General features: G+C 39.6%; 4 protein-coding genes across 4 annotated transcripts in view; 2 read left to right on the forward strand and 2 right to left on the reverse strand.

Annotated features, from left to right (window-relative positions):
- The first annotated feature begins 6,862 nt into the window (after positions 1-6,862).
- LOC104963109 (MSL complex subunit 2) lies at positions 6,863-13,867 on the forward strand. Its single transcript, XM_010791668.1, has 3 exons — positions 6,863-8,155; positions 9,907-11,282; positions 12,208-13,867. The coding sequence occupies exons 1-3, from the start codon at positions 8,014-8,016 to the stop codon at positions 12,502-12,504; spliced, it is 1,815 nt and encodes a 604-aa protein (XP_010789970.1). The 5' UTR covers positions 6,863-8,013; the 3' UTR covers positions 12,505-13,867.
- A 1,262-nt stretch (positions 13,868-15,129) lies between these two features.
- tnfsf10 (TNF superfamily member 10) lies at positions 15,130-23,106 on the reverse strand. Its single transcript, XM_010791667.1, has 6 exons — positions 22,883-23,106; positions 21,934-22,059; positions 19,345-19,390; positions 19,036-19,152; positions 18,075-18,319; positions 15,130-17,116 (listed from the first exon to the last, which is right to left on the reverse strand). Exons 1-6 carry the CDS (start codon positions 22,988-22,990, stop codon positions 16,907-16,909), a joined length of 852 nt encoding a protein of 283 aa, XP_010789969.1. The 5' UTR covers positions 22,991-23,106; the 3' UTR covers positions 15,130-16,906.
- A 4,223-nt stretch (positions 23,107-27,329) lies between these two features.
- Positions 27,330-53,469, forward strand: LOC104963111 (glypican-6-like). Its single transcript, XM_010791670.1, has 4 exons — positions 27,330-27,383; positions 44,999-45,129; positions 47,051-47,226; positions 48,776-53,469. The coding sequence occupies exons 1-4, from the start codon at positions 27,330-27,332 to the stop codon at positions 49,000-49,002; spliced, it is 588 nt and encodes a 195-aa protein (XP_010789972.1). The 3' UTR covers positions 49,003-53,469.
- Positions 53,470-58,206: 4,737 nt separating this feature from the next.
- Positions 58,207-72,089, reverse strand: part of LOC104963110 (glypican-6-like) — a 26,757-nt gene continuing 12,874 nt past the window's right edge. Inside the window, exons 2-4 of the mRNA XM_010791669.1 lie at positions 62,390-62,520; positions 59,657-59,800; positions 58,207-58,305 (exon numbers count right to left, since the gene is read on the reverse strand). Coding sequence (XP_010789971.1) covers positions 58,219-58,305; positions 59,657-59,800; positions 62,390-62,520 — 362 coding nt within the window. The 3' untranslated portion in view covers positions 58,207-58,218. The remainder of the gene's footprint in view (positions 58,306-59,656; positions 59,801-62,389; positions 62,521-72,089) is intronic.

Genomic DNA, 72,089 nt, shown 5'->3' on the forward strand with positions numbered 1-72,089 from the left:
ATGCTTTCTTTGGTAATTCATTATTTTACGCCTCTGTGGCTAACTAATAATACAAAAAAAACGATGTAATTTGATACAAATCAAAGGGGGAATTGACTCAAGTTAATAAACGCTAGTATAATCAATAGAATATATAGAGATTGTTTCTCACGGGAATTATTGTTTTTTTTTCATTTGGCACCACATGACAAAGTTCTACCCAGGAAATATTTATATATTAAAAGTATAAATATGATCACTGCATTTTTCTGTAAATGTGAAACAAACAGTATTTTTTATTTCTTTTTTCTCAGAGCTAGTTTGATCAAATCTACATTGCCTGATGCAAGCAAACCAGCAATGGAAGTAAACAACATCTCAGGAACATCACAATCGGCTCAATTGGAAACATTTTGTAAAGCTGTCATCCTGCAGGGCTAGGAACGGTTTTCATTCTTGAATTATTCACACTGTAGCTCGTCATGCTGCCTGTTTTTTTTACCACTGATACTCACCTGTTTCAGACGTTTTTGGAGCCATGGAGGTGTTGGTTTCACACAATACAGTTGACCGTTTTTATCTGTAACCCTAGAAACAGGGAAATACAACAATTAAGCACGTTCATCAATGCCTGAATGTTGACGCTTTTCTTCTTGAACTAACCCTCATTAAACGATCACTATTTAAATGTGTGGAGAGGGAACAGCACAGTACATACATTTTCCTCTGATTACTTAAATTGGAATAACAGTTTATTTCCTTTTCCAGGATTAAGACGAAGTGAAGCAAGTGGAGGAGAAATTACTGCGATGTCACTGAGTGTGTTCGGGTCTCCTGAGGTACGTCTTAACTAGAATAACATTTGACATTAGAGATGACAGCAGAGATAGACTTACTTGTAGGCATCGTGCCTGCAGCCGTGTCGCTGTGTCTGCTTAAAGCAATGCTTGATTGGATTAATCTTAGGTAGTCTGAAGGGTTTGCAGCATTTCAAATGTATATTTGAATCAACTACAACAGACAGAGAGAGAGAGATCATTAATGTGTGGTTTTCTTTTGGAAAAATAACAATGATGACACACAGCACGAGGTACCCAGAGAAAAAGATGAATTTAAGATTCATCAACATGATGTTTCAATATATATTATCATCATTGAATTTCACATACAAATAGAATAATGACGGAATAAATAAAGGATGTCCTATTAGCTGGACAAACTCTACTGATGAAGTACCTCCTGATGCAGAGAAGAGCATCACAGCGGTCAGTGTGAGCAGAAAGATCCAGCGACTGACGGAGAGAGACGTCCACATGTTCAAACCATTCACAGCGACAAAGACTGATCTGAGAACTGTTTCTTTATTGACTAACAGCTCAACTCGCCAAAGTGTGATGATGAGTGAACCAGGGAGGGGAGGTCTTATAAACTGCAGCTTCACGCTAAATGAGGAACCCTTGTTGTCATGCGCAGTGTTTCTGGACACACTCACACCCTGAAGGTGGAGGAGTTTGTGGATCATGTCCATATATGTTCTGCTTTGTTTTGCACTACAATGAGTCCGTGTGCAAACATACTGATATTTCAACATAATGATTAGAGACAATTCTCGTGAAAAGTGTGAAAGTGTAAATCCGTTTCTCCTTTTTTTAAATTTGCATGTTAGCTATGTTTGCACTACCTTCAGTCAGATTATTTGCTAAAATGGGCTCTTGGCCTCGGTGGCCTGCTCTCACAGATTTGTTCAAGTTTATAACATTTTTGTTTCTTTCCGTTTTTTATTGTAATGTCATTCTTATATATTCTATTTAAATGCCTTTGCTTTAGGTCTGTCTGTTCTTTGTTCCCCCTATTTTTATAACAACCATTGCTGTCTGGTTTAAAGGTGACACTGAGTCAACCAAAAAGTCCCCATGCATCCTCACTGCCATGCCGCCAAAACATCACATCCTCGAACACGTGGAAAAACAAGAGCCATTCCCATTTTGGATCAGTTACATTACATTTCATTTAGCTGACACTTTTATCCATAGTGACTTACAATAAGTGCATTCGACCAGGAAGATACATCTTTGAAGAAAACAGAATCATATAAGTACATCAGGTTTCATAGAGCCAAACATTTCAAGTGCAGTTTCGCATCATTTTATTTTTAGTTCCAGGTTCAAGCAATACAAACTTTGCCATTACTGTCATTGACACATTCACAAGATAATGCCACACCATGTATGGCTATATAAAGATAAATAGAAAAATAAGTTACAAATGTAAATAAATATTTAGTTAAAAGGAATAAATAGTAAATTATCAAGAAAGGTTCAGAGTAGCTGCTTCGCCGGGACGATTTTCTTCTTCATGGACATCAAGAAAGTTTGGGGCTCTCTGCTGGAACTGCTACCTCCGCGACCCGACCACGGATAAGCGGGAGAAGATGGATGGATGGACATCTTCCTTTTAAAGGTGAATATCTGGAGGACAGTGTAGCTCTCCCTGCAGTGGAGAAGGAGAGGGAACAGGAAGTGTACAATTAGACAAGTCCTTAAAAATAAGGAAATATTTATTCAATTGTTTTAATATTTGATCTGTTGCTTTATGGTTGCTTCAACTTGTCTTCCCAGTACTTTGAAACTCCTGCTTTTTTATCATATTTAAAACATTTATTTTATTAAAACTGCTGTTGTTGCCCAATCGAAAATATAATCAAACATTTAGAAAATAATTTGAGTGATGCTTGAGTGATTATCTGTATCGTTATTTAAAACTTGAACATTTGGTTTCCTGAATGACCTCATTTTCTCGTGCTTGTGTGACTTATTGTGTGATTTGTCAGATGCTCACCTTCTTTATCATCTCTTTGAGCCACACAGTGTCTGGTTTGATGCAACAAGTACCCTTTGCGTTTTTAACCCTGGAAACAGAGACACATTTTCATTATCTGAATGTTTGGGGACCATGCAAACATTTACCATTTCACAGAATTCCTTATGTCACCAAATTACACCTAAATGAAGTTCAATACGGGCAGTAATACTGTATGTGTCACTAGCAACTGAATTTCAAATCACATCATTTTCATTTGCATTGTGTCACTTGAAAAAAGAAAAGATGAATATTAAAAGCAGAAATTGCTAGTTTGGAAAATAATTCCCAAATAAATGTAAACTAAATGTTATAAAAAGGAATTGAATTCAGATGGTTTGAGGCTTTGATCCTGAAAAGTCAACTTCCTTCAGTATATACTTCCACATTCAGTTCTCACAATTCCTTTTGTTTTTTCATACATCGATTTGTACAATAATCTGGTAATACAATCAATGTTTTCCTGTATGAAAAAGAGTAGAAAATGCTTACAAGAAGGCGTGGTTGCAGCGCCTTCGTTGCACCTGTTCAACACACGATTGGATGTGCCGGACCTTGAAGTCGGTGCACTTTGTCTGGCAGGGTATATGGTGACCCCAGGCCCCCACTGCAACAACACACACACACACACACACACACACACACACACACACACACACACACACACACACACACACACACACACACACACACACACACACACGATACGTTGTTATTCAGAGTTACATCAGTAGTGTATAGAAACATGTCACACTCTAGATTCCTCCAAGGCGCACTGTAGCCATGGTTACAGTTCCCTGTATTACTGCTAATTATTTGTTATGGCTGAATCAAATAGCATTATTTACTCAATTTGGCTTAAACTAACAACACTTTTTCTATTCTATTATTTTATTTCAGTTGTTAATCTAATACTAGATAAACTAGACTAAAATGTATGAAAGTAAATTGATTGACTTGAAGAAAAATATTAATGTTGTATATTTACCTTTTTCCCCTTCATTTTCATCATAATTTATGCCGTTAGAATCCATAAATTGTTGTATCAACACCCATTTTGGATTATTTATTCAATATCTTTGGAATCTATAACTGCCACTTTGACGGGGCTAAAGGTAATGATTATTTTAATGAATTAATCTCCCAATTATATCTCAGAAAATGTTAATATTATATTATTACGATTTTCTAAGAGCCAATTAGGACATCCTAAATTCCTCTTTTTGTCCGATCATCCAAAGCAAATTTCTTCAAATTCTAAGACACACGTTTTACATAAATCAACATTCAAAGAGGTTTAAATTCATTTAAGTTCAGTGTTACCTTTTGATGCAGAGAGGAGCATCACAACAGCCAGGGTGAGCAGCAAAATCCAACGGGTGACAGATCGCGTTGTACTCATCTTCAAATCTTCAAAGTGGCTCTGGACCTCAGCTTTAAAGCGCTTTGTAGTTCTGTAACTCTACTGAGTGTAATGATGAATGAACCGGACAGTTGGGATCTTATATACCTCAGCTTCACACTAAAAGAGGAACCATTGTAGTCACGCACATGTTCCTAGAATGGAAACAATAATGCTGCGGAGGTGACAAGGCGGGGGGGGCGGGGGCAGAAGCTCTTGTGCTAAAAAAAGTAGTAGTTTTTCCAACATGTCCATATAAAGTGTGCTTGTTCTCTCTGTGTTGTTGCTGCAGGACTTGTCATCCCCCTCTTACTAACACTTGTATCAAAATTGAACCGAAATGACACGATGATAAACAAAACACCTCATCTGTCATCATACCTTTTAGTTGGGGTTATTTTTTATGCTTACGATCTCCTAGTTCCAATAATTGTAAATCATGATGTTTAAAATCAGTATTATGTATTAAGGAAAAAAAAATACAAGTGACGTATAGCAGGAGATGCTTGAGCTCTCTTAAAGGTCAGAATAAGGTCATGAATGAATTAGTTTAAAATGTATTGTGTCATTTGCTTGTGAAAAGGAGCTCATACACTGAGGTTTAACTAGGGCGGTTACACCTACGTTTTCCTGTGTCCTAACTATGAACTGCTCAGAAGGGAAGTCAAGGATTAATTTGAACTATTTCATGTGTCAGTAGAATAATTTTTTTTAAGATATTTGCACAATTATGTTCATTTTTTACTGATTTGGTTTTCTTCCAACCCTAACCCTTTCTTTTTCAAACCTGCAGAACCCAGTTTATGCTCTTCCTGATACTGGTGTTGAAATAAACCTGGGTGCCAAGTACCTCCTCCAAAGTGGTTATTGACGCAGGTAAGAGCATATTGTTCATTCACTATCCCCACCAACATTCACACAATTGATGTACAACCACTAAAAACATTTAATATTAAATCATTTGTTGACATTTCATAATCAAACGCGCGCCATTCGTGTAACTCAAGGTCATTCTCAGTTACAGAAAATCAACAAATAAATTATAATCACAAGATAATAATTAGATCGTTGTTAACCAGTTTTTATGTCATTAAGGCAGCTGAATGACAGGTGTCAACTCCCGCCATATTTGGTGAATGACTGCCTTGATTCCTATGCTTCCTAACACCACAGCTACTACTGTGTAACATATGAGGTCATAGAGTATGTTGACTAATTATTTTCTAATGAACAATGAGGTCATGAAGCCAATTACGTGCATTATTTCAGTAGGGTGGAAATTATTACAGTTCAGGTTTTCTTATAATTTGTTGTGAGCAAGAAGAGAGGAAACCCACATGTATGAGCCTGTATGGAGACACACTTAAAATAACTCTCATTGACTCACACACTAACTCTATTTATACATCCACTGTTACCACTATAGCTTAAAACAGTCATAAAAGCACGAGAGGCTTCTGGAAACCCCAAAAGTAAAAAAACTAACAATTATTTGTTTAACTATTAATGAATCCACCGATAAGTCAATTAATCATTTACATATCTGCAAGCTAATGTTTATGATTTAAACTTGCTTGATTTGTCTGACCTGAAAACAATTTAATTAATTTACCTACATAATTCACATTTATGTTCATTGATAAGTTGAGTAATTGTTAATGTACCTAGTTGTAGCAGCTCTAATGTCATTCAAAAGCAACATCTAGTTAACAATGTGGGGTATTCTTTGCCTCAACAACACCCTTGAAGTGGAAAGTCCCTGCTGGTCAGCGGCCTCACGTATGAACAGAGTCAAGACAAAAGAAAAAGAGGAAGAAAGATATGGGCAAGGTTCATTGATAGATAGTATCTGTGTGTTGCAACATGCAAGTGTGTCAACATTATTATCAGTATATCTTTGGGAGGGCGTTTGTCTGTAGCTATTTTAACAGTTAAACATAATTTGCTAAAGGTTTCCATGGTGACTCAGCTTTTTCATATTGTCACCTTACGTGTGTTCTCCTTGTTCTTTCTCGGACAGCACCTCACAGCGATCTCTTCTTTGAATTGCACAATGTTATCGCATTTAAGCAAGCTGGAATAATTAGGACCGTTGCTACCACTAAAGATAATTTCCTCTGTATTATTATGTTAATTTTGGGGGGTTCATAATGACTAAATGACTTGGAGATGACACAACACAAACTAATGGGACATGTTGAATGATTCAGGATGATTTTGTTCTCTTTTATTTGACAACATTTGACAGTTTTGAGTTAAAAAAAAAAGGGTTTACATTCAAACAATGTAGTAATCCCGGAAATAGTTTGAAACAGTTAAAGAAATAGATAAAATGTACAATATTGTAATATTACAAATAAAATGATCTGTTTTAAAAGACTAATAACAACTTAACACCAATAAAAGTATCTGGTTTAAAAGACTAATACAAAAGTGACACCATGCATTGCTTAATGTTGCCATTGTGAAATAAATGGGTTTACTCCATCTAAAAATAGTTTCCACCATGTGTGGTCTTTCCATTGTATTTTTAAAATTGACCGCGTTACGTGTTCTCGCGAGATCTGAGCAACAGCGCCCCCTTGTTTGTGTGTGGAAAAGCGACGGGAGATATGAGGAATACTCCGCGGCTAACGATAGCAAGGTACACAAATACGGATTTATTTCACTTTCGCTCTTCCCTGGCACTCTGGGGGTCTACCAAAAGCTGCAGGAGGACATAATTTGGTCCGAACTTTTGATTTTGCTGTTACATTCCCGCGTAGGCGACTAGCGAGTACGAGAGAGTCTCGCTAATCCCGAGAAGAGGGGGAGCGGCCTTCTTTTGTAGCCGGCTTTTGGTGCACCTCAGGCGGAAAGCACTGTCACCAGAGCTCGGTGCTTGTGCTGGTTCATTTTTCTTAACATAAAAAAAAAAGCGTTAGAGCTTTGACATTACTTTTGTTTTATTAACCACAACCTCTTCACGAGCTTCCCCGCTTCATGTCGACGTGCTGCTGTTGATGTGTTTCACCCAAGAGGAGCATTTGGAGCCGAGGCGGCCTGTTTTGTTTTCAAGCCGCCTTGAATCTGAACAATAACACAACCATAACGAGCCTGCTGGGGCTGCACTGCCTGGCCAAATTGGAGCCTCCGTGTGAGATAATAAATGCTTTGTTTGGCACCAGCTCTGGACCGACGTGAGAGCACGGGACCAGCATGCATGTGGACTATGGCATTATCGGGGCAAACCACTGCAAACCGGAGCACTTTGCCACGAAAGCCCCTGTTTGAATTTCTGAGTGTCTGCTGCTAGCTATCCAGCTGTAAGTAACGTTAGTAAGGCCACTAACGGAGGAAAGAGCGCCACATGATGCTTTGTCTAATCTTACCTCACGGACTGTATGGAAACAAGACACATCGACGTGGATGAGCCGATGTTTATATGCATGATCGGCCTGATTGTGGATGCATTTATAATCTTTCCGACCAAAAGCAGCAGTACTTTCAGAGCTGGGACATTACTTTGAGTATGTGATTTGGGATGAGTAACCTCGATTGCTCCTTGCGCAGACTCTTATATATGTGGGATTTACCAACTTGAAGCCCTTTACATCCATCTATGCTCTCTTCAAAGCCACCAGACTCCATTGACAAAAACAGTGATTTTAGCGCACAGAGCACGGGAGTCGCTGCTCTACCGCTGCCTCCATCGGTTTCTTTGTTTGTTTGTGTGATTTTGGTGTTTTAACGTATTAATACATCGGACCGGAGCCCCGGGACAGGCAGCTGAGATGAACCCGGTGAATGCGACTTCTCTCTACGTGTCCGCGAGCCGCTCGGTGCTGCAGTGCGACCCCCGAGACCCCCGGGCCCTCGCGGAGCTCTGCAAGCTGCTGCCCTTCTTCCGCCAGTCTCTTTCCTGCCTTGTCTGTGGTAAGTTTGTGTGGATTTTATTATTTTTTTACAAATGTGATAGTGGAGAGAAAGGTGTTTTTAAAAAAAATTTTTTTTTAGAGATGTTGAGTAGGCTATGGGTGCCTTGTTGTCAGCTGTGCTTGCAGTGGGAGCGAACCTTTTAAAAAGGCTGCTTTCACTTACAGTCGGAAATATATAAATCGGAACTAGTAATGACAAATAAACCAACAATCCACAGTGGTGTGGAGCAAGCAAGTACTCTTTCAGTTAAAGGTACTTGCAAAGAGTATTATTGTGGTGAATTAATAATAATAACGATACAAATTGGAGAAAACGAAGTGAAATAAAATTGAATAAATAATGCAGTAAAATATAGGGAACTGAGCAATGCAAAAATAAATTATAGGAAATCATTGTTTAATATGTTTTTAAACATTGGCTTTGAAAGGTGGTGGAATTATGTTGCCTTAAAACATGTTTTGTTGAATAGTAATTATTACTATCAAACTAACCGACTAGTACAGAATACATATGATATTCTCCCTAAACCAGCTGCAACAATACATTGCTGGTTAAATGTACATCATCAACTAGTAACACACATCCTAGACGAATTGAAATCAACTCGTTCTGAATGATGTTGTCAAGCATTGGACTATACGTCATAGCAGCTTTGAATTACACGTCGTGTTTATGATGAGACGAAACCACATTTTCCGAAGCGCCATGAACGCATCATATTTCTCAGCAACACCCACCGTGACACACCCCCCTCTGTGTGCTGTTAGGCAGCATCGGGGCGTTTCTCTGTTTATCGTGTTGAATAGCAGTCTGCCTCACACTATAGTATGCACCTAATCTCTTTCGTACCCTCGTAATCCCCAAATACACAACCAAATAAAAGATGTGCTCAACAAAAAGTAGAGTAGTTCCTGACGGTGTCTAATCAAAACACGATATATTACTGTCTGTAAATGTAATATAAAACTGTCTGTTATTCGAGCGAGGGAGCCTTTTTTCTGCTTGTCCGGCTGTGAATAAAACTCATCTTTGATTTATTTTGGTGGTTTCTCTAATGCATGGTTTTCACTGCTCATCCATAATGTAGTAACTCTCCCCCCTAACCATAGTCAGTACAGGCTAAAGGAGTGTTTTTTTCATGATTGCTACCACTCTATTAAAGGACTCGCACATAACCTCCTCCACTATATAAATAATAAATCAATATAAAAGCAGTCCAGACATTGTGTTAAATATAGATTATATGCAGTTATGTGGGATTTAACAGGCAGGCCTTGTAGAGTGTGTAAGGTTTGTTGTTTCTCATGAATGGACCTTCATGCTTTTCCCCCCAATCTGCAGCTGCACTACCTAGCGACCAGCGTTGCTAAGGAAGCTCCTCTCAAAGAGCGGTTGTCATCCAGTCTGGCAAGTTGCCAGGCACCGCTCAGGTTAACAAATACACATCAGTTTACGAAGCAAAAAAACAACAAATGAGGAAGCAAGCTTTGTAAATCCGCAAAAAAATTCAGCTACACTGACAGTTTTACATCCACGCTTATCATTTATTGGATGTGGGTTTGTTTGGACATTTATGTGACATTTGTTGCTTAGATAACACTTCTATTGATGTCAGGCTGTGTTGCTTTAACTGGCTCCTTTGAAAATCTGTGAATTAATCATCAGTGGGAGCTGCTCTGCACTATTCCTGTGAAACGTGTGATGTATTCATGTTTTAAACATTTGCTCTTTCTCTCTTTGATCTTCAGGTAATCTGCTGCAGGACCCTATCGCCCCGACCAACTCATCATGTCAGCACTACGTCTGTCGAGGCTGTAAGGGTCAGAGGATGCAGTTGAAGCCGTCATGTAGTTGGTGTAAAGACTATTCCCGCTTTGAGGAAAACAGGCAGCTCTCCTTGCTGGTGCACTGTTACCAGAAGCTCTGTCTCTACATCACGCAGTCGCCGCTCGCCCCGCACATAGCCAGCGCCGCCAGCGACTCGCCGGACCTCCAGGCCATCCTCAACGAGGGCCTCACGTTGGCTGAGAGCGAGCCGGAGGCCGAGGACGTTTCAGATTCAGCCAGCCTGTCGCCCACGGCCTCCAGCTCCAACGTGGTTCAGCCTGATGAAGCTCCGCCTACAAAGGAGCTCAAGTTGGAGGAGCTCAAGGTGGAGGAGCTCAAGGTGGAGGAGCCAAGCACCGTCAGTGTGAACGGGCTGCATGATTGTAACGGTCTGATCAGTTCGGACTCCTTGCAGCCTGTCACCATAGAGAAGGGTGCTGCAAAGCAGGAGAGCTTATCGGAGGAGATTCCTGTGTGTGTGAGCGTCAAAGGGGAGGCGGGGCTCTGTGAAATCAGCACTTTTGGTGATGACCTGAAACATAGTGGGGGGCCGTTGTTGTTGAGCGTGGAGGAGGTGCTCAGGACTCTTGATACAGACACTGATCCTGATCCCCTCCCCCATCTGGACTGCCCCCCCTCAGTACCTCAGTCCAGCCTCAACGGGCCTCACTGTCCACCTGACTCCTCCCGCCTCATCACTTGCCTCCCTCAAGGGAACAGCCCTCGCCCCCTGCAACATCACCCGCAGCCTCCCCCCCAGCCCTCCACTGTCACCCCCCACGTCCCCCCTCGGTACCACCGCAAGCGCTCCCGTTCAGAAAGCGACAGCGAGAAGGTGCAGCCCCTCCCCATTTCCAGCTTGTTACGGGGGCCTCCCCTCGGTGCCAACAGCTCCCCTCATCACCCTCACCCTGGTGCCACCACCAAACAAGAGCCTAAGTACCCGGCAGTCACGCCTCACCCACACCTGGCCCCGGTGCCGAATGGTGGTCCTCCCAAGGTGGGCAAGACTGTGCTTGTTTCCAACAAGGCGCTGAAAAAGACTGTGGAGCACCACGGGGGCCCCAAGAAGGCTTACACCAAGGCCAGGCAAGGGACCCCCAAGCCCCGTACACAAACCCGTGACAGGATACCCCAACACCCCCATGCTCACCCTCTGACACACCCACCCAGCCCCTCGAAACCACTGTATAAAAAGCCTGTGGAAAAGAAAGGCTGCAAGTGCGGCCGAGCCACACAGAACCCCTCAGTGTTGACCTGTAGAGGGCAGCGTTGCCCCTGCTACTCCAACCGCAAGGTGAGCACGATGCTGAAACCCCCCCACGTACACACACACTCCAGTCTGCTGTTTTGCTAACGATGCTGTCCCTGTTAAAACCACTAATGTTTGGATATGCTTAACTGCTAACAGCATACATATTAACAGATTTAATTGCCACCAAGGGGCTCATTACAGCCAACTGATATATAGTTTCTGTGGCAGTCAGGCATGAGGATGAATGATTGTTGACTCAGTCACAAAGAGCTCTGCCTATTAGGGAAGTGGGTCCTCTGTAGAAGTCGTTCCCACACTTTTAAAACCGCAGCTACCTCGAATAGAGATTTTCTTTTCATTGCAAACTCCCACACATACTCAACACACGTGCAATCGTTTCAGTTAAAATTGATACCATGAATGACTGAATTTATTTTAACAACATTCAACGAACATAAAATATTAAACTAACATAAAACTATTTTTTAAAAACATGCGAAATGAGTATGCATGAGCTTTACATATTCAGGGGGAGAAAATATTATCTTTTCTATGACATGTTGAAGACTATATTGCAGATGTTTAAATTAAACAAAAGTTACCTCTTGTTTTCTGTGAATGTAATGATACAGCTGCCTTGTTTTCAATGTGGTGAAACCTGGTATAGATGTCAATAAACAAGGGCGCCAGGAACCTTTTGACTTTGTTTTTACAAAACTTGCTCAATCAAGGTTTATTGACTTGCTTGTTCTGGAGCTTCTAACCCGACCCATGGTCCACGTCAGCAGATATATTATGCTGATTTTTTCAAGGGGCTGTAGAAGTTCAAACTTTACTGCAATTGCTTCAAAAACAAATATTCCTTATTCCTTAATTGTTGTTGACAGCTCATTCTTGACTTTTACGTAACTGCAGTTTTTGATTGAAACAACTACTGCTGATGTTAATTATGATCATTGTTCTGTAGGCATGTCTGGACTGTATCTGCCGCGGCTGCCAGAACTCTTACATGGCCAACGGAGAGAAGAAGCTGGAAGCCTTCGCCGTGCCGGAGAAAGCTCTGGAACAGACTCGTCTCACGCTAGGCATCAACCTCACCAGTATCACCGCGGCGGCCCTCCGCCCGGCCACCAGCTCCCCCGGCAACACCCTTCTCAACGTCACCACGGCTACAGGGACGCCCGTCACGGCCAGCTTCTTATCGGGGGCGGGGCACGACAACAGGGCCTTTGAGGATTCACTGGAGATGCGATTTGACTGCTGAGGTCCCGCCCTCCTCTGGGCAGTGGTTACGCACATTCCCCGCCCCGCTAGCAGGGGGTCGTTCACCTGGGCGTGAAGAAGGCAGCTACAGTGACAGGCGATGGTGAGGGTCACCAGCTGAGGCTGAGGAGGCGTCCTCCGTCCATCGCCAGAAACTGCGCCATGCTTGTGGTCTTGCATACAGAAACAGTGTGAGAGAGAGAGAGAGGAGGAGATGTAGCGTTACTGTATGCGCAGAGATTTCCTTTCAGTGGGATAGTTTTCGTTTTCTCCTCTACTATGGGTCATGTGTAGAGCATGTTGTGTAGCTAGGTTGGGAGTGTGTGTGTGTGAGCATGTGAGTGTGTATGTGTGTATGTGTGAGGGGAAGGCTTTGGTTTGGAGATGAACTGTATTAGCAGAAACTGAGACATCATCAGAGACTTGTGTAATTTATATAAAGAAACTTTTTGTACATGGAGGAATCAGTTCCCATTTAAGAAGACATTTTATTAAATATTTTATAAGTTACATTCAAAACCAATGGAGGATGGTGCAGGGGGAGACCTGCATTCAACCAGAATATTTTCACACGGGTAAAATGTAGATTGTATTTTGTCTATTCAGTAGACTACTATAAATGAAAGAAAAGTCCTGAACATAACTGTTAAAGTTAAAAACGTTCACAGTAATAACATTTTTGATATCTTTTGCTGCAAGTACCAGTTTATGAAGTTCACACCACCAGCCAAATTCAGTTTCAGTGTCGTCTGTTGAATGTTTATACTCTGTGAGTCACTGTCAGACATCTAAACATTATTCTTAAATGTTATTGTATATTTAAAAAACTTATATGAAACTGAAAAAGTCGTGATTTTTGGAGTAAACCAACCATTTTGGCTGGTGGGGGACAACTCTTCTGTCCCTGGTTTGCTGGTATATATGTTGACGATGCAAGTTGTCCTGTTTGCGTGTTCTTGTATTAAGCACTTTTCTCACTTAGCTTAAAACCACCGTATTTCTGACATGTTCTTCTTGTGTTTAAAACTCTGGTTGATTGCAGGCTCTGCACGTTGTTATTCGCAAGTTTTGGGTTTCTGGAAAGCTACACACATGCTGCTAAAAACCACAGAGGACACTAGAAGGACAGCACACCCTGTTTTCCTCATCTGTTATTCAGTTTCTGTGTTTAATAAGTTGCGTTAACATTTGCAGTATTTATTGGACATCTCTTAACACCGGTTACGTGTCGATTCAGTCTGGACTGTTTCTGTCTCAGTTAAGTTGCTGTCTCCTTCTTAGTGTTGGTCTCCGAACGTTGTTTGTTTCCCTCGGGCATTTAAATACCTGTAATATAACTGTAACATATTTCCACAGAAAAGAAAGAAAATCAAAAATTTACAAAAGTGTTGTGTCATTATTTGTTTCCCTCTTTCTGTAGTCTGAAGCTTCCTGACAGCCGTTTCCTGAGAAGCTGCAATCAATCCACTAGAGGGCAGCATTACGCTTTATGTTCAGGGTGTCCGCGGGGTCTTAAAAAGTATTACAAGTTGATAAATCAATTTAGCGGAAATTAAGGCTATTAAAAAGTATTAAGCGGCATTTTCCAAGGTATTACATTTAGCTTGTTTTCAATATGTATATAAATTGTCCAAAGAGGATGTATTCTAAAGTCTGCCTGCCTGAATGTAATCATTGCGTAGGTGTGTAGTGTGATTCTGAACAGGACATCGCGCGCTCACTGCTTGATAGCGCGCGAAGGTCCATTTACACCGGTTGTTAAACAACATCGTTATGGGGAAATGCAAGTTTGCGTCCAAATGGTTGGAAGATAAGGAGGAAGGACAATCAATACTATAGTAAATGTGAGGTAAAGTGTGTCGCCAATGTAACCGGTTAAAACTTGAAGTGCCGATGAGGTCTTAAAATGTATGGAAAGGGTCTTATAAACGGTATTACATTTGACTTCAGGATTCCTGCATATACCCTGATGTTGCATAATCAATCATTACTAGAAGGCAGAACTCCCTTTCAAACATCAGCGAACTTCCAACAAATCTTATTAAGAAGACTGAGCAAGGAAGGTTTTGATTCTGTCCACATCTTGTAATTATCTCGCCTTTTTAAGTTCCTTGGAACAAAACCCTTAATAAGTGACAAAAATCCTTCCAAAGTCTACAGTATTGTTCATGTGGTAAATTAACTGCACATACTACACTGGGACTTATTTAAAACAAAAGCTTTTAGAGATCAAGGAAGAAAGCGATCCAGATGAAAGACCGATCAGTGGTCTTTGGAGTCGGATTTGAAATATTCCAGGCTTTAGCTGACTGAGTCCCTGCCGCTTTGATCTCTTGATTTTGACAAACTGCAGGGCTCCTAAAGCTTAATACCAAGTCGCACAATTCTTCACTACAGCATGCTTTAATCAGCAAAGGTCCACGTGCTTTCTATCCTTCAACGTGAGATGAGGTTGCATTTTCAAAGTAATAGTTGTGTGAATTTCAGAAATTAATTAATAAACTCTACAAAATCCTCGCCATCTGCTTTTTAAAGGTTTCAATACTGTTAACTGAAAACCTATTAACCTAGTATTCACTCAAATAAAACAATACAAATCTGTTTGAAAAAGATGATGGTAATGCTCTTCTCTATGGGCATCAGAGGACTTTGACAGTGTCTTTATTTCACATATTCACAGACAAAACCACATGCTTATTTACATTCACATTCAGTTTTTGATTGTTTACAACCTCATGAGTGTACAGGTTTTTAATTCTGATCCCGTTTTTCAGGTGTTCCAAGCTAAAAAAAAGACTGACTGGTGTTTCCAGGTTATCCAATGGATGGCGAACATACCCTAAGGTACTGACTGCATTTAAATCACTCATCAGGTGTAAAAAACAGTGCTGATAACCTCACAATAAGGCCCATATCTTATCAACTTCAAACCACCTTTTGAAATTATATTGACATTTCTCATTTCTTTTGATGATGGAAAAAACTTGAAAACCATAATTGTTTTGCGAAAACAAGAAATAAAAAAAGGTAATTTGTTGTGACTCAAGTGCTACAGACAGTGAATGCTGCATTCATGTCATTGTAAATAAAAAAAGGAGGACTTAATTGGAACTCATTATTGTGGACATCCTTTTAGTTTTTTGCTTTACTGCAGTATTTATTACAAACTGTTAAATACATCACAAAAGCAATACATCCCACATTCCTGCTGTTTGGATGCTGATGTGCGTGATTGTTTTCCCAAGTCTACAGGTCACATCTGCAGCTAATCCGAATGACAGAAAACCGACCATTTAGGGAGCATTACATGCACCATTTGGAGCGGGGTTAGGATGGAAGAGCCAACAGCAGAGAGACTGTGGTGCTGCTGCCAACCAAAACACAGCCTGATTTACAAGGCTATAACATTGTAAAACATTGTAAAACTTTTTAAAGCCCATCAAGAAAAAGGTGGTGATTTTCTACCTTTAATCTTTCAATGTGACTGTTACGGTTTTAATGTTAGCAGTAGCACGTGGTCAGTAAACTGTCTCAGAAGTTCATGCTTAAGCCTTGTGTTTGACATCTTACTGAGGGGACATTAAGGAGAGAGAAAGAGATCATTAAGACCTCAAGACCCAGATTTTTGCAAACTTATTAGAAAAATAAAAAACACAAAATATTGCACAATATTTACATATTTTTACAAACACATCCAGGAACTCAGATCATCACTGATATTCAGCTGATTTCTTTAAGGCAGGGACTCCAACTTTAAGGGCATTTGATATAAATCAATAAAATGGATCGAGTTGAATTAAAGCATAAAAGTCTAAACTGCTACAACTCACCTTTCCTAAAGGTGGCATGATGTGAGCATGTCACTAAATACATTTAAAGCCGTAAGAACAGCTCCCTCTTGTGGAAAATCTGAGAGCCGTTCACACCGTTAAGAAAGTTCAGCTCAAAATTGCGTACGGACGCTAACCTGCGTACATTAAGTAAGTTCTGTAAACTTTTTAAAAACATTTTGTTTAAGGTTTTACCAAAGCTATTCGAGACCGGTTAGACCAAATGGAACTTCGTTAAGTTCAATTTTTAAATTGTTGAAGTCTGCCTTAAGGAAATGTCTGTACAACAGAAACTCAAATCTCTGTTGAGTCCTAGCTGCAGCAACTCCAATACATTTAAGAACAAATATTTGTTGATCGATTAGCTCTTAGATATTCACATCGCATGTGAAACCAGTGTTGTCAAATACATTTTTGATTTGGGATCCTGACAAAAGAGCTTTTCTCCATGCTACTTGCTGCAGTTTTTCATTTGTGTTCCTTTTAAGGAGGGGTCTAGAGGCGGCAGCAGGTTCTTCCAGACCGATGCTTTACCACCGAGATCGCTCAACGTAGAGTCCCGGATCTGACCGTCTAGCTGATGAGAAACGCCCCGAAGAAGCTGCTCTTCTCGTCCATGTCCACCGCGGAGGCGTTGGTGACCGTGACGAACAGGCGGTCGCCGGTGCTGAGCGGGAACAGCCCCCCCTGGTGGGCCGAGTGCAGAGAAAACTGGGATCCCCGGGACCAGCAGGAGGTTCGGCTCGTCTTCATCAGCAGGATGGGAACTGGGTAAGAGCCCATCTGACGGGGAGGAGAGGTGAGTGAGGTGAGATACTGAGAATAAGACCTAAAAGACCTTCTTTTTATTAAACTAGCATCCCCCGTGCACCCTACCTCTAAATCAGCTGATTGATTGCCAGTTGGCATCATTCCAAACTATGAACACATCTTATCGTCTTCAATCATGTGCGTTTAGTTTTGCAATCACAAAAGCAGTGATGGCAAATGATTTCCTTTTCCTCAACCTTATTCGGTCCAAGAATTCCCTCAAAACGTATTAAGTATGAAAAAAGAACCAGATTATTGTTCTAACTTAACTCAAATACATTTGGCTTCACCTCACTGACTTTTGGGCTGGATCATAAGTGTATTACATCATTGGGAAACTTCACAATAACTGTTTATCATTGTGATTATAAACTATTTACTTTAAATAAACAGCTTTAAATAGAGCCTGTGTTTTCTCATGACAAAGCAGAAAGAGGTTGTTTTTGGCTGTTTGCCACGTGGTGAGACAACAGATGCTTTCAATGACTGGGTTCATTAGTCATTTGTCAAAATATCTGAATCATCAGTCTGCCGTGTTCAGTCACAAAAACTAATTTAAAAGAACCAAGTTCTAAATGTGCACGGCAACTTGCATTACATTTAAAACAAGTCTGATTAAATTCTGTACCAGAGCCCTTTGTTGCATCATTCAACCCCTTCCCTGCCTCTCCTTGTGTTGCATGTCTGTGTCTCTACTGTCAGGTCGAATAAAGGCTAAACAAAGTGTGATGAAGGAATTTGCAGAATAACTATGTGACGCATCTACACGAGGGAAAGGGCAGGTTAGATTTTAAATTAAAATGACTTGCGAGTCAGAAAATCCACAAGGGTCAAATGAAGGTAAAGCCAAATGATAAAAACATTTGAGGGATAAGCTGCAGAATCACTCAACATCATGCGAGACTATAAAACACGATGACCCCCTCCTCACCTTTTTATAGACGTACTGCAGCAGGGGTCTCCCTCTGTCCTGGGCCTCCTCTTCGTCCTCGCCCTCCTCCTCCAGGGAGTGGGTGTGTCTGAAGTAGGTCTGGGCGTAGACGTAGTAGAGGCCGGGCGTCGGGACCACCAGCTCCCCGTCCACCAGCTGGACGTCCTGGAGGAAGGCCAGCCCCTTCTGCCCCTCCCACCAGGAGATCTTCTGGCCCTGAACCCGGCGCCCAGCCGACACTGGAGCTGTGGAGGTACAAAATAAAAATATGTTTAGAATAAATGTACAAGCGAAAATGGGAATAAGAATGTCCCAAAATGTATTTATATTTTACTCATTAATATGATAGGGGCGATACATAAAGAGATTTTTTGTATTCATCAAGTGAAACCAATGCGATGTGTTGCTTAGCCATAGCCCATTTTTTCAGCTCTTGTCCTCAGTTATGAGAGTGAGTCACAATTGAGTAAATTACTGAAAAGCAATGAAAGAATTCCCCTTGCAAGCCAACATTCAGAAACCCTAAGCAAATATTACATCTCTAAGTCAAATTTGTGATATAACCCGATGTCTAAAATATCATTTGTAAGAAGTTTGTTGTGTCACCTAATCTTTTTCCTGTATTTCTTAGAAAAGCAGCATTTTATTAGGGCTTCTCAGACAGTCTGACTTTCAGTATGCAGGCCTCCATTAGTTGAGCATCAGACTGAATTGAAAAGGCTCAAGTTAAAATGTACTTTGGTGCTGATTTATATTACAAAGACAATTAGATCTGTCCATATGAATGAAGCCCTAAAGCAAATAGCTACGTCTTAAGTCTTGTCAAATCCCCCAAAATCTAATGAAAGTCTGTAGGCTATCACTCCTCAAAGATCCATACCTTTAGAGATTAGTTTAAAATCAAACGGCCTTCATTATTTTGTTAAATTCAGACTCCAACATTAGTTTCCGCAGGACTCACCTCCTCCCTCTCGCTCCAGTTTGGGCACAAAGCTTCCGGTGACATGTGCTGCGACTTTGGGCCGAGGTGAACCTCTGTCTACTATCACAAGAGAGGGCAGCACCCGAGAAACTTCATCTGATGCGGAAGAAAACAAAAAGAAACATGAAAATGTGCCCAGGTAACAACAACAGGAGTTATCAAAAACAACACTGCCTCTGCAAGGAAATGTGGGGAATTTGTTTTGCACTGGTAAAATGCTGAGCAATACCAGGTCCTCTGATTAACATACAGGAGGTCAAAGGTCATTGTGTTTTACATTTTTCTCACCTCTCACTGCCGACGAAATCTGCTTCTGGTAACGCTGAGACAGAGACTGCAGGGGGAACAGGAGAAAACATTTAATAGAACAAAAGACTCCAAACGTAACACTTGTTTTCTGCCAATAAGCTCCTTCCACATGTGTACCCAGCAGCCCTTCGTCTGACTTGAAGCCTGAACTTCGGCTGACATTAGCATCAGGAATACAGAGCAGGCTTTATGTTGGTAACAGCTCGTTGTTAGTAATCGACCCCTCTCCCACTTCCTTCTGTTTTACGTTCCTTCACCCAACGAATTGGCTCCAAAAAGATGCAACATCTGCCGAATTGATGAAAACGATTTTCTAAGCTGTAGCGAATCCTGCTATTTTTGTTTAGTTTGTTTCCAGAGATGTTAAGAGAATTGGAAAAACCTTAAACATTTGGAAAGCATTACAGAAGGGAGGACAGACAAGACTTTTTGTTTCCAATATATGAATGTTAATAAATAGCTTATGTTGTTGCGGTTCCTAATGGTTGCCAGTAGAGGTTGCAAAGGTTTAATTTCCCCCTTTAAAAATATTTTAACAGCTTCAGCAATAACTGAGAGGGAGGGGAAAGGAAAACAACTCATTAGTGAGCTAATTTCACCTGCAGTCAGTCAGCGGGAACCCACAATTATGGGTAATAGATACTGTAACGGTTCTCAAACTGTTTTTATTGTTCTTCTTTAGGCCCGCAAGACTCTATTTCCACAGGACCTCAGTATGAAATACAAAGAAAGACCTGTAGGTTTAATCAGAGAATAGTCTTATTTCATATATATTTCTGTCTAAAACCAAAATAAAATAAAAGCTATAATCAAAATGTCTCCTGTTCCCCATGACTTATAGGAACAACATTCTTCCTCCTGTCTCTAATAACGTATATTTATAAGTCATCTGGTTTCTTCCATTTATTATGGATTTCATTCCTCCGAAGTGACTTTAAATCATGGTTTAACTACATGTCAAATCCCATTGGTCTGGTATCAAGGCAATGAAACTGGTTTGAAAATAACAAAATGCATTTGTACAGGTCTTTGGATCACATTAATAAGTAGTAACAGAAGAACACAAAACAAGGTTACACTTCACCAGAGCCTTGAATGTGCTTTCACTCTGCGTCTTGGGTTGAAAGCTAAGGCTGATGTTCCGTTTCAAAATGTCCCAGCATCGTGTTTTTACTGAGCTAAATGTAATCAAGTCGCTGAGTCAGGAAATACCCGGCATGTTATTCAAGAGAGCAGCAAAGTCAGTGAGGGAAGGAAACAAAAACAAATAATCCGCATCAAGTTAAGGAAGAAAATATATGTTGTGTGTGTGTGTGTGTGTGTGTGTGTGTGTGTGTGTGTGTGTGTGAGAGAGTGGAGCAGGTGAACACATTCCTGTGCTGATTAAACTACACAGGATCACCTCACATCTCCAGCTATGAAGGAGCTCATTGTGCGTCTGCACTGCTGACAGTGATTTTGGATCATTTCAGCATTTTTCTGCTCCTGCTTTTGTTCAGAGATAAGCAGCACAGGAATGCTCTAAACATATTATATAGCAATAATATGTTTCAATATACAAGTCACTAAATCCTACACACATTTCAGGAAAACCACAATGTGTTAGTCCGTCTCTCATTCGTCTGGGACTACTTTCAGCGGCGGATTAATCCACATTTGGTTTGTTTTCATGTCATCACAGTGGCAATAGGCAAAAAGCCAAAATACCTAGCTCCTGCTTAGTCACATATATGGGAACTGTATTCACCTTTTCTTAACAAGTTTTTCCAAAAATTGGCTTGGAAGAAACCACTGTATAAAATATGATATCTTTATATACCCTGTACAGTAACGTTTGAGTATCAAATGATGCACCCGCGGAGACATCTTGCTCATGTTTGGTAATGCAACAGAAAAGTTACAGAAAATAGGATTAAAGTGAGCTTTCTTGTGTTAGAAAAAGGGATTGAACTCTTTAAAATCTCCAGAGAGAGTTGTGTGAAGTATAATAAAGATCTGTAGTGTTGTTTCTTAAATAAAAAGCATTGAATTAAAACATTTGAAAAGCAGAGAAGTTTTGGCATTCTTGCTTGATGACTGAATCAATTCTCAACTGTCAGAATAGTCGAACAACTAATGCACTATTTGTTTGGTTAATCTCGACCCTACTGTACTGGATATTTATCATACTTTAAAACAGCGCTGAAAGTCAGATCCATAAGAGACCCCGTGAAAATACTCTAATGATAATATTAACGCTTATCTTTCATTTGCTTTGTAGGCCTTTTCAGATGAAGTGTGGGGGGGATTACTAATGTCTCCAAGCTCCTATGGGGTGGGGGAGTTTTGATCCACAACAGACCGGGGGGAATTTTGAGAAATGAAAGCCAGAAATCTCAGCATCTGGCTCAATGATCATCGAGCCATTATGTGCTGATCAACAAATACTGATGTGTACAGGTCATTCTGATAAGGTGATGAAGTCATGCATGAAGCAGCGCTGAGATTTATGATCCGGTTTTGGATATCTGTCATGTGAGTTTCTAAGTGTGGACGTCAGCGGGTGTTTTTTTTTTGGTCTTCTCCTACCTTCTCGATGAGCAGGTGGAGCTGCTGAGTGACCTGCCAGCAAGGATCCCCCCGGACCGCCGTGAAGCTTTGCAGGTCAGCGCCCATTAGGCAGGACACGCTGCTCCTGGCAAACGTCTCCTTCATCTGTCAAGAAAAACATGGAACCATAAGAACAAATGTCTCTTTCAATTTCTCTTCTAACACGCCTGAGAGATATATTCCAAAAACTATCATGTACATCTCCAACCCTAAAACCATCCTTTTACACATTTATAATCCCTGTGATAAAGTTTTCTGGGAACCTCAGGCAACATAATTTCTTGGCCTGTGTCCATCCTCATCTGTTGACGTTTCATTTCCTCATGTATTTCTGCTTCATCTCATATGATTTTATGATTAATTCACGTAAACACAGATTGAGAGTGGAGCTGGACTGAATCCAGATAACACAAGGACTCTGGCCTCATCATAACAAGCAGGGTGAGTCAAGCCTGCACACACACCAACACACACACACAAACACCTTCCTGATAATCACAGCTAATCATAAAAGTTGCTGCACCTCTGCAAGCTCAATACGTCCTGTCCTTTTTCTGTTTTCAAATGCAGAAAATAAATGTGTCACATTGCATGACACTGCATTGTACAAACGGTTATTATTTTTACAGCAAACGCAAAATATGAGGCCTGCATTGCTTTGTGCAAAAAATAGGGAACGTAAATTAGACGTGCACTGGAGCGCAGCCACAGAACCAGGGCGCATACAAACGAGCTCCTTTAAAGCTGTCAACTATAAATGACCATCTAGAGTTTATAGACGTTGCATTAATTTTTAAAAGTCCGCAAAAGGTGTTTTTACAGCTGCGTTCAAAAGCCGAACAACTCTCGTTGCGCACTGCATGGCGATGCGTAAAAAGTCTCCGCGCGTCTCCGGCTCGTCACTCCGAGCCTTCACTTTTGTCCTTACCGAGTTGAGAGCCGTGGAGAAGTGCAGCACGGTGATGGTGACGACCACAGTCTGCAGCAGGACCGCCACGAGCAGAAGCACCCCGAGCTTCGGACCGGAGCCCGTCATAACGACAGACCGCCGTCCGGTTCCCCAACCAGCGCCGTCCCCGTGCCGCGTTCAGACCTCCAGCACAAGAACAATGGCAGAGAGCTGACTTCTTGACTGCTACCCTCCCCGTCCCCAGAAGGAGGAGGAGGAGGAGGCGGATCGGGCCTGGTGAACTTTTTTCCTCTTTGAATTTCTCCTGGAGATATTATTGTGTCATTTCTGCGCTGGACAAACACAGATAGCCTTGCGGTTTATTGTGAGCCTCATATCTGTGCGGGGGATCTGTGCACTGAGCCTACTGTGAGAAAAACTCATTTACATCAGCATGTGATGTAACAATGTCTTATGAGTGAGTGGCACTGCAGCACGTATACATGACTTGTATTATGATTGTTCAACTCTATTTAAACAGTGCTGGATAGTAACTAAGTACATTTCCTCAAGTATGGTACTTAAATACAATATTTAGGTACTTCTAGTATTAGAGTATTCTCAGTTTATGCTACTTTACTTCTACTCCACTACATTTTAGAAGTGCATTTTGTACTTTTTACTCCACTGCTTTTATTTGCAGCTTTTAGTTACTAGTTACATTTTAATTATTAGTTCATATAAATATAAATCAATTATTAAATCACTTTGATATACATTTATAGGTTAATATATTGAGCAGCAGTATATACAGTTATTTACATTAGCTCTACATCAGGGGTGTCAAACTCAATCTCATCACGGGCCACATTAGCATTATGGTTGCACTCTAAGGGCCGGTTGTAACTTTTAGACTATATAAATATAATTATAAATTTTATAATTATATTTATATAGTCTAAAAGTTACAACCGGCCCTTAGAGTGCAACCATAATGCTAATGTGGCCCGTGATGAGATTGAGTTTGACACCCCTNATTTTTTTGATTAATACTCCAAATCTCCACCCTCCTATTGCATTGCTTCAGTTGCTTGCCTACTTTCTAAGGGCGGTGAGAGTGGTGCAGTGACGCCTATTATCTCATCGATTAGATTTATGATTCGAAAATTATAAAGTAGGGTAGACATGTGGATATTATCCGACTGAACAAAACGATCCATTTACCTAACAGGTCCGTTTTCCACTTGACCTTTTTTTCGAGCTGTTTTTCAAAAAAAATCCTATGGAGAATCCATTGCTCTGCTTTTGGTCGAGGGAACCGAGCCGCAGCTTTCTTCCGTTTTTGGGACGATGCACTGCACCACTATTTGTTTGTTGTGTCCCCCGTGTTACCGCACACGCGGTAGTCACGTGCCGAGGCTTTTTATGCGGAAGTGAAACATTTTTACAAAACGGACGCCAATGTCAGACTGTGTTATATTTCTGTATATTTTTTTGAAATCTAGTGTATTCATCATTTTCTACATTTATTCACAGGTGTCTTTAACCTGAGAAGTTGCTCTTTAAAATTAATTTGAACGTAGTTACCTTTTCACACGCTCATTCCTCTACTAACATCTTCAAAAACAAACGGAATCTGTGAGAACAAACGTGTTCCTAGTATGCAAATGACAGTTGACCCTCCAGAAAACGCGGCCAAACATTATTATGTGCGGCTAAAATCTGATTATGCGATTAAAGCATCGGGGTTTTATGCGGTGAAATTGCGGTGAAATTGCCGGGTGAAATTGCGGGAAGTTCGCGAAATATGTGGAAAGTTGCGAAAAATAATAGATTTTTTTTTAAATATTGGGCTGTCTTATTTATTCTCTCTCACACACAACCTGCCACTCACCCTTTCCTATTCAATTAAACACATTCAATGTTTATTTATTGTAAAAGCAATTGGGCTATTTTAATCACACTCTCTCTCTCTCACACACACACACACACACACACACACCCCCACACACACACACACACACACACACACACACACACACACACACACACACTTCTCCGGCTCATTCTGTTTTCATTTACTCGTTCGTTATCTGACCAGCTTCAATCTTGTAGGCTACTCACTTCGTTTCTTGTAGCCCTCGAAAGGGTTTTGGAGGTTGATGCCTCGGTGAACGTGAGTTGTTTGGCTTTCTTGTCCGCAGCAGAAAGCATTTTCGAATGTATCAAAGTGGGTCGTCACCGTCGACTTTCTCTTACTTACTGTATGCTCCAACACACAGTTGCACGGGGTGCAGAATAGTTTCCCCCCACTTTCGTGAAAAACATCGGGGTGCTGCTTTGCCCGGTCTTTAGCAGAAATGTTCGTCGGTAAATGAGATGGATCAGATTTTTTCATCTTGGTGTTTTCTCTCTCGTGTGAGTTCCACACGTTCACTCTACGGTGTTGTTTACCTTCTGTGATGCGCGAGCTGATGACGTCACTTCATCATCATCACTACTTCACGTCAAGACGAGTTAACTTTTTTTTTTCTCAACTTTTTGTGGAAAAATGCGGGGATTATGCTGCCTTTTGATAAATATGCGGCCTTTTAAAAATCTGCGCCATTTTGCTGATTATGCGGTAAACGCGTTTTTCTGGAGGGTCTACCTTTTATAGCATTGAAGATTCAGTTGTTGTTCTGTGACACAGTTGTTATATGCATAGTTTTGTGATCTACTACTTTTTTTTTTTTTTAAATGTGAAAAAAAAAGGCTGTAAAAGACAAAGCCGCGAGAAAACATAAACTACCTGTTACTCCAGCGTACAAAAAAACACAAAACACTCGGAACTAGAGATCCTAAAACAGTAAAAGGAGGAAGTCCACGGACAACGTCTTCCGTCGTCAAGATCGGGAAAGAAAACTCTTCTCCTCCAGCTTCTGCTTTTCAAGTCCCCAGCTGAACGTAATTAGGACACCTGGGGGAGGCGGAGCCAGGGGCGGACCAGGTGTGTCTGTGCAGGAGGGAGACAGAGAGACAAACAGGAGGGGAGCACGTAACACATGCTTCTGGCACAGCTGTATGATTTGTATTGTTGTACTGGTGTACAGTTGGTAGGTTCACCTCTGTAGTCAAAGCAAATATTTCTTGGAACTTATCAATTACCAGGAAGTTCATCTAGACTTACATGGTCCCAGTTGTATACATTTAACATGACTTTAGCGTTCCTCTACCGTTTGTTGGTTTATGACTAAAATACATGCAAAACTAAAAGAATGACCCTCAGCCATAGAGTAGTTGTACTATGTGTTTGGTTCCAATTAGCAATTGTTGACATGCGATCAGGGTAAAGTTTGATGTTGGACCTGGTAAATGTAATATTTGTTATGTATTGGCTTGTTTACTTACATTAACATTTACTTGAAAGCACTGCTTTTCCTACAACCTCACAGGGTTGCTAGCATTCCTGGAGCTCTGTAGTTTTGTGACCTCTCGTACTCATCCTTCTGTTCATCACAGACTTTGTTTACGTTGAAGGTAAACAAATAAGATCAGTATAGTATCGGAGCAGATCCTCAACCATGTGTTCTACAGTCATATTTATATTCTGAGGGTGTTGGGAAGAGCTCCGTACCTTGAATGAACATCAGCATTTAGATTCTTCATTTATTTTGCCAATGATAAGCAGATGTCTGATGGCACAAAATACTTTGTTCTATGTCAGCTTAAACATTGCTGACAGAGCATTACTGTCAATTTCTCCATTACACAAATGCTTGCAGAAAAAGATTGATGGATGTCCTAAGGGGAAATTCATTATTGATTTATCTGACCGATTTATAAATATTTCGAGGCTCTCTAATGGGTTGTTTGTTTTTGAGCAGTGTTGGAAAGGGGATGCAGTTGAAAAAAAAAGTAAATCTGTCATTAGCAGTGTCCGGGCCTTTCTCCACGCTCCATTAAACGTTGTTATAGCAGAGCGCCAGGGCCAGGAAACAATCTGGCAACGACCATTTTTCTCAAGAAGTGTAAAATAAATGATCAGGCTTTTATTTCTTCTATCAATCACAGTAATTCACTGTTGATGGACACCACCTATGTAAACTTAGTTATTGTAACCACACTACACTTAAGGGTGACATGGTGATTAAGGGAAGCACACTTTGAATTTTAATTCATGGATGACAACTGAGCTGAACATCCCTCAGCTTCTGAACAAGAGTAGAAATCTATTCCCACATGAAAGTTTCTTCCTGCCAGAGCAATCAGTCATTGAGGAATCACTCCGCCCAGTGCATTGCAGACAACTGCCAATTATGAACAATGGTATCAGGGCTACATTTATTAAATTCATGAGTCTTGCAATAAAATGATCAAGTTACAGCTATAATGAAATGTTGGCATGTACTGCAGATCTGTTCTCTATTCCTTCCATAGCCGCAATTTCTGTACAGATCAGCAGGCAAAAAAAGACAAAGTATAAGAACCAGTTAATATTACTGGCATGCAAATGCTGGGCATGCTGAGCTACTTTTTTAACAGCAATAACAACCACAGGGTAAGAGCGCTTGTAGGGTTTCTAAACTCAATATTATATTGTTCTCTCAAAGATCTTGGAGAAAATGAATAATATAATTTGTGGTGTGGGAAGTTAAATACATCTTAAAAATAATGACTATGGCGACACTTAACTGTTGGTGTTCCACATCACTTATTTGTACTTTGACTGTGATAATTAGATCCAAACCTTCATGGGGTAGGCGATATGGAAGAGAACTTAACAGGTTAGAGCAAAATGGAAGCCAGAGATTGATTCAGCTTCAATGACAAAACCACACTGTAACTTATAGCACAAAGGTGTCTGTCTGTTACAGTAGGTGATTTTGGTGGCCATGGAAAGTAGGAGTATATGCTGTAAAAACGTTGTACATACAATGTTTTAATAAAGAAATGACTGTTCAGTGTTAATTACATTTGAAGGTGAGTTGAGGAACCTACAATCATTCCAACACTTTCTTGGGCTATTTAAAACATTAATTAAAAAGCTATTAATGGCGAGTTTAAAATAATAGGAGCGTGGGTTGCCTCAGTTTTCACCTCCATGGCTAAATTGAGGGCGATGAATTTATCGGTCCAGAGGTGATTCTGTCTGTCAGATGAGATGGAAATCTGACAGAGACTGATGTATAATCAGACATGCTCACTCAACAGAGACCTGTCGGAATCAGGATTAATGTATGTAGACAGACACAACAGATCAATGAGGCCACCTTCTCACCCTTGGTGTTAAAAACAGCTTCATCACTGTGTATCTATCACTACATCCCGCCCCGCTTCACTTCCCCATTGTTCATTTAGGAAAGTTTGTTCTTTTACATGTGTTTACTCCTCTCATCAAAAAACCTTCTTAAGTGCTTTTTATGCTTTGCTAAATTAGGACCACACACCAACTAATGCATATATAAAAGTAAAATGTACTTCACGGTTATCGGGAATTCTGATGCTTCAATCTCTAAACATGTAATAGAGCGCAATTGTAGTTTGTAAGGAATAGCAACTCTACTCCGAGTCAGTCTTTTTCTGCTTAAAAGAATAAAGAGGGCTAGACATGTAATGTGGTACACAGCTGCTTTGAAGATATTCACAGTATGGGTTGTGCTGGAGAGTATAAGTTATGGCGTTTAATTATGGGTATGTTTTGTTGTTTGGTAGTTTCATGTTCCTCAGCCTGGTCTCTTATCAAGCTCAAATCCTGTGTTGCTCCTTCTTCTGGGACCTTTACAAATCTAACCTTACAAGTGAGCTTCATAATTTCATACAGACGACATCAACAGCGTTTGAAAGTTCCGACTGACATAACACAAAGACAGATATAAGATTCCCAGTCTCACTCGTTCAGACGTAATGAGCAGCAATTGAAGCCTTTCTCACGTAGTCGTCAAATACATGTCTAAAACCTAGCTGAGAAAACCCTGCCTGGAGTTATTAGATATGCATTACATTTATGCAACAGAGTTTCCCAAAATCCCTGCTATATAAATGCAATAGAAACATACAGCAGGTTATTTTATCTGTTGAGTGTTTGCAGGCTTCTTCAGGTTGCACTTAGACTTACAAGTAGAGGACTGTGCTGATTGTGTGTTTTATCATGAATTTAAAGCTGAACAATAATACTGGCAACCAAGAGAGAGGCGCTGGAGACATGCCATTATAACATTTCTTTTCGGCCTCTAAAATACACATAACACATCTTTCCCTTGTATCTTATTTAAATCTTTCTGTAATTAACATCCCGCTGTATATAAATGCCACAAGCACGGCCAGTATGCATTAGTATGCTGTGCACTGCTGTAGTATTTTCAGTGTGCTGGCCTGGAGACAATCAGATTTTCAAACCAATCACTAGACTCTGTCATGTAGCATTGAAGGGAAAGTTTTATGTAGAATTTGACAGAATCTTATCATCCCAGTTGCCATTAGTCAAAGCTGGTGCCTTCAAAGAAATTCAGACCCTGCAGGTTCTGGGCCTTCCCAACTCAACAAACACACAGCCTTGTAACCAGAAATAACATTAATTTCTCATAATAGACTACATTTAGGCCCGGACTTGTCCTCTGAACCTGGCTGCTTCACCCTCTGAGCAGATTGTCAGTAGACGCTGCCAGAAAGCCCCAGCATGTTTACTGAAATCTGCCTCAGCTCTTGCCTCACTGCTCATCACAAGGCTGTTTAGCCCACCACTGTTTCCCAGAATGTAGGGTGGTTAGCGGGCCTCCCTAAAGGTAGAAGGTTTACCTTGCTTCAACACAGCAGAGCCTTTAGAGCTTAAATCGTCCTTGTGGGTTGGCATGCAAGCTGAAATAAACCACAGTGTGTCCTAGGAAATCCTATTAAGTGCATTATTCAAAGAATTGAATCGCAAAATGCAGGGGCCATTGTGTTTGAGGTAAGCTAACCCAGTTGCTATGAGCACAACCAGGGACTGACCATTTTGTGCTACTTCCCTTTGGAGGTTTTCCTACTTTTTAGAATACATCATAAGCACACTTTGTAAATCCCTCAGTGCAGAGACTGGTTCACTCCACAAAACATTTAAGTGGCTCCTGTTTTTGTCCACGTGACCTAGAAACTAGAGCACTTATAGTGATCCCATAGTCCATCTTTGAATATTCATCAGGCTTACATAACTTTAAACTCTGATTAATGTTGACCGTTACAGCCATTCTTTCCAGTAGTAAACAGTATCTTCTCCATTTACTGAATCCACTGTTTCTGACGTGCATTTGGCTTGGTAGAAGTCGCAGATGATTTGTTTATGTGTTTGTTCTGCCTCTAACTAGCCCGGGGTTAATCAATAACATAGCAGCTGTAAATAATTCATCGATTTCCATTTCTGCTTTTCAATGTTCTACTGATGAATGGGTTTGAGACTTTTCCAGTATGCACTGGACATTTGCCAGTCAATGTAGGACTAACACATGAATACATTTGCATTTTGACATTTAAAGCCTTCTGACTGAGTTCAATGAAAAATCCAATTAACCCACACATGCAAGGGATTCAAACTAATGTATTCAATAACGTCTAGAAGTGTGGAAGTGACTATTTTTTATCATTAGTGGTTTAAGGTATACAATTGGTAACATTGGATACACTCCAATGCAATATAATGAACACTGCTGAATCATTATACTGATTTTAATCCTAAGCATATATTTAGATTGTTACGCATGCATTCATTTTGATACTTTTTACTGTATATATCAAAAGTCTAACCAAGTTTTCTTGTAAAGCTGCTTTAGTAACTTTACCTTACAGACAAGCATCTGTTTATAAAGCCTTTTCTCCCAAACGGTGTGTTTACCCTTGGGATGGGACACAAAACCAGCTGTGTATGAAACTTCCATCTGTGCTTACATTAGTCAGGTCACGGTTTGCTTAGCATGAATGTGGTGTACTAAAACTGCTCAGTACCCATATCATTTACTGCCCATTGGTTTAATGAGTTGTGTCCATTGGGAAGGTAAAGAAAAAAACAATATATTATTTAGATTTAGCTAGCATCTTCACACAGATTTAATGAACAACAGTTTTGTTTATTTAATTCCCAATACATTATAATATAAAACACAATAATGAAATTAGACAACTTTGGTCTAGAGTCATGTGCACAAGAAAGGTCTAAAAGAGCATGCATGTGAAACTGAGGTGCTAGACATGCGTCTTTCAATTGCCTGTATTTCATCCGGTAACCTAATCGAGTAGTTGTCTCAGTGTTGACCCATCTGTTCTCCCTCTTTGATTTTCTGCCTGAATTATAAATCATTTACAGATTTAGAGTCCCTCAGCAGCAATTTCCTTCCAGCTCGTGCAAAAACTTCTAAATGGACAGGTGCTATAATGGATGCAGGTGTGTTTTCCCACTGCTATTTTCTGAGTAAGAACAAACACCATGAAACATATAAAGCAGAGATCTCAAAGACCTAGGTAGTAGCTGAAAGGCAAGCAAATGCTTTGTCCTCTATCTATAGAGGAATTTTATACAAATACAATTATCTGTAAACGATCCAAAAGGAAAATATCTATCTAACAATCATAATTTTTGCTGTTAAATGTTGTTCATACTTGTATAGGCTCAAGAAAGTGTCTTTGGCCATCCTAAACTCCTAGAGGCCTAGGTCTGTTTTCCGGTTATTTTTATTTTGAAATTCAGTTCCTGACGGACGCCAAAAAAGCCAGAGATTATGGAATTAAACCAATAAATAAAAGCAAGGATAATTGTGTGTTATTAGTGAGTAAATAACAGTGTGTTATTTTGAAAAGAATAACAAATTAGAAGGAAAAAAAGATTTAAAAAATACAGATTTCAGTATTCTGAGGCTCTGAGCCCCATTTATTTTCCTCACAGACGGCAACAAAAGTCAGAAATTATACGATTTAAAATAAAAGCAATAATTGTGGCTTGATATTGAGTAAGAACATGTTTTTATGAACCACACAGCTTCCGGTCTTCCACGATCCGACCGGAGAAAAAGACGTGCTGCAGGCACGAAACACATTACCAGTTAAAATCGTTCTGTGTGACACGAAAAAAAGGGGATAATCGTGTTGGTGAACACGAATCAATAGATTACATTTTGTGACTATAACACGAAATGCCGTGAGACTGGGTTGAAGGGTCACAGTGACGTAGCGGTGTTCCTCACACACACTCACTCAGCCTTATCTTTTCTCAGCCGCGGCTCCGCGGATTTCTCAGCCTGAGACAGCGAGACACCGCAAAACTCAAGCTGAGTTCAGGCTAAGTTTCGCGCTTTCTCGCAGACCCCACGCAGTATCCAGGAAACGGCACCTGTAACAGGAGCAGTTTAGTACAGAGAGTGAATACACATAGGCTACTATACAGAGATGCTGTATGAGAAACCAATATGTTTTTGGAACATTGAACAATGTAAATCTATTCTAGTGGACCTCAACAATAGAATTATGATCAGTAGAAATGGCCATGACATGGGACCTTTTATACAATACAGCCAACTAAAAATGAATTTGTTGATTAGATTCCTCTCATGCATTTGTTGGTTTTCAATGTTTTTCTACCATTAAAACTGCATCTATGAAGACCTATGTTCTAACTGAAAGGTCCTGATGACATAATTCTGCAATTATGGTCCAATATACGCAATACCATTATGACTATATTGCAAATATCATTACTGTTAACAAGTGCTCACACACAGAAACAAACACACACACACACACACACACACACACACACACACACACACACACACACACACACACACACACACACACACACACACACACACACACATGCAGTGCTGTTAAATTACAAACGTTATTGTACAAAGCAGTTGTAATGGGTACCGGTTCTAAAATTGCATATTAATTAAACCTAATGCCTGTTGTTGAGAGTGAATCAACATAAACACACGCCTACACTAATTACTTCATTAGCTGTAGACATGATCAGAAAATATTGCATTAACTGGCTCACATGTTGTGAGCGCAAGAGAGTAGGCATTTATATTGCCTCAAAAGTATTTAGACATTTGATTTAGACAAGTTTGCATTTCAATCCTTGTATCTGTATTAGTTTTAATAGGGTCCGTTATACCCCCTATAATGCCACATCACTTTGGGTAGATGCTCCATTAGGCACTTAAAATGGACCTCATGTGTAAAGTCCTGAGAAATGCTTTGATGCTGTATTATACTGCTTGAAACTCTGACTCCTTAGAAATCTCACGCTGACCGGAGCTCCACATCTGGTTGTGATCTCTGCTCTTGTGAATCTGAAACATCAAGGTCCAGTTATGTAGCTCCTGTTCGCGCCGTGACACTTCAGAAGCAGGGTTCCACTTTCCATCCCCTCCGCCTCTGAAAATCTAAGTGCAAAACACATTTCATATTCTCACAAGAGACTTTCAAGCTCTTCAGCTCTTTTACCTTGGCTCTCGCTGCTACCTTGCTCCTGTCATAGCATGAGCTAGTTATAATATCCTGCTTCTAAGCGCTGGTTAGAGGCAAAGCATCTATCATCCTGGCCATCAGCTATGATTATTAGTGACTCCACAGAGAGAAACATTAAATCAGGGAGATAAAACCCCATTTCTTCTCAGATACAAACACCAAGGAGTCCCCTGCCTTTTAAAAAAGAAACCAAATTACAAAGAGACCAATAGTCCTCGCTGAAAAATAACACAGAATATAGATAGCTTTTTACCTTTTAAATGTTGCAGCTATACAGTCCAGCTCTGCAGATCGTATTTCTTCATCCCACGGGCTTTGAACCTACTCAAGGCTGTTGTTCACGTGTCCTCACTGACAATTACACGCTGATCTACTCTGAGGTCACAGATATTCCTATCAAAAAGATTGGCCTTTACCCTTTAAGCTTGGGACATCCAGTACGAATGCTAAACAGCAATATGTTGCATGCTCTTCCCCGATAAGTCTTGCTAGAAATTATTCAACATTCAGTGCTTTATGATTTACTTTATAGAAATAGTATTATTTGATTATATGTGATAAACAGGTGCTAAGCAACTCAAGCAAACAAACCATAACTTCTAACACATTTAAATCAATACAACATTTAAATATTTGTTCAGGCCACCAGTGCCTTTATTGAAGTGATAGTGTTGAATCGGGAAGATAGAAGGAATGACATGCAATAAATCCTTATTGGTGATCAGAAGTTAATTAAGTCACATTGTTTTATTTGACTATTGAGTCAAAATCTTTTCAAACTAGAGAGTAAAACCCATACTAAAACACAAATACAGCTTCTAAGATTATAGGCACTGACCTCCAAACTCAGTAGCAGCAGGTATATTTACTGTGTCTAGTGTGAGTGAGAGTGACGAAACACATTAACTTTCTTCTGGTCTTCCGACACTGGCTTCCTCTGAAAATCGGTTTTGATTTAAATTGTATTTTCAGTATTTAAAACCCTTTCAGGGCTTTAAATCAACATGAGCCAGAACACACTGAGATCAAATTGTGTGGTTGTTCCATTATAGACTCAGATCGGTGGCCACTCAGATTTTTTTTATTTGAGTTTGTAAACAGGTGAAGGCTGATTTGTGCAACAGTCTTACAACTATGCTACAATATAACTACTTTGTCATCTGCTGTTCTAAATGTTATTGTTTTAAAACTTTTAAAGAAAACTATTAAATTCCAAAGAGAACAAGAACATCAACAAAATATTTCCTTGTTTTCTTGTTTTCCTTCTTTATTATTACTTATTTCAAGATGCTGTATGAGTCATTTCATTTGAAGGACATGCTTCCCGTGCATGCCTTTGCTCTGCTTAATGCTTTCTTCTCAAACATAGTGACTCATAGTGGATCACATTGCGTTTGTGGAATCGATTAAGATGTGTTCTATGGCAGACAATCACTGTAGTTAACAGAAGCGTAAGCAGTGATTATATTGTGCTTCAGTATGCTATAGCAACAGCATTCTTATAAGATAGGACTTTTGATATGCCAAGACAAAAACCTATAAGTGATCATAACGAGAAGCTGGACTTTAAATAAGCATGCAAGTTCTGTCTGATTTGCTGTCTTGTATGTATAATCAAGTCCGCTTACTGCTAAGTGTAAAGCAGCTGGAGCTTTCTAGAGTCAAATGTATGGCTGTCATTTGTAGCTGAAGCCGCTGTATATGACCTGTGGAAGTCCTAATTAAAATGACTGGACCTACATTAACATGCTTAGCTGAAAGGGTGCCCTACGCGCTCGGATAGATCAACAAGCACTTGACCCCACCTCTAAGACTCCGGGATGGGCTGGGATGAAGCTGTGTAAGAATACATTAGATTCAGGCAGTAAACAAAAGAAAGGATGGAATATATTTAAATGGTAATACTGCGCTTGTGTGTATTTTGTTTTCAGTCATTTCAGCTTTAGACTTTTTTTACATCAGACATTTTGACATGTCGTAGTAGGAAATGTACCGGTCTATTGTATTTCATGGTTTATGCCTTCTATTGATGTTAAAGGTTCCCTATTATACTGTTTTTCATCAATATATTATAGTTCTCAGTTATATACAAAACATGTCTCTGAAGTGTTTGGCTCGAAATACCAAACAGATTGTACCAAACAGACATTGCAGCATCCCATAATCCCCTCTGTTTCAGCCCTGTTTCAAAAGTGCTGATTCTCTGTCTTTTAATTTAGATAAAAAATAAGGAGCCACTCCCCACGCCTCTCTGAGAGATATTTGGTTAAAAAGAACACAATGGTGCTCTAGGAGGAGATTCAGGTGATAAGGTGGGGGGGGGGTTACCTGGTTGGTTATTGGCTAATGGTTACATAAAGGGTCCAAAATCTGATCAGCTCATTTTCAGACAGGTTTTTATATAAATGGTCCAGGACAAAAAGTGAGCGAATCGTTTTTGTCTTTACACAGAGGGGGACACATGTTTATGTATGAAAAAGTGGATTTTGCATAATAGGTCCCCTTTAAGTATTGTGCATGCTGATTCACTGAAATATCTTACTGCAACAATGGAACCAAGTCCTTGTTAATGTGATTAGTTTCACCTGAACTTTAAACCATTTTAAAATGTCAAATTCAAACTGCAGATCTTGAAGATATTGTTGATTTATTTGTTTCACAGGCCCTGTTTGTATTTGCCACATGTTCATAAAATAAATATGAAATGCACATCATAGGTTACGAATAAGTGGGTCTGAAGCTTGAATATCCTGAGTGACAGGGCAAAAATAATTTTAATGAAAGTGTTAGATTCACCCAATCTCAAAAAAGATAATTCTGTATGTATTTTGAACAGCAAACTCTTAACAGTAAACACTATTAAATGATATGTTCAGTTATATCCAAGAAATTCTTTCAATATTCAAAGATCAGCGTTGTTATTCTGATCTGAAAAACAGGGTTACATAACAAAATGCATTTGTAGTCTAGACTATAGACCATTTATTCTACGCTAGAATAAAGAGAAGTCCATTCCTTTACTGCATGTTTGATTTTTCAACAGGAGGAATGTAAACAGCAGCAGCATCAATAATGGTGACTTATCTAGGCATTGAATATCAGGGAACATCAAGCATCTTTGATGTAAGCGCAGCTCCTCTTAACCAAGAGAATTCATGTGCGATGTCCCAAATCCCTCAAGTGTGTTAGCTTGATCCAGGATGTTATGATACAGTCAGGTCAGTAAGATGTGGCCACAACTGTCTCTTGTGCCATGTGCATGTGAGTTAAAAATGAACTGTTATCATCCATTGTCTCCATGCTTCCTCTGAAAAGATATGAACATGAATGAGAGGAATGATTACAGTGACCTACAGCGCTCTCAATGATTAGTTCAGATATGATCGTGAATATAGGTCTAGCTACTGTATAGAACTGTGAGCTTTTCACTTATACATCTGTTTACACAGTGAGTCATGGTGGATCACATTGTTTTGTGCCTTTTTTAGTGGCTTATATGTGATGTGCATTGTTAATAGTGACGATGTGTTTAAACAATGCTTCAGATCCTGCAGTGAATCCTCTTCATTAAGGATTTTATGTTCAGTTATGACTGAGACTGTTTTAGAGATGCATTTATTCAACTGTGTGATCCTTTTTGATGCAGCAGTTGGTCTTGTTGAACCGATTGTCCTGTAGTCGACAGCATTTTTAGCTTTGTGTAACTACTAAACTGGCAACGTAGTGTATAACTGCAAATTGGAAGACAAATAGCTGCAAATCTGTTTACTGTTCCTCAATTGCTTCCACCAATGACTTTAATTTATTAATGACTTTAAATTATCTGAAATTTAGAGGTTCTTGTTAGGCAGTGCAACAGTGAACTCTGGAGTAACTGTGAGACGCAGAGAGACGCTGAAGCTTTGGCTGCAGCTAGCCCTGCGGCTGCAGAAGCTGCACAGATGCCGTGGAAGCAGAAAATGTTCTTGCTGGAGTCAGACTTACTGCCCTGGGCGCTCATGTTAAGAGTCATGGTTAGACATTTGTCTTCACAATTCACCCTCAGTCCAGTGTGTGTGTGCTTTTGTATATGTTTGCATTTATGTATGAACTAGTGTTTGTTTACTGCTGTAGCGAGAATAGGCTGTGTTGATACTGAACTCTTGACACAGTTTATGTAAACTTCACACAATGCTATACATATGGAACAAACTGTTATGTACACTCAGAGGCATGTTTGTTACCTCAGCCAAAGAGGAGGTTGTGTATTCAGCTAAGTTAGTCTGCTTGTCTTTAAGCAGACATAAGGGAAAACTGCTTTTCATGAAACTTGGTAGAAGGTAGTCGCATGGACCAAGGAAGAACCTGTTAGGGCACTTTGCAAATGTGCATTTTTCTAAATTCGTGTTTGGAACGTAATGGAAATACATTGCTGACTAAAAAAATTGAAACAACATCGTGAAAACAGCTCTCAACGAGTTGTAACCAGTTAAGCCCCAAGCCTGTTTTTAAGGTCTCAGGCTCGAAAATGACATTCCCAGAACAAATGACTATATCTTCACTTCTAAAAGGGGTAAATTAATAATATTTGTTCTCAAAGCAATGATAAACCTGTGAGTTGGATGTAGAAAAGTCAGAATCAATATAGAATTTTTTTATTTTAAATAAATTCAGATGGAACATAGTAAAAAAAATGTAAATTGAAGTGTCCGTCCAAAACAAAACATTAGTTATAGTGAAAACCACCAATGATGGGATAGTAGACTAAAAGCTTTAGGAATCCAAACAACTATAACATATAATAAGTACCCAAGATAAGTATCAAGATTGATGCCAAACAAGTGAAATCTTTTAGAGAGACTTAGCAAAAAAAAACACTTCTGGGGTCATTTGGGTGCATTTTCCATATCTCTGGAACCCAGAGGTCGATTTTGATGATTGACACCTCTTTTTAACCGTTAGAGCCAATGGAATCGATGGGAAGTTCCTAAAATCCATCTAAACATTGCCCATTGGTGAATGAGTGATGAATGCCCAAAACCGGAAGCTGTCATACACTCTTGTAGCTATCAAAGCAGCTATATATGAAAACTCAGTTTTTGCCATAAATATGACGATGGATTATCAGTAATCATTTCAAAGTGACGCAGACACATTGGATTAACCTTCAGCAGCGTTTTTATCGTTTTAATGCCATTGAACACAACTTTTGATCAGAAAAGAGCAACGGTAAGACTTATTTTCCATTTTGGTCCCGTAAGGCTACGTTGTGTGTTGTCTGGGTTTGCTTCCCCTGCCGCGAGTTCTGGTTGCTCAGTGATGATACTTATATTTCTGGAATCTGTTGAATCTCAGCTTGCTAGCTGATATCTTATTTGTGCAGATCCGATTAGTAATAAAGTATTTCTACTGTGAGTTTTGTAGCATTTTTTCGCTCAGGGCTAATTCAGAGGCTTGTTATTACCCTTGTGTTTCGTTTAGCTAAACATTGTTAATATTGTCTGATAGCTGAGTTTCTTCCCGTGACACATTCATAGTTTGTTAAATGTTAAGAAGCCCTAGGACGATGTTTCTTGCGAGATGTTGCGTTTTGCCCCTGGTACCGGGGGCCTGGGGCTTAACTGGTTTTAAACACTTTGAGCAAAAAATCACAGCACCCTATTCTTTCCACATTGCCATTAAAAGCTCATGAACGTGCCGAAGGTCCCGACCACCTAAAAAATACTGTTTGCAGAAAAGAGCATTAACATGGTTAAAGCTCAAGTATAATAACACATTCTGATCTGATACGTATTTTTTTGTGAGTGCGACCATGCCTTGGGCCATCGTGAATCACAGCCACACCATTATGTGTTAAACCTAACCAGCTTTGGTGTCTCCATGACAGGATTACCACATCAAATGTGAGGGCAGTCCCCTGCAGTGGCCTCCTGTTGGTTGAGGCCCTTTCATGTCCTGTTAAGACCCGAGGCTTCACTGTATACACTCTTCAAAATCCCCAGCGTCGCTAGGACATGATGAGGGTTGTGTGTGTGGGTGTGCGTGTGCCTTTTATTTTGGGCTATTACTGTTTTCAACTGCCACTTTGATTGAGTATCACTGTTTCAACTGTAACTAGAGGGTAGGAAAACAATTTTTTTTTGTTCTCAGGATCATTCATTTTTAGAAGCCAAAGAATGGATGTATGTATTGCTGGGGGTGGTATTTGGTTTATTTCTGAATAAAAGAACAAAGAATCCAAGTACACTTAGGACATCAACTAAAAACAAAAGGAAAATCTTGAAGCTGAAACAGCCTCAATGAGGTTAACCTATTTTAGCAAGAATGTAAAGTTAAGTGATCTTATTCAAAGGGAACATATTATTTGTATTAAAAGACATATCCAATGGAGTCAAATATTGCCCAGGAAGCTGTCCCATTATCTGTGAAGCAACATACCAATTTGTTTTAACTCATTATAGGGTAATAACTCTTATAAGTTATTTGAGGTCAAGTGTGTTTGTTCATGCCATTATCATAGACATTTTGATAGGCTTTTTCACAAGCGTACCCAACCCAGAGAAAGATCTGAAAGTAAATATTTTGTATATAAGTGGAAAAAACCTCAGGAAGAGAAATTAAAAGTATGATGTATCTTCATTAGTTGGAGGGCAGTAGGACCTGTAGGTGAGAAACTGGCAATTGCAAAAAATGAAAATAAGTTGTAGCAGCTCGTAGAAATACAATGTGCAGCAACGGGATTATGATTCTACAATAGGATTATAACGGATCCAGTACTAATGTAGAAAATTGAGAGTTGAAGTCCAATACAAATAAGCTTAGCAAATGGAATGAAAAGATGATCCATTAAAATATGTAAATCCAATGAATTATTTTTAAAATCATTCAGTTTGTAGAATGTCTCAGAGTCCAGGAATCAAGGTAGATGGTTCTCTAAATAGAAGAAGGGGTCTTTAAGGAGCCACAGGTTTGACCACTCCCTTTCCCACCTATTACTAATTTAATTTGTTATGTCAGTGAGTGATATTTTTTTAGAACAACAGCTGGCACTTGCAGATGTGTCAAATATTTAGCATAATGGGAAGTAGTTAAATATCCTGTCAAATTCTCAACCCCCTCAAGGAGCAGAGTACATTTATACTGTATGAGGTGTTTACTCTATTCAGCAAGGGCTTTATTGAATGAATCCCAGGCTGCTGTGGCCCACAGCCAAAGCCAATATAAAGAAATGTTGCTGCTCACTGGGTTATTACCTTAGGCTTGGGAGTGCCAACCTGATAGCTCCAGCTCTCTCTCGACTGTCTCTCCACAAGACTCCATCAGCAGAGCAGTCGCTCCAGCATCCTCAACTATTCACTGACCACAGAGCGAGGCGCTTCAAGATGCTGAGTGCACCTGTGACTTACAGATTCAACTCCATGCATGCTAAATAATCAACACTGCATTCATTGTATGAGTTATGTAGAAAAGGCAAAGCAGACATGTGTAAGGTACCACTTTACAATAAGACTACCCTTACGGCCCCTACACACGGCGGCGTGCGTTGCCGCCTCAACGGTTCTGCCCATTCACTTTGAATGGGGTGACGTCACGATTCGCCGAACTGCATTGTGGGAGCAAAGCGTAGCTTCTCTCGCGGTGCTCGCTGCAAAAGTAGAGCAATGTTCTACTTTCGACGTCTCGACGGAGGCGTCAGCCAATCCAATCATATGCCAGTACAAGCTCTAGCCAATCAAACGGCGTGCTTGTGTCTCTGGGGCGGGAGATTCATGTGATTGGTTGTTGGTCGAGTTTCAGCCCCCCCCGCCGGCAAGCGACAACGCACGCCGCAGTGTGTAGGGGCCGTTATAAAGGGTTTACAAATAGCTTGTAATTCTTTTATTACTTAGGTTGTGAACCTTTATAAATCATTAATAAGCTTTTACTAAGACCATGAATAAACAGGGCACCTGTGACCGGTGGCTTGCCAAATAGTGGGCCCCAAATGTATCTCCTGCTAAGGCCTATTATAAATGGTAGTAACTCATTAATAAATGGGAATGTGTTTTTAACACTTTACAATAAGGCTCCCTTTTGGAAGTTCTTAAATGTTAGTAACTCGTAAATAAATGGTCATAAAGAGATGCCAAGAAACATCAAGATGGAAGGGGGGGAATCAACTCAGTGAACAACAGATACCAAGGATGCTGGCTGATGAAGAAGACGAAGTAAGCTAGGGTAGCCAATATAAGACTTAGTCATCTTGCCAAATAGTGAGCCTGTGTTGATGTATGAAAACTATGTTAGAACTGGTTTATAAATGGTTCTTAATGATTAATAAAGTGTTTACAACCTAATTAATAACCTAATTATAAACCCTTTATGAATCCTTTATAAGGGTAGTCTTATTGTAAAGTGTACAAACAATCCAGATGAAATCGACCATAACTTTAAATTAAAATCAACTTTAATAGTTAATCTGAATATCTCTCTTGCAATAACAGTGGAGCTCCTTTTTTAGTCTATTTTACTTGGACCATCTACTGCAGCCTTGCTCCAGTGTGCATATTAAGGACCCATTTGTATGGTTCAGCTGTAGACAGTCTTCAGATAACTCAAAAAGGTAATATAAAGCCAACTTTAGCTTCAACATCTGCTAAAAACTGGATTTTTTTTTAATTCAGCAGATAAACTTGATATCAATTGTTAGAAAAGAGAGCTTTTGTTTACTTCTGTGTGAAATCAGAGACCCATTGGTTTTCAAAGTCACTTATAATAAGCTCTTGAAACGTACAGATAATAAATACTGTTTCCTACAGCTGTTCAGAATACATGGCAAAGAATTTGAGTGCTTTTTTTGTCGATATTCTATTCCAAATCATTGATGAACATGAATTATAAAACAGGGGCATAGCTGCAACTCAGGGGAACACAGTTAATTCAAATCAGTCTGATTTTTAGCAAAAATAATTGTTCCTGATCAGCTGATAAGGCTCATGTGTAAAACGTTGCACAGAACAGTTAACCACTGTTGAAAGATGTATGAATCCTTCTAATGGGATGTCTAAATGATAACACGTTTAATTCCCTGGACTGTTTAAAATATGCAGTACATCTGGCAAAGTGTCTGGAATATATAGATAGAGTATGTGAATAGATTCATATGATCGCCACACAAAAAGAGTGGGTGTTTAAAACATCTTTGTATTTGCTGCAGAAAGGTTTAATATAAAATGCTGCTGTAGCCTGTACCTTGTTATTATAGACTGGTCTTTTAATGAATTATTGCTGCTGTATATATGAAATCTTAAACCTTAGCTCTTTCTTGACCTTGGAAATAATAGTTTGACTAAGGAATCATAATTCAAGATTTAATTTGTATCTTTTTCTGGAACTTTTAACCTTATCGCACAGTCTTCATCAGCACATGTTGTCTGGTTGGATGCATCTGTTTATATCAGGGGTGTCCAAACTACGGCCTGGAGGCCAATTGCGGCCCGTTGTCCATTTTAAATTGGCCCTCAGCTTATTCTAAAAGTATAATGGAATATGGCCACCACCTGAAATGTGTGCTTGATTTATATTGTACTTCTTAAATATATATGAGATATATTACACAGTTGTATTCATGTGTTGATAAGCCCCATTTTCAAATAAATGCAGTCAATTAAAGTTGAAAAAAAAATTTCTAACCAATCTTAATCGATTTAAAAAAAAAAGCCCAATAATGTATTCATATTTCCCCTAAATATAAGCAATCTGAGGCTTCTGTTTTAAGGAATGAACTGCACTTTTTATAACTGACTTTATGGAAAGCTGTGATGTACAGTAGGCTGTTTGTTTCTTTAAGCATATTCAATTATCAAGCAAAGTTACCTATATTTGATTGATTTTGCATACTTATAACTTAACTTATGATGCAATATACCTCACCTCTAGTGAGAGGCTCTCAGTGAAAACGGTTTGGACACCCCTGGTCTACTGTAGATGCAAGCTCAGTAGCTGGTATGATTTTACCCATAGCACTTTTTTTAGGTTTTTTCATCCATGTAATCCTAAGGCAAACATAGTTTATTTATAGTCTTATAAATAAACTCAACAATACCATTTGAAGCTGAAAATGTATATTTCACCTCTACTGAGGTGGAATGGACCAGAGGAACAGGCATCTACTGTATTGATACAAACAAGCTGATTAATGTGTCAGAATCTTGGATACAATGGCAGCTCTATTTTCTCACCTGTGTTTTAACCAATAAACAATTTCAAATGTTTATTTCAAAGATTGTTGCCAGACCGGAGAACCTCTGCACAGATAATAATAAATATTAAAATCACATGGTTTCTCCTCTAAAGTAACATATATCTGTTTACTTATGCAACTTTGCCTGAATATTACTGAGATTGAGAATAAAGGCATTGGGCTCAGCATTTAATCACATTTTCTTTTTGAAATACTTCGGTATGAATTGTATGAGAAATACTTTAGCAGTCTAAGCTTTTCAGAGCCTTGAAGAATGAAACTGCTGAAATTGGTTCACGTCCAAAACAATTGAAAGAAACCATTGAAACACTGTTGAAAGCAATAGAATTTCACAGAGAAGGTCTTGAAACATCAATAGTGTTGTTTTTTGCCAAAATACATTTAAACACACACACAAGCATAAACCCACAATGAATACATCGCTTGTCAAGCCTCTCTGTTTTATGGATGCAGGATTTCTAATCTGTGGATTTTGTATGTGTATTTGTTTTGAGTTTTAAAGCAGAAGATTGCATGTTTTTTTCTTTGTGTTAAGGCTTCTCATTTAACTCTCTGTGAATGATATTACTTCCTATAATTTTGAACTCTGTAAGTGTATAAATCTTCAATTGGATCTCACAACACTCTCTTTGAATGAATGTCCAGGCTCTGTACTGTATGTCATACTTCTCTCCTGTAACAGAGGCTCAGTGTTTACACATGTAATGCATACTTAGAAAGATTACCTGATTTCATTACTAAATGAATACCTTATATTGAGATCAGTTAAGCTATCGTGATCTCCGTCTTCATCATTGTTAATAACTATATAAAAACTAAAAAAGCGACAGTGGATTCTTCTGTTCACACTGAAGCCTCATGCTGTTATTTTTTCCGCCTGTTTGTCTGCTCAAACTTCTTGCTGAGTCCAGATGGAATCAGTCGGGGGTGACCACTCATGCCAAATATCAAATTCCAAAGCCCAAGCCTGTCTTGTATGAATCAGAGATGAGCGCAATATGGATAGAAGTGGACAGCACGCAAAATTGTAAGAAAAAGAAACCCCAGGCAGTCCAACAGCAGTTCACTCTGGGTGGGATAAATGACCAGAAGGGGGGGTTCAAATGCACAAACTTTAGCCTCCACAAAAAAAAATGTAAATCGTGATTTGTCACGCATATATTTAAAGAGATAGAGCTAATGGAGGCTGCTGTATTACTGTTTGGTTTATCGTTTATTTCTGTATCACTGAGATAGTTTATTTTGTTTTACCATAGCAAATATTAATACATTACAAATTAAGTTCACTAACGGTAGTGGAAACAATTTAATATTCTGTGAACTGCATACGGTTGTGTGTACTTTTGTGTTATATAGGACAAATGGAGTTGAATCGCTTCTCACCCTGACTTCTCAGCCTGTAAAATACAGAAACGATCAACCCTAATATATAATATTTCTGTTTTGGCCTATGGCAGGTGATTGACATCAAAGAGAAGTTAAAGGAGTCCAAGAGGTTTTGGTCCAACCTGCCTGATGACATCTGTGCCAAGGGCAAGCTGACAGAGTCTGACGAGGATCAGTGCTGGAACAGCCACACGAAGGGCAGGTGAGGACTTCTGCTTCTCAGTATAACCACGGCAAATTCCCCCCACTCTACGGTTATCACATTCTGCCTGCCAGGGATTAAAATAACCACACTGTATTCCCAGATTAACACTCTCTCTGTGAGCACAATGGTTAGTGCATATGGAGAACCTCTATATATAAGCTCCGAGGCTCTAATACCCAGAGGACTGTGGAGTTTCCAACACCTCTTATCACCACCGCAGCCTGTAGAGAGTCTCCGAGCCATACAGTAGATTGGACAGCGAGTCCAACAGTGAACCAGAGAAGTTGGCAGAGGAAATATATCACCCCATCACTCTGGACTACTCCAAGTAATAAAATCACCAGATGGTGCTATAAAAGGCATGTTATTTATCTTGTTTGTGCCAGTAACATTTTAAGCTCTAAATCTTGCAGGTAAGTTGATTACCAGAGATGATAAAATGTCAGACCCTGAAGGAAGTTTGTTATGATATCATCGGATTTTCTTATTCCTTAAAAACAAACTATGCACACTTGACTTTGTATAGACAGTATCAAATTAAATACAAAACTAGTGAAAAGCCAAGGCTGCTATATTTATTGAAATACTCTTTCCTACCCGACTGCAATCAATAGATGAAATGAGCAAAAAATATCTGATATCTGTTACTGTGGCAGGACTCTAATACGCTGCTATAGCTTGAGAGCTTTGAGTACTAACAATTGCCATGTACGTTGTTTACATTTATTATGATGATTGTGGGGAAGTGGCTTTGTAGGAATTACTAAAGGTGTGGGCGGTCAATGTTGACACCTCGGTGACTTGCATTGTTTTCATTGCACAGCAGTTGAAGTATTTGTTATTTATTTATTAACACACACACTATTTATTTGTGGGCATCAGGCACGTAAAGGGCTCTCTAAAGTAAAGTGAAACCACTCCCAATATGAAGGAGACCATAGAGACCTTTTACACACTTATGTGTTGCCTGATTTTAGCATCCTTCAATAAAAAGAGTAGCTCTTGTAATTTTGGTTTAGTTGGTCTACTTTATGGGTTCTTAGGCTTTTACACCGAGATCATATATCAATATTCACATATGTTTCACCATTTGTAGAGATGTTTTATTTGTGGTGTGGTGGAGTAAGCAAACATTCAAAGAACTAGTCACACACAGAGAGGGACACAATGTCCGCACAAGAGGTTAAATCAACTGATTGCATTGGTGGAAGATAGAGCACAACACAGCAATTTAAGAAAACACATATAAGTATTCAAAACACATGTACATAAAGACAACATCCTCACCACCATTTTCATATTCTCTAAAGTTGCAGTGTGTAGATCTGTCAGCCACCATACAGTAATAGGCCTTCACTGTCACTGATGCTGCTTGTTAGCCTGATAGATAGCAAATTAAGCAAATGTGGAAAGGTTGTTGTCTGCATATTTGTATTCTACTATCATACATAGTTTTTTAGTTCTGATGCATAATTTACTAAACTTGAGGTTTTTAAAGCACGATAGAGACCTCCTCAGGGAGGCTTAACTCAGTATGAATATTGGATTACCTATCATGAGATCAATAGAATTGCCTAAATGCATGTGATTTTGTTGGAGATATTTCAGAGATTTAACGGTTCCCTACTTTCACAGAGTCAGAAATCATTGAATGCCTTAGAGATATTCAAACTCAATTATTGAGTGTCTATGGAAACAAATAACATAATCATGATCCAATATTTATCCAGGAATTGAGTGAAAGAAAGCAGGTAAACAAGCAGGAAGGGGGGATGCCTTTTTTCAAGCTTTCAAGCTGAGGGGAGGCCCAAACTCAAAATAACATCTAGAAAATATTTCCATTTTGATAGTGCCTTCAGTGCCAATACGACAAGGAGATATTAGGTGATTCAGTTTGTTCCTGTGTCATTGTGTCCAGATATTTTCCTGAAGTCGTGGGGGAGGGTCTTACCAACCAGGTGAGCAACCCAGAGGTGGATGTGGACATCACCAGGCCGGACACACTGATACGACAGCAGATCATGGCTCTACGTGTCATGACCAACAAGCTAAAGAACGCCTACAACGGCAATGACATCTACTTCCAAGACTCAAGTAAGTTCTCCAATATCTTGGGTGTTTGCAAATGCAGGTGAAGACAAGATAATAATAATATTTTGAAGTAAAAAACAGAGAGAAAAGTTTCTTTCACTGCATGTTGGTTGATTTGGATCACACTATACACACACACACACACACACACACACACACACACACACACACACACACACACACACACACACACACACACACACACACACACACACACACACACAAATACCCCTGCAGAAGTATAAACGGTACCGAAATAAGATCTCGGATGTCATTCATGTTGCAACTCATCATAAAACTCCACTGGATGCACCAGCGTTGCACTGAGGCAAGACTGACATTATTAGGAGAATAAATAGCCGTAGGTACGGAGGTGACACATGAAATGACAGACAAGCAAGGCTATTTAGGAAGATGTACATCTGCAATGCTGCCATGACAGAAACCATTCCCTCGTCCTGATTATGGGGATCCCATACAGCTGACAAGATTGAAGATTTTCATAGCTTCAAATAAAATCTGGCTCTGTGAGTCTACTGCCACTAACCTTTGTTTGTCAACTCCATTTTTGTCACTGTCATGTTTGTTTTTCTGTTAGCAATTGTGTTTTCCTTGTCACCAGGAACCTAGTACTGCAGGCACTGAATATGTTGAATAGGTTCACATCTCACAGAAGCAGATTCAATCCTTGTATTAATGATAATAATAATAATACATTACATTTATCAAGCGCTTTTCCTTAAGATCTACTTGTGCTCTGCTATTTATAGCAGCTAATCATTCACTTATTGCTCCTTAACCTGTGAAGGCCCGGTCACACCAGCACTTATGACAAACAGAACATTTGCAGTGACGTCAATTCATTTTGATAAAAGTTCCCTTGAAAGCTTACTCAATCACCATTATCTCTGAGAAGTTGGGTGCTGAACATATGCAGCCTCAGTATTTTAACACATCCATTGTCAAACACGAGGTGCTTCAAAAAGTACATAAGAACATTTGAAATCCCAACCCATTTCAGCCCTTATTCATCAGCAGTCTAATATTAGTGTGATTTTTCCTTGCAGTTTTATTTTACCTGCAAGTCATTTCTATTAGCTATTATAAAAAAGTGTATAGACGATCTACAAACCAACTATAACCATGAACTAAGTGTTATAAAAATGTGGTTCATCTATCTATGTAATGTTTATAGAATCATTTGGTTATCATTAGCAAATATTTGATTATATTTAATTTATTTGTACGACTTTTACATACATCATAGAGTCACTAATAATCAGTATGCCTTATTAGTTATCTTTTTAACAGATTACTTAACTATAAACAATTTATTAATGATGGTTATTGTTGTGTTTCCTAAAAAGGTAACAAAACTATACAGTCAATTGAAATAAGCCAAATGAGTATTAATGTAAGTCTTGTGAGTTTCTCGGGCCGATTTCTTTTGTTACCTGAGCTTTTTTGCTTTCCCTTTGCCATGGATCAGATAATAGTTGTTGTGACAAAATATTTAAATTCAATTCTAACTTTTGTGATTTTGTTGCTGCAGGCGATGAAGGCAGTACTTCTGGCAGTGGCAGCGGCTGCTCTGATGGCTGCACAACAGAGTTTGTTTTTGTTGCAACAGAGGCTCCTGTGATTGGAGCAGACAGAAGCGATGAACGTGCAGCAGCAGCAGCGGCGGCAGGAAAGTCCTTTTCCAGCGGACCCTCCCTAGTGCTGGTGGTGGCCGCCCTCACACTCCCACTGGGGGCAATGCAGACTCAATGGAGATAATACACGAGTGTGGCCTGATCACTGACTTGTCTGCTGTTACATACAGTATGTTTAACAGCAAGTTCTACTGCTGTTCCCTCACTGGACATGTAGAACCTTCTGGAAACCTGTGGAGAGTGGCTTATTGTGGTGTGGTAGAACAGGAAGTGAGTGCAGCGCAGCATCCTGCTCGTCCCCCAAAGAATGCTTGGTGCCGTCACTGAACCAGCTTTAACATCTCTTAAAAAAAGAAAAGGTGGGGTTTTCTCATTATTCTAAAGTGCGTTTTAAATAACATACTTCTAAAACACAACAGCTCTGATTTTTCAGATCAAGGGACATTTATTTTTAATTGTTTCCTTTTGTATGATGAAGTTGTGACAACAAGACAACACCCAATTTGTCCTACAAGTCTTTTCCCCCTCAGACAAATGGAGAAAGTCTAACTGTGTGCATGCATGGACATTATGTTAACTGACAAAAACATGTTTTGTTTTATTTATGCAGGCTACACAGTTTGGGCTTGGTTGGTACAGGATTGTACAGAGCTAGCAGTTCACCTGGTTTCCTGTTTGGTCATATCAGTGTGACTTCAGGGAGCAGCAGTTCTTACAGCCACTTTAGAGTTGCACATTTGATTAATTCTTGAAAGTGCTAATGTATTGCACAGAGAGAACTACTTTGCACAGATTATTTTTCTCGGCTTCATACGTTTATAAGCTACAGGAAACATCCATCCCATAGAGACAGAAGACCTATATTTTCAGATCATATAACTGATTGTATTGTACTTATACACAGTTGCAGTATATATTTCATTGGAAGGTACTGTAATGTAATCTTGCTGGTTTAGTTAACAGCTCCATTTGTTTAATTATAAATGTGTTATTTGTTTTAACGAGTTATTGGATCACCTGAACAATTTAAAAATAAACAGGAAAGTTATTGTGAGCCATTATACAACAATTGCCTGCTAACGCTATACAGTTACCTGATTTACTCTCTTCTGTTTGGGTACTTAACATACACCTAAAAAGTTCAGATATTATTTTAATTCTCAGAGAACTCAAACGTGTATTAGTGATAATATTAGGTATATTCTAAGGATATTTTCATTTATTTCTTTTCTCCATTGCTTTATTATTTATTCTAAGGATTAATGTTAATTCTTTATACAACATATATGTTACAAATTGTAATAGCTCAGCCCTCTGACAGGCCCTGGCCCTATTATAGTGCACCACGCTGAAATGTGCATGTTCTTGTTCGACCACTGAAACGGATCCACCAATAATGCAGGGTATAGAAGTGGTCAGGTGTTTTTTAAAAGCATTTACAAAGTCAGCAACTCTAAACGAAATAGGGCGCCAAGGTTAGAGCGCTCTGTATCTTAGAACTAGGATTACTATTCATAACCTCTATTCATCTCCTATGGCTTGACCTCTAACTGGCTCTGTATGCACTCCAATAACACAACACTATGGCCTTGACCTCAGGTCACACAGAAAATGTGGTTCCAGACATGTAGAAGTTACACAAACAAACAAAAAAAGGGATATTTGTTCAATCATAAATGTTTAGAACAGCGATCGTAGTGCTGGAGTGTGCCTTGGAGGATTAAATCCCATCAGCCCATAAGCACCTAAAATCCTTTCACATAGCTAATAAGTAAGTCTCTTGTCTCAACATGGGGCTTCCACAAACCCACAGCTGCAATGAACAGCTGCTCTGAGCATCTCAATGAGACTGAACATTTCACAAAGCATACTAAAGCATGCATGGGACACGAGTGAAAACAGCATCGAGATCTGAAAAAGATATCTGATGTTCTTAGACACAAATTACGTGAAATGCAGTACTTCACCTTCAAATGAGAAACAACAAGAGGGGACTGATGTCCACATTTCTAAAGTTTGCAGCAGCAGCACACACACTTCACAGCACCTGAGAGAAAATCCCCCCTCAGTGGTTTCAGATGACTCACAAAAGACACCCCGACACCACAGGAAGCTCCCACTGCAGAAGAGATGGAAAATATTTTGACCTCCCTCGCCTTACTCCCTGCTGAAACAGCCTCAGGAGAAGGTGACTGAACAGCAGCCTCGTACCAAAACCAGCATGATTATTAAATCACTGGTGCGTAAACCTTAATGTGCACGGCGACAGGCCTCTCTCCAAGCAACGCCCGAGGAAAGAACACTAAATGAAAATATAGAAAATGCATTTTAATTTGTTTTTATGCTCAAACTGTATTTAATTTGTCTATATAAAATTCATATTGGACAGGCAACAAATGTAAACCAACATGAAATATTACTTAAATAGTATTTACTTCAGGCTGAGTTGAAAGGTCAGTGTAAAGGTAAAACAATGATATTGAAACAAATTGGGGAATATATTATGACAAACATAAAGCACTTGCAACCAATTTATAATATCAACAGGACATTAGTGGAGGGAAACATGAATGCATTTGCTATTTATTTTTCAAATGTTCTGGTGATTCAGTTACATTTGAAAACGTTCCCTTTCAGAAGGGCAAGTATAAAAATAACATTAGAGACATCACTACCAAAATATTATTACCGTCGTGCAGATGTGACATATCAGCAGTAATGATAAAGATACAAATGTAAGTAATTATCCAAATGAATACACAGTCAAGGTAACACGTTGCTGGTTCAGGTCAGCATCGCAACAGTGCCACTGAAGGGGGAGGTCAACTTCGTCTCATTGTTTATCTTATTGGTCCCAAAGTCTTTCAGTCACAATGTGGATGTTATAAAATACAATCAGCATTTTTAAGATCTGGGTCTGTAAATCCATTCTGTTTGGACGAACAATCACATGCAGATGTCAGTGTATACATGAGGGGTGACAGAGAAAGCCTGTTGAGCACCTTAGAGCTAAAAATGTGTATAAAACAGAACCAGGGGTGTATGGGAAACTAAAAACATAACAACAGTTTACCAACCTCCCAAAATCTACTTTTTGGATTGCTCGTGTGTCCTCTGCCGGCTCATCTTTGCATGAGCACAGAGAGCGACCACCGTACTCAGACAGAAGTTGCAGTAAACACATCCTGATCTGAACTCACTTAGTGGGTCAGACAGATGGGAGGCAGTTAGAAGGGATGGACATCCAGCATTAACTATTTATAATGTGCTAAATATTAAATAAAGAGACTTGCTAGTGGGCAGGATGTGCAGCAACAGTTTTCCTGATCTGGATGTATCTGCCCAGGAGTGCAGTCCTGGATAGCAGCAGATAAAAGAGCTTTCATTTAAAAATGATGCTCTGTTACATGGAGTCAAACTGATGATTCAATTTCAGCCTCAGGCGTTTAGAGTTCTCAGAGAATTCAGCTACACTTTATTTGATACATTTAACACAAATAGATTTTTTGTCAGCACATTTATTGTCAAGTATCACATTTCCATGTCAAGTGTCATATTGTTTCCCTTAAAATTACAATCATTCTGTCAGTAACAGACTTGAATTCAGATGATTGTTATCCTTCAGCGATGTTGTAATTCGTTAAATAAATATACAGCACACGACAGGAAGAGAAAAAGTTTGATTAGAAGTGAGGGTTAGCAGGTTACATATCACTGCAGTCGGATACATTCAGTTTTCGAGTATTAAAAAAACTTTGTGGAGGCAGACATTTCTGAGTCAGGGTCAGCAGTGAGACAGAAACTTAACAACTATGTTTTCTAAAGTGTAAGAAACTCAGTAACCATCTAGAGCCACACAAAGATTGAATGCACCCATGAGAGAACTCCCCAAGATCTTTGATTGCAACAACAGTTTTTGGATGAGTGAGGATAAGGCAGGTCTTTAATGGTGTTCCTGAAAAACAGGAAAGAAAGTGAATCGAGAAAACACTCTTTCACAAGTGAGCTGAATTTCCCAAAGAGCTTGTATCAGTACAAACAACCCTCTTCTCTCATTACATCGAGAGGAATGTTTGCCATTTTCACTGCCTTGTGTTCTCCTCTCTCTCTCCTGACAAGGCAAACATTCAGTATCATCGTCTGAGATGCTTCATTGTTTAGCTTAATTTTGTCTGGGAGCTTTTTGTGTTTGTTTTTGTTGTTTTCTTTGTCTGTTCATTCTCTTTGGCATTTGAAAAACGGGAAAAAAAATGTAATCGTGGTTGGCTGAGGTTTTTTACAGAAAACGTGTTATGCAAGGTCTTTTCCATTTGATGTTAATCGTTTGCTGCACTTTTGCTAAAACATGCTGTGAGTGTGGTACTGTTGTGATTTGCAAAATCAGATAACTAAGGAGCACATTACAATTTTTGGAGCTGTCAGTGCACGCTGTTTGAAGTGTTTTGGGGGAACTGAAGTTGATGGTTATACAAGCAGACATGCCTTACCATTTTTAAAAGACTCAAATGGATTGCTTATTTGGCTTTTGTTACACATTCTTGTATACAGAAAATAATACAAATGTAATAATAAACCTTTTATTAATAAAATACTTTATATTGTGGCTCTATCTATCGCCGATGTCCTTTGCAAACTATGTATCTTCATTGATCAGGAACCTACAAACAACAAGATATTATATTCTACAATTCCTTTAAAAACTTTAAATTGGGGGAAGACAGATTGGATTTAGATATTAACTGATATGAAATGCTTTATCTTATATAGTTCAAAGTGTTACATGGATAACATTACTGTGAGCTTTAACTTCACACACTTTTTCCATCCAAATGTGTCTTTTGTAAAATGTAACAGACAACAGGGCATCAGTTTAAACAGTTATCAAATATGTGGAAAATGCATCCACCATCATCTCCTTAATAAATGGAATTACTGCCTCTTTCGTTCCTGTTATAAATACTATTTGTAAAGAAAGCTATATTACAAGTTAACACATTACATGTCACTTGTTAGACGTTTTTATCCAAAGCGACTTACATACATTCAGTACTGTGGGCAATCCCCACAGGAGCAATTTCGGATGAAGTGTCTTGCCCAGGGACACAACGACATGCTGACTGCAGTGGGACTCGAACATGCTAACCCCTGATTCCAAGTCCAGCACACTACCCACTGAGCCACAGCCTCCCTAGTTATAAATGAATCAGGTATCTATATATATATATTTATAAAACGGACAAGTCAAATCAAGCAATCTGATTGGTTCTTAGCCGTGATATACTGAGCGTATACCACGGGTAGAATTGTAAGTTACTTTTCACAACAAGTCAGTATCCCTCCGCGTCTGAGAAAAACAGTAGGCTATACCGCTGGGCTGAAAACTGGAACAAGAAAGCAGCGGAGAAGTAACGGGGCAGAAGCTGGGCAGAAGCCCTCCTTTTTGACGCAGCGGTCCAGACATACATCAAACGGCAAAACATATTCAGTGTGCAGTTCCTTTGGCATTAGGGCAAGGATATCTAGATACTTTTGAAGGTTTAACATAATGAATTGTGCTACTTTTAAAGCAAGCAACGATGTTTTCAAATCTGTAATCAAAGAGGTCCGCAAAAACGCTATCGACCAATCAGATTGCTTGATTTGACTTGTCAGTTTTATAAATATATTTAAATTTCTTCCGTTACGAAACAAACTTACAAAGCATAAAATGGAAACATTTAAGATTAACTTCGACCTCCGGGGGGGTCTTACTATAGAATGGAGGAGTGGATTGAGCAGTGCCTATCTCCAGAAAAAAAAAGCACCTAAACTACGACATGCAGAGCTACGTGAAGAGCAGGTAGACCAACTGGAAAAGTACCACCATTCAAAAGCTTTCTGATGCGGGTCTTGAAACAAAGCATAGAAATTATGACCGTTAGTGGCCACAGGTGCGAAAGCTCTCTCCAGAGCTACTGGAAGCCCAATCTCGGGGACCGGAGAAAGTGGAGCAATATTCTCGCCACGGCAAGCAACAGCCTAGAACAACCTCAACCTATACAAGTGACCACGTAAGCCATGCTACTGATGCTGGACAGTTTTTCAGTGGATGCACAATAAACAGCAACATACACATTAATGTAAATAAACAGCCAAATAATGGATCAACGCTCTCTGTCTAATATGTTCGCTTGCTGTTAGTGTTGTTGCGTAGCAACCACCTTTTGTGGAGAAGGCAACGGAGGGACTATTTTATTTTGAACATCATTATTTACTAATACAAACTATTTAAATTNAAAGTCGACGGTGACGACCCACTTTGATACATTCGAAAATGCTTTCTGCTGCGGACAAGAAAGCCAAACAACTCACGTTCACCGAGGCATCAACCTCCAAAACCCTTTCGAGGGCTACAAGAAACGAAGTGAGTAGCCTACAAGATTGAAGCTGGTCAGATAACGTGTGTGTGTGTGTGTGTGTGTGTGTGTGTGTGTGTGTGTGTGTGTGTGTGCCCAATATTTAAAAAAAATCTATTATTTTTCGCAACTTTCCGCATATTTCGCAATTTCACTGCGTAAAATCACATACAAATGTTTAATCGCATAATCAAGGATTTTAGCCCGCGTTTTTCTGGAGGGTCTAAAAAGGATAGTGAAACAGCTCTCTCTTACTCTAAGATTAAAGGGAGAAGGTCATTCAGTCCCAGCGATAAATCAGCACCATACAAAGACACATTTATCTATAAACCCTGTAGGGAAATACCATTAATAAACATTAAACAGTATCATTCAATTAATGTCGATTATGTTGTATGGGGGAATAGCCCAGTTATTCCGATTAAATAACAGGCAAAGCAAAACAGCCCAAGCCAAACATAAATAACAGCACATAAAAAACATAGTTCATTGTTTAAACCAGTACTACTATCTGTGTATTTACAGTATATTTTGTCGACATGAAGCAAACACATTTTTACATTTGTCACCAATAGGACTCTTTACAACAGAGCCATCAGATTTAAATTGTGTAGCAATGAGCTGGAAAAGGAGGATGATTAGATAGTATGTTAGCACCTTTATCTAATTCCCTTCTGATTTGAGATGCAAATGACAGCTGTTAGAGATACGTCAGCACAAATCCCACGAAAACAGAAAGAGACATGCTGCAAAGGGCTTTGAGAGAAATACCCTTGTAGATACAAAGTAGAAATTAATTATTCATAAACCTGTGCTTAATGTGAATACAGTCATGTTTACTAAACCTCTTGCTTCTTGGCTTAACTCATTGAAGACATTCAATATTTGTTTTAAAACCAGTTGATTTCAGAACAATCCCACAACTGACTGCACAATTTGACCGTTCTGTCACTCACATAATGTGTGCAGAATTTGGTCCCAGTTCCTGTAATAACATGCAGATTGTAAGTGTACACAGAAATGATGACCTTTGATTTCATGTGCATAAATATTAGCACATTGTTTGATAGATGAACAGACAACTGCAAAATAACTTTATAATAGTGCTTCAACACCATCCTTAAAAACATACTTAGTTATAGTGATCATCTATGAACCAACATCTATGCAAAACAACAGGCAAAAACAAAAGAGCATAGGCCTACTCTGTTAACGTTTACATCACAGCCATAATTCAAGATGGTCCCAGCATGCACTGGGATAAAACGCTTAGAAACACTCAGTATTCTTCACTAGGTAATTACTGCTTTAAAGGTCACCTACAGTATCATGCTATTTTTAGGCAATAGCATAGGTTTCAGATACATAAAAACAAATAAAAAACATGTCTATGAAGTGTTTTGGTCAAAAAACCAAACACCCATTCTATATCCCTCTATTTCTCTTCCTGTAACAAAAGTGCTGATTCTGGGTATAAAGCTTTTTTTTGTTTTAAACTGAAAAAAATACAAATAAGAGGGGACGGAGCTTATGCCGGCTCATGCGGGACCTGGCAGATACTGTCTAAAATGCTGCGGTGATGAAACGCAAGGATTATTAGATCAAGGATTATTTCTGAAATAGTATGGAGCTCAAAGGGTTTCTCTCTTGCGGGTTTACCACAAGGTGAGTTACTTTTTATATCCTGCTTCTTACACATGCTCTCTCCAGTACAGCTTAGCTCTGAGTGTTAGCGATGCTTGCTAATGTAAACAAAGACTATTACGTCCAAAACACGGTGTGAATTGTTTCTGATACAGCAACGTTTCTGATTGTGCCGTGGGTCCACCATCCGATATGACATAATTTACGTCATATCGGATGGCATATCTGGATAAGCTCCGTTGTACCCCCGTTTTTAGAGATTTTCGTACGGAGGAATTTTCTGACACTTTGTGAGTTCCCTGACACACCGGGGACACATATTTATGTATAAAAGACATCAAAAAGTGCATTTTGCCTGATAGGTCGCCTTTAAGATGTTAAGATATGCCGATCGCAGCCATATTTGCAAAGTCTCCAATCAACATGAACTGCATGTTTTTGGGTGTTGTGAGAATTAAAGCTTAAGTAAACTCAAAGAGAAAAAAGGCTAAATTTAAACTTGTGAAACTTGAGTAGAGATTTAAACTCCAACCTTATCATGAGGCGCTTTCACGCCAAGTACTTTTCCCAGGAATATTTCCCGGAACATAATTCCCCGGAACTCTTTAGTTCCGGAACTAACTAGTAGATCGTGTTCACACCGGAATAAGTCCCTGAGGGAGGATTACGCAAATGAAGCCGCTGACGTCACTTCTTCTTCTGCTTTGGGTTTACTGGCAGGCCGCAAACAACTTCACGGCGTATACTGCCACCCGAAGTCCCAGAGTCCCCCGAAGTCCCGGGTAAATCGCCAGAAGCGCCGACACCTCCTCACCACTCCAGCGCTCCCACATTTAATTGTGTGTTGCCATAAGTTAGTCTCTCTCTGTTGGTGCGCTGGGCTAATGCTAATGCTAATAATGCGAGCAAATCAAATGGTGGCTTCACAAAACTTTTTTCTGAGTTTTACAGGGCGTGGTTTGCAATTCGCCCATCCAATTAGAAATTGGAACCTTTTCCTCCCCAGGAAAGTACCACCTCTTTAGCAGGGACTGAAAAGGGGTGAAAAGGTTCCCGAAAAAAGTTCCAGATATTTTTGGTGTGAACGCAAAATCCAAGAAACTATCGTAACATCCTGGAAAAGTACGGTGAAAGTGCTAATAGAGTGATTGACCTAACCAGCGTAGCTCAATTTTATACTAGATTGATTTTAACACCCCAAAACATCCAACCAAATAAATAAACAGCCAGACATGTCACAAACAAGCAATCGATATCTACTTTGAATAATGTAAAGAAGCGGAGCTTTATGGGCAGGTTGATTAAAAAACCACAAGACATATGACATGGTGAAAGTAAGAGGAGGAATGAAGGCTTACGCTGTGTTGCATTGTCCTCCACACAACCCTCTGGGAGCAGCAGAGAAATGAAGAAGAAAGAGATTTAATTGGACATCGGAGAAATTGTGAGACTGAGAGAGAGAATAGCAGCAAAAGAATGTCTATTAGTTAGTGAAGCAAAACATTTAATGATAAATGGTCTTGCTTAAATATTATATCCACCAGCCTCATCTGACCATGAGATTTAGTACCTCAAACATTTGTATCCACACCAATTTATTTCTGTGAAATCAGTTTAAAAATCTGCTGCCACGACTGATCCATGCAAAGATTGTGACCTGCATACAAACAGCAGCGTCATATGGAAAATTAGTGTAATTACAGTAGTTTCATTCAATGCAATCAGCTTGCTTTAGCAAGATATACATAATCACTTAAACACTTACAGATATATCAGATATGCATACATTTACACATGGAAATTCAGACACAGAAAAGATGAGTGTGTGATCTAGTGAGTAAGTAACTCACCTTTCTTAGAAGACATTTTCTTATCTCTTACGATGTAAGATGCTTTCACCTTTTTAGTAATCTTTTTCTATTGTACTTTTTAGATGTATGTTATGAAGCAAAGATGGTGGTTTGATTTGATCTTTTTAAACAGCACTGTATGTAAATATGGGTTGAATCCAGGAATGAATAAGGACATTGCAAAGGCTCTTGTCATGTTTCATAGAGCCAGTTTAGTGAATTTAATATGTTTTTTCCTTATATTTAGAGATTACATTTGGACTATACATTCTCCATCTTCTAATCTGGTTCTCTTCTCCCACATAGTTTCCTCTTTAATCCTGTCAAACAACTTCTACAGCAGAAGATTATCAACTGGGCCTTTTATTTAAAAAGACAATATATGATTTTAAAGCTATTTGCCAAATGAAGAGAGGATTATAATTTGGTATATGGATTGGTCAAAGGACACACTGCTTATGTTATGGTTTAATGATATCCAACCCATAGCCTGACATGTTGCTATTTCACTATTTCAATTTTTTAGCACCTTGAACCATTTTATAGCAATAGGGAAAATAAGCAAACTTGTAGGCTGCAGAGACCAGAGTTTGAGGAGTGGGTTAACACTGAGTTTACACCTTGTCAAGTTGAGGGACAACGTGTTGATTTGTACTGCAGCTTGGCACTGACAGCATACTCCTCATTGTGTTTCAGTTTCATGGGGATTGAAACAAATCTTTTTATAGCATACAACAAACAATATCTGAGGATTTGCCACCAGCCTAAGGTTTGGTGGCAATCTGTTTCAGCCCTGCAAATTCTGGGATATGGAACATTCACATTTTGTGTGATGAAGTACATTAAGTAATCTGTAGTATGTGGTTGGTTATGTTGTTTCAGAACGCACCAGTCTATCCAGGCTTGTTCCGGCTGCTGTGGTTGGCCTCTCTTCAGGAGTGTAGGGTCTGAAGCGACCACTGAATACATCTGAGATGCCGCGTGCAGATCTGCCAACTCCTGATTGTTTTGGCTGGCCGCACCCTTGGAAAACCTAAAATGACCATGGGACAGAGGGAGATCCAATGCAAAAGTCAAAGATGACACAGAGTAGACTTCTTGGGGAAATCACACAGCTTTTGCAACATTTTAAAACATGTTTTTCCATTATTATAAGATGTGAGCTCATTGCAGTACCGATAAGTTAAAAGGAGGTTATCAGCATGAGTTATACAGTGAACTAGGGCTAAGTCAATCTCTGGTAGAATATACATCCATCCTGACCCCCCAACAGATCTGGGTTACTTACACAACCAACATTTTTCCCTTTAAGGCTTCTGTCAATTTTGTCACAGCACAATTTCTGGTCTGTGATTTGAAATATAAAACTATATAGAGCCAGCCTGGAACCAGTGTTGTCTATCAGTGAGCAGTCTCCTTTCACAGGAAGTGTCAAATTGGTGGCAAAAAAGAGAGAAAAAAATCTTTGTATGCTGTTACCCCCATAAAATCTGGTGATTTTAACTTGAATTTTTTAGGTCAAAATCCTTTTTGGCCCATATCAATTAACACATAAATACATAGGATGTGTTGATAATCACATAGTTGTTTAATAGAACAATGTCATCCTGTAACTATGATACATTTGCCTTCATAAAATATAGAATTTCTTGTTCCGGTAATCAATGGGTAGTTCATAGAGGTCCACTGTGAGAATAGATTGTTTTCAGATGGCTTGTCTCTACAGGCTCTGACAGGGGACGTGCACAGGTACGGGCCATAGACTGGTACGGGCTAATGTTGCCCGGGCAATGGCCCGTTTGGCCTTTTTGGCTGACCTGCCCCTCTGGAGAGAGGGAGAGTTTGTTTTTCTTTTTTCTGTTGTGGCCGAATCAACATGATAAGCCCACAATTAGTATTGTAGCGTCTCGCTGCGGGAAACACACTTTGTCAGCGCTGTCATCTGCCGGTGCGATAAGACCACCTCAGTGTCGGATTTTGGAAACTTGATTTTGAGTTGTCTCATCATGGCAGTTAGGGTATAAGGGACAAACCAGGGGACTTTACTTCCTCTTGATACCGTCGGTTATTTACAAAAAAACACCTAAATATAGCCTGTTGCTATTGCTTCTGTCTTTCTTTGTCTTTTCATCTGTAAACTCCCTCAACGGGGCCGCTCGCTCTCTTTTCTTGATTGCCCTCTCACGGGTGAACAGTTCAATGTCCCGCTTCATTGTAGGATTTCTGCCATGTCTTACCACTTTAGTTTGACCATCTCTGTTACTAAGTTATGGAATACTAAATAAGTAATTAGATACCTTACCGCTACTGCGCTCATAAAGAATGATAAGAATAAGAATAATGCGTATTGAACTGGTTTAATTAATTAGTGAGTTTATTTAAGGTAATTAGTTAGAGGCCCTATTTTATCAGTATGTCTGGACTGCACAGCAGTTACAATGGTTAAACTACATTAGAACAGAATTGTCCCCATTTTGTCTTTAATAGTTACTAACATTAGATATTTTAATGAGATATGGACCGCAAAACAAAAAATGTCCCTGGTTTTCATTTTTAAAATCAACTCACCGAATGTAATAGTCGCCTTAGTTTATTTTGTTAGGAGATGTGAATTACTGTTCAATTTAGTTGATGTAATTTTTTTTCGGGGGGAGGCCCTTTTTCCAGTTTCGAGCAATAGCCCCTCCAAATGTCTGTGCATGATCCTGGCTCTGACGGCCCAAACAGCTCACCTCCAAAGCACACGGCTCATTAGCATTCCTCTCTGGCCTGTATGTGATGGAGCACTCTAATGTGCTGCATGGCTGTCAGGACAAGACGCTGTCTTTTCTCTAATATTTATCAATTCTTCACCATGATTACAATTCCACTATCTTGTACATCACGCAAGCAAACCGATTTTCAACAGGTCTGCGCAGCAGGAATGAAAGCACTGTACTTTTGGTCAAAATACGACCGTGGGGGAAAGATTGTAATCTCGGAGCAATCTGTCAGCCAAGCACAACCGTGCAGGGATAGAGCATCAAGTGCATAGACAATGGGTACAGTTGTAAATTGCAGCCCTTTTGATATGGAAAAGAATGTGACATTTAATTCAAACTGACCTTTGTAACTCTGGCAGGAAGATAGGCCAGACTACACCAAAGGGTCTGAATAAGAAGTTGAACTAAAACAAAAGTCTTTTGACGAAAAAGACAATGACTAACACTTCTGTGATTGATAACCTCCTGAATGAGCTGCTGGAAATTAAAAACTTACAAAGAATGATCAGCAAAATAAAGTCAAAAGAAAGGAAAGAGGTAGATTGTTGCTCACCTCTCTTTTAAAGACTCATCTTTATATGGTTATATTTCCTAATTATGTTCATAAAAAGTTACTGATGTGTTGAATAAACTCTTTCAAAATCGTACTCAAATGTTGAGCCAGAAAGCTCAGTTTGCAGCTAAATAATCGTATAGTTTTTTTCTGCATGCAGCGGTGTCATTTGACGAGACAGTGATGAAGTAGTATGAAAGGAATTACTAACAGATGTTTCAGTCTGTATAACTACTTTGTGCTCTATAATGTTTAAAAATAAATTGCATCATAGCATTACGACCATAGCTGATTGAGAAGACGGTACCTTGGCTGACACTTGCATGCTGTTGTCCTGCATGGTCATGATGGCATCAGAGATCTTGATGTCGACCGGCTCGATAACAGCTTCAATGTTGAAGGGTCCCTCCAGTCTGTCTGCCACCAGTAACATGGCATCTGTCATAACAGAGGACACATGTCAGCTCAGAGAAATATCAAACATTCACACATAGACCTTTAACTAATTCTGTTTACGCACACATCAATATGTTTACATCATGTCTGGGCATTAACAATACTCAGTGAAAACCCTCAGGGTTCTTTGCTTCATTATAAGTCTGACGGGAGGCTTGTGGTGCAGTGGTTGTGAGTTGGTGTTCGGATCAGGGGGTCACAGGTTCAAACCCCACTGCAGTCAGCGTGTCCCTGGGCAAGACACTTCACCCCAAATTGCTCCTGTGGGGATTGTCCACAGTATTGAGTATGTAAGTCGCTTTGGATAAAAGCCTCTAACAAACGACATGTAATGTAATGTAGGACATTGCTCTGAAGACTGTTTGCTCATCCAAATGTGTTGACAGTCAACAATCACAAACACAAAAGGAACCTGCAAGACATTTATCTAGACACTCAAACACACACTAAGTAAGAGATCTCTGGAGCAACCGAGGTGTTTGTAAGAGGATGTGCAACATCACGTATGAATTACATTTCAATGTGCTTAGCTTACAAATAGCTTATTCATAAAAACAAATCATTGACTTGCAAACATGCTAATCACTGCAGTTTAACAGAGAGCCACAACACTTCTGATTTATTCATCAATTTGCATTGGTAATTCTAAATTGTGAAAGCATATCAATGAGATATAAATGTACGCCTATGTATCATTCTTGTACTCTAATTACTTAGAGTACTTTAATAACTTTACATATCAGACATTCAGTGCTTGACTTAGTTCTTTCTGGCAAATGTGAATTCACTAACACACCAAAAGCATGCACTTACTTTGCATCACCAAAATACATCACTCAGATCCTCTGACGCAGGTAATTCACTTAGGTACAGAGTTGTAATGATTCTCTGCTTTTTTGTCAAAACCCTAACTTATGACTTTGCATCTAATCATGTCTTTTGAAAACAATACAATAAAAACCAAGGAATATTCTCTGGTTTTATTAAAATGGTCAAAACAAACCAACAACAATCACAGAGACCATAACCTTATTAGTGTGAATAAGTCTCGGCATGAATCAATACCTAAAACGGATAACCCACCAAACTGACACTTTGCATTTTTCATTATAACTTTGTGATATTAACATCAATACAGAGGAACGGCTCTATTGATCGTGTCGGATAGGGAGGTATCAGTGGTGAAAATGTTTGTGTGTTTGTGTTTGATACTACCGTTTAACTCTATCTAATCTCCCCAAAAAAGTCCAGCAAGTCTTGTTTGAGGTGTAGTTAGTGGTTAAGTGGTGAGGGCAGGGAACAGTGATATCAATAAGACTTCATCTCTGTGCACTGACATTAGCAGGGATGTGGATCAATAAGCCAAAGTATAGTCACACCTACGGGACCTGTTCCCTATGAAAGGGCAGCAGAAACACAGTTCCTCTACCACTTAAGCAGAAGTAGAATTACATCATAGGATCGTAGGACCGCAGGTCATCAACTAAATGTTGATGCAGAGTGCTCATTGGACTCTGTGCAGCTCTATGGGCTGAGTGGGTGATTCTTGACGGTATAAGCAAGGGCCCAACCATTGGAAAAGTGACTGCATCTCATAAAAACTGCCAAAAGAAACCTTGCAAAACGGTTTCTGTTGACATAAGACCAGTTATTTTGAATAGAAAAAAACCCTACCTTGGACTAGGGCTGCACGATTTGGGGAAATAATCTAATTGCGATTTTTCTGACAGATATTGCGATTCGATTCCCGATATTTGTTTTTAAGCGACCCAACGGAAGTTTATTGTAAAATGTGGCCATATCTCTGGCTAGGAAGGTTGCATCAACATGCTCCCGTCTCTAGCACCCCTGCAGCCCGAGCTACGAGTGAAAGAACTAAACTTACGTGAAACTTCCGTTGGGTTGCTTTAAAGTCAAGCTTAAGTTTAAGATTCACCCTGTAATAGATGTAAAACATGTGATAGAGCATTACTAACCTGACTCAGATCTAGGAGAGCGCCATTGGAAGCCATTTGGAAAAGGCAGGCACTTTCAAAAATACTTGGCAGGTGATTGGATCAATCTGTCTATTCACATTATATCATGGGCCACTTCTGATTGGTTAACAATGGCTGGTACATGTGGAGCACAGCACTTCTGATTGGTGTGGATGACTGACATACAAGAAAATAAATAAATAAATAAATGTAAATTAAAAAAAAGAAAATCGCGATTTCGATTTAAAATCGATTAATCGTTCATCCCTACCTTGGACCTATTATATTATCCTATTTGTTTCCTTTTTAAATGTATATTTGTTTTACTGATTTATTTTAGACATTTCATTTAAAAAAAAAAATGTATTCAGTGAGACAATTCATGTGAGATGAGACAAGACAAGCCAATGAAATACAAGGGATCAACACTCCAGGATAAATCATGCATCTTGTACACTGTAAAATAAAAAAGCAAAGGTTTAATTATAGGATATTGAGGTTGTCTATAAGAGACATTTCTGTTGTGAAGTATTCTTGTGTGTGTTAAAGTGTGCATATAGAGGGGCTTTTTATTGAATATTACATACATTTCAGGCTGAGTTTCGCTGTGTCTCGCTGTCTCAGGCTGAGTTCAGGCTAACAAATCCGCGGAGCTGCGGCTGAGAAAAGATAAGGCTGAGTGAGTGTGTGTGTGTGTGAGGAAGTGACGTAACGGCTACGCGGATTGGTCTAAATGGACCAATCTGCGTAGCCGTTACGTCACTTAGACCCTTACGTCACTTGGTACCCGCAAGAAAAAAATGGAAAAATAAAAATCTCCAACAAGGAGTTCTGGGACAGGTCTTTTCTGTGTTAGAGTTTTACTCCCTACAGGGTGTACTTTGAGGATTTGCGACTTTGCAGACCATTTACATGCAGAAAAAGCTACATAACACACAAGGGGACGGGTAATAACCGGAAAAGCATGACATGGGACCTTTAAAAACATCCTCAGTGAGCTGTGAGAACTACACTACAATAAAATCACTGCAAGACCTCTCTTTACAAAAACGACAAAACAAATACTTTCCTTCCTTTTTTTAAGGCATTACTTGAGTTGTTTTCCTGATCTGCTACCCTGTGGTTCAGATTATGTTTAGGTAGCTGTGATTACTTGGTTACGCATAAAATATGACTTGTGTACAACTAACAATTAATGGCTGTTGGTAGGCGATGCAACACATCTTATCTTAAGCATCTTCGAGCATAAGGAAAAGCACAATAAAAACCCCATGTATTATTATTATTATTATTATTATTATTTTCAGTGTCAAAGCTGAACACTTTGTACTGCATTCATTGTTAAACCAAAGTTTTTACTGAGGAGCGTTTAACATGGTAGGAAAACTTAAACTTAAACTTGTTCAGTAAGAAAAAGCTTAGGAGACTTGTTAAATTGACAAATGAGATCATTGGGGTAAGTCGAGTATAGCTATCACAATTACAGTATAACAGGCAGCACTGAGGAAAGCCAATACCTAAGACTGCCCTGACCAGCCGCAGCAGAATGAGTTTGAGCTCCTGCTCTCAGGCCAACATTTCAGAGTGGCTGTCATGAGACCTAAGGAACATAAAGTCTGCCTCCTCTCAGCGGCTATTGACAGGGAAGGATATTAAGCTCACCCGCTTGACTGAGCCAAGTGATTTAGAGGACAGGTGAGGATAGAGGAGAGAGCACTAGCTCGTTTAAACAGAGGTGAATAAAAAGCATAAAGTTTAATACTCAACCCGGTATTGCCAATTAGCATTGAATTAAGTTGTAATAAAATCAGGAGGCCTGTCTCAGCCAAGCAGAGCAGGGCAACCATCCAATGCAACCCAACCTCATCCAAAAAGAGCTGAATACAATTACTCAAACACACATTTGTTGTATTTAAGTGAATGTGTAAACACAAATCCATAGAGAATATTTGTAGAAAGTTCATAAAAACTGTGGCTTAAGTGTCATGGACAGAAACTTGGCATAGGACAAGATGATTCGATTTTGGTGGTCATTCCAATCTGGATTAGACCAGATCAAAAGATTCACATGTTTAGGAATGAAATTATTGGCAAGAGCAAGAAAAAAGTGTTAATATAGCACCAACATAGATCTGCATGATATTCTCACAAAGGGAAAAATTGAATACTTATTATGATCAACAAAGTCAAGTCAAAAAATAATATAAATATCAAAAGAGAACAACATGTACTAATGCATTTACTGTTCTTGTACTCCTTAAAGTAAAGTGCATGTCTGATTACTTATGGTAAATTATTATTGTGTGCTCATGTATTGTTAATAAACAACTTGGTGAATTTGTTGTTCCTAATCTCATGTCCCATATGATTGGCATTGCAGTGATTGATTGACCAATCTAATTTTGTGAAAAATGGTACAGTATATACTGATTAATAAAAGACAGGTGTTTATCATCTTTGAGGTCAAACATGTTCTTGCTTTTATATCATACAAATCAGTATAAATCTACTTATTCCACAGGTATATAAAAAAAACATATAATGTAAGACTTTCATACAACCATCCACAAACAACAACCAACATGTTAAACCTGAAACGACTCTCCTAAAAACACCACTTCATTTTTAAATGAAGAGAATCTTGCGGACTGGTATAGCATTTGTAGGAAATAAAATCAATATATGTGTGCCGGAATAAAAAATTAATACACTGTGTTATTCTAAAACCAGATGTTCACTCATCTCGACTTCCGGTTTTGTGAGTATTATCTCCAACTTCCGCCTTCGCAGAGTATTATTGTTTGTAGTCATTAGCATGAAGCAAACAGTATGTTATGAATGAGAATATGAGGAGAGTGACTTGTGGCGTTACATATTAAATACACAAAGTCTAATGCTCCTTATTGACGTTATTAATCACTCGCGGGAGACGATCTATGCCACATCACCATAAAGCCAAAGAGGAAGACGCTAAGCCAATGGGAGAAGACTACAGATGATAATATGGGAAGCCAACAGGAAGTCTCTTTTCCAGCCGTCCCACCACGACCGCGGAGAGAGAGCACACTCGGGCCCGAATCACTCATTGCAAATTCATTGTATCAGTGTACCATTGTTTTTTTAAACACTATTAACTTGTAAATAAGCTTCCTGGACTCTTTTCAGCTAATCCTAAACTCAGGGCTATAGAATCTTACACATCTGAGATTCTTGGACAAAACATAGATTATGCTAACTTGTTTCTTCAACTTTTTCTAATACAAGCCAATGCTTTTAGGGGGTACTGAGTGAATAGAGCTGAACAGACAGACCCCCACTCCTCTGTCTGCTAGTGGCTCCACCTTTGAAGAGCACTCCTGTTTGTTTACTCCCAAGTCCCAAATTGGGTGTGATGCTTGGTTAGATTTCCATCAGAAGCTGGCTGGAGGTCAATGCGGGGGGCCAACCCGAGTCCTGTGAAGTCTTCAGCTGCCTACGTTTAGCAGAGTACTGCTCTAATACCACCGCATAAAAAAGCCTCAGTGGAATACAGTAGAGAGAGAGAGAGAGAGAGAGAGAGAGAGAGAGGGGACATTGGCAGCTACTCTGTTATTCATTCTATGAAAGACTCAAAGACCTTAAATGATAGCTTCAGCTGAGTTCTGACAACCTATTTTTCATATAACTTAATGAATATTTGATGGATTGGGAGCATGAGTCAGCCATATCAATTGCTTTGAGAAATTGTTACTTCTACATGCTTACTAAATAACTTTTACAATTGTGTCACATAAGGGAACGTTTAAAACAAATGATGAGCTGTTGATGAACAGGATTTTAAATACAAATCCAATGTACCCATAAGTCATGGATTTCCAAATCTCTGTGATCAGATCAAATAAAATGGGCATGAAATTAGATATCATGTTTCTGCCTCTTCAAATGTAGGTTTACTATTACTTCCATGCAGAGTACTTTTGACCTTTTGACAGTTAATTCCAAAGAGAGACAAGTATTTTCAAAAAGGGTTTTGAGTAAAAATTTGACTTTGGGTATGTCATTTTNAGGCTTGCAGACAATAACAGAGGTTTATGTTAAACCTTTTGGCTTTTATTTTATTCAGATTGTACCCAGAGAAAACCCTGTGGCTCTGGTTAATTAATGGTTTTAATAACGCATTACTTTATACTCTCTTTATTTGATATTGACATTCACTGACATTTCAGTATTGTGTAATGATTAAATAATTGTTTTCTCTTTGGTATTAACAAATAAACGATTTGCAACGCCATTCATCCATCTCTCCATTGACCGACACAGTGGGATGTATTGGCCTGGTGCTTTACTGCTGGCTGCATGGTGCCAACTTTCTTTCTTTTTTAGCTCCAGGCTGCACGCTTAGTTATTTTCTAATGGAAAACTCTATTTTTTCCCTTCACCCAGAGGGATTTGGAGACACACAGACAATTTACCTGGAAAGTCTCTTGTGAAAAACTTTATGTGAAATGTTGAGGACAAACAAAAATCTTTCTTCAAATCACTTATTTTATGACATTATTATTAACTCTCATAGGAATGTCTGCCCTCAAGTCCCAGCGGCTGAATGTATTCCTTTTACTTTTGGTTGCTCAGTCAATACAATGTTGATGCAGTGAGCGGTGCTGGAGTGTTCATTGAATACACCCACACCAAGGTACATTTCCGTCACACTATTCAATTCATCCTGAGTAGCGACTTATAAAATCAGTTATAATAAACATCCTCTGGTTTCCCGGCCAATGCTGAGAAACTTCATACTGGAGGTTAAAATATTGACCAAAACAACGTTGAGAAAAAGTGCGTCTTTGCCTTTTTTATTTCATGTACCGTACTATTTTACTGATTTGTTCTGATCAACACACATTGCAGTGTTCCTTCAGATATGAGTTTGTAAAGAAAAGGGAGTTAACGATGATTTAACTTGATCATTGGCCAGCACTAGGATCACAAGAATTAACCAAGTGGAATGAAAAACAAAACAGGAAAGAAATCATACTGAGCTCTGCATGACTGCTCTGGAGTTAATGGGAGGACCTGATTGTCAAAAATGCCCATTGATTTAGAGTTGCAATGATGAAAATGGAGGAAATAACATTTACCATCTGCTAGTGCAAACTGCAGCACATGTCTGCATAGTGCATACAAACTAAGTATCCCATAATATAAGTTGACAATCTTTCTACATTTCCGGCTACAGCTGATTTTCCAAAGCAGGGGTTAGCGTTTTCTTTCCTTGCAGCGCAGAAGGACTATTGTAATATCACAGGATCACGCTGGAAGTGCCAAATTACAAGATCCCCCAAAAATACGTCTTGTACGGCTTCAAGTATGCGTTTGTGTCCAATCAGTGTCCTCTGAGGAGTTCCTGGCAGCTAATAAGTCTGTGGTGTAGATGTGAGTGAGGGAGCCTGTGATAGACAAATTGCACTTGTGACAAAATATCTTACAATGATATTCAAACAGTCAAGTCAAGTCAGTTTCTCTGCATATATGTCATAGGAAGGAACAAGGGAGTTGATGAAAGCATTGAAGATTCAAACTTAAAATGTAATTGAGAAATTACATGATGATGGCATTCAAATGAAAGGAAATGTTATACAACACTTTATAAACCATACCAATCTTTTATATGACATAGTGAACATGGCAAGCGTACAGTTGTTGATTCTTAAGTAACAAAAACTGCTCTGCAACTGCATCTGCGATGTGGGGAGCAGCTCCATGTCATGGAGACATCACTGCGTCACTGGATAAAAAGTGTCAGGGACACGGCTCCATGCTTACATGGTTTTCTACTTTGACAAGCTGAGAGGAAAACTACTATGGCTTTGTTCAATGAGGGAAGGTGTCGACTAAATTCTGTACAGCAGCATGGCTCTTTGATGTGTCTCTACTGCAGTCTCGTTTGTATCCCAGTATATAATTACTTCTCAGAACCTGCCAAGATTTCATGGAGTGCATAATGGAGATCGTTCCAGTTCAAAATATGAACACTGAAGATGACAAACATTTTAAATATTTCTGCATTTTAAGTTTAGCTATATCAATTATATTGCAAGGAAACTAACTGTTCTCATTCATAACACTCCATTCGATGTCTCACTATGGGATGCGCCTCAACGCGTATGCAAACAGAAGCATCAATCTCATTACGCCAATCCTGATTGGCTGGTGATCTTGACGTCTACGTCAGGGAATCCACCCACCCTATAAGTAGCTTGCGCTACGTCGCAGCGTCATTCAAACACCTCTTCTCGCTTCAGAGCACATCTTGAATTATCAGTAGCCGGGCTAGCTTAACGGTCCACAGACTGAACCCAAAGCTAACATTCGGTCGACGGGCGCTTGCCGGTTACTTTTTTGCTTTGCAAGAAGACTGAACAATATTAACACACCAGTTAATATTGTAATCTGCCTCACCGTTTCTTTCTTTCGAAATTACGATAAGGTTGGATTTTTTCTTCAAGCTAGTAACATACCTGTTGCTAGTTTTTCTTCCCTCCACACCGACACCACAGTAGCGAGGATGTTCTCTTTTCTCTCTCACACCAGAGGAGACGGAGATAAAAACAAAAGGTATTAACACACCAGTTAATATTCTTTAAAGAATAAAATCTACGCCGTCGCTTTTTCCTTTCGGATTAACAACAAGGTTGGATTTTTTTCTCGGCAACGTACCTGTTACTAGCGTGTCCACTCCACGCCGACACCCCGGTGAACAAAGATGGACCCTTCTCTCCCTCACACCAGAGGAGTCAGGGACTCGGAGGCTCGGCTATGCGGCTGCGGGTTTAAGATCTCAGGCACAGACTCACACCAGGTCTGCTCGTCCTGCCTCGGGCTGGAACACGCCCAGGGGGCTATCGATAACCCCGGCTCGTGCGGCCATTGTGCCCGCTTCACCATTAAGAGCCTCCGCCGACGGCTAGCACGCCAAGCTAGCTTGTTGGGACAGGACCCCCTCATGTCCGCCGCCAGTTTCGACGCGTAATATACCTGGGCAAGCCTAATAGCGACTGACTTTGCCCAAGGACGGGATACGGCCATTCGCACCCCAAGAACGAGACCACCAGCTTCGGGGAGCCAACCTCCACCCGGACGGTGGTCGCCGAATTACCCGACCTACGCCTCGTCCGACTCGGAGAGTGTCATGGGGCAGTGTCAGGTCCCTCCTCCGGGGACCTAACCCCGGAACAAACGACTTTCCCACCAGGAGGTGCTCTGGGGCTGTGTGAGGAGGCGTAGAGGCCTTTCCTGACCTCTCCCGACGGAGAAGCAGGAGCGACGAACCCGTTAACGAAGGGAGCATCGCTCTAGACCTACAGAGGAACGGTGAAGTCCGGTACCCTACCAGGCTCGGAGCCTAGGTCGACAACTGTGTGCCGGACGTTCGAGGGTAGTGAATCCGTCCTGCTTCGGACCACACGAAAGCGGGCCCTCTACGCCTGGTTAGCGAGGGACGAAACGTCGGACCGGCTACTTTTTTCTACAGTAGGAAGCACGAGTAGGTTCAGGCCTGTCCTCCTTGAGTCTCCGTAGAGAGAAGGAGGTATATCA

This window comes from Notothenia coriiceps, unplaced genomic scaffold (assembly GCF_000735185.1).
Source record: "Notothenia coriiceps isolate Sejong01 unplaced genomic scaffold, NC01 NC01_scaffold00035619, whole genome shotgun sequence".
Lineage (NCBI taxonomy): Eukaryota > Metazoa > Chordata > Actinopteri > Perciformes > Nototheniidae > Notothenia > Notothenia coriiceps.

What these genes read in the sequence shown, in the direction of transcription:
- LOC104963109 (XM_010791668.1), top strand. Translation starts at nt 8,014, where the DNA reads ATGAACCCGGTGAATGCGACTTCTCTCTACGTGTCCGCGAGCCGCTCG. An exon ending in TCTTTCCTGCCTTGTCTGTG is followed by an intron (nt 8,156 to 9,906) that starts GTAAGTTTGTGT and finishes TTTGATCTTCAG; the next exon opens with GTAATCTGCTGCAGGACCCT. An exon ending in CCTGCTACTCCAACCGCAAG is followed by an intron (nt 11,283 to 12,207) that starts GTGAGCACGATG and finishes ATTGTTCTGTAG; the next exon opens with GCATGTCTGGACTGTATCTG.
- tnfsf10 (XM_010791667.1), bottom strand. Translation starts at nt 22,990, where the DNA reads ATGACGGGCTCCGGTCCGAAGCTCGGGGTGCTTCTGCTCGTGGCGGTC. An exon ending in TCCACCTGCTCATCGAGAAG is followed by an intron (nt 19,391 to 21,933) that starts GTAGGAGAAGAC and finishes TTCCCCCTGCAG; the next exon opens with TCTCTGTCTCAGCGTTACCA. An exon ending in TGCAGTACGTCTATAAAAAG is followed by an intron (nt 17,117 to 18,074) that starts GTGAGGAGGGGG and finishes CCTCCCCGTCAG; the next exon opens with ATGGGCTCTTACCCAGTTCC.
- LOC104963111 (XM_010791670.1), top strand. Translation starts at nt 27,330, where the DNA reads ATGCAAATGCTGGGCATGCTGAGCTACTTTTTTAACAGCAATAACAAC. An exon ending in AACAGCCACACGAAGGGCAG is followed by an intron (nt 45,130 to 47,050) that starts GTGAGGACTTCT and finishes CATTGTGTCCAG; the next exon opens with ATATTTTCCTGAAGTCGTGG. An exon ending in CATCTACTTCCAAGACTCAA is followed by an intron (nt 47,227 to 48,775) that starts GTAAGTTCTCCA and finishes TTGTTGCTGCAG; the next exon opens with GCGATGAAGGCAGTACTTCT.